This window comes from Helianthus annuus, chromosome 9 (genome assembly GCF_002127325.2).
Source record: "Helianthus annuus cultivar XRQ/B chromosome 9, HanXRQr2.0-SUNRISE, whole genome shotgun sequence".
Lineage (NCBI taxonomy): Eukaryota > Viridiplantae > Streptophyta > Magnoliopsida > Asterales > Asteraceae > Helianthus > Helianthus annuus.
This window is the reverse complement of record NC_035441.2, coordinates 21,111,726-21,183,814: the sequence shown is the minus strand read 5'-3', so window position 1 is coordinate 21,183,814 and position 72,089 is coordinate 21,111,726. Positions and strand designations below refer to the sequence as shown.

The window sequence follows — 72,089 nt, the reverse complement described above, 5'->3', positions numbered from 1 at the left end:
CGGGTCGGGAGAGAAGCCAACCTCCACTGGAGATCTCCAAAAAAAGCACCCCCACAAACAACAATGTCCTCTAATGCTCCCCGGAGGCCTTCATCAAAAACAGAGACAGCTCCCCCGACCAAAGAAGGTTGACACGTTCGAAGACCAAACAGTAATTTAGCAACACCCATACAAGAACGAAGCAAGAGGAGCTCGCTCTGAGGGTCCCGTAGGCGTTTAAGGCACCTCATCAGCTCGACTGCACAGTTCGCTCTTTTAAGAGCCATATTACTAATAAAACCTGCATCACGACTAACGGCACCCCCCAGGAGTTTCACACCCAGCACCGGCCTCCCAATCCCCCGAGGGAATAAGCCCTCCTGAACCTTTACACCATTGCAGGTTGGCCAGAAAACTTCAGTTTTCTTTATATTAAGTTGAAGCCCTAAGGAAGGACCCTCCGCTCTGATGATATCTAAAGCATTAGCCACTTGGGTGGCATCTCCAATAAGCGTTCCGTCATCTAGGTACCAGGCGTGAAATAGAAGTTTGCAGCGATCCCTTATTCGGTGAACAAGGGGGTGTAGAACAAGGGCAAAAAGGAGGGGCCCCAGGGGGTCCCCTTGCTGAACGCCAGTAGTAGACCAAATAAACTCATCCCCCACATATAATCTAGCTGGTTGACCATATAAAAAATCGACCCACGTAGAAATAGAAGGACACCTTTTCCTAACCTCGTACAGTAGGGCTGTCCTATCAACCAAATTAAAAGCGTTCGAAAAATCAACAGTAAGCATAGCAAGAGACCCATCTTGGTGGTACTGATTAAGGAACCTGTTCGCACTATGAAGAACGGCCTCAGCCCCACACGGAATCCCTACCCCAAACTGGAAATCGCCAAGGTATTTGGCTATCTCCTTCCCAACACCTTTCATGGCCACCTTGGAGATCACCCTCCTCCAAATCGACCCAACAGCGATAGGCCTAATCCCATTATCCGGTTTGAGAAGAGGTGTAAGAGGAGCAGAAGCAACAAACTCCGCCAGACTCCTCGGGCACCTCCCCCCCAAGCACAAATTAACCATAGCTGAAGTAGCCCTAAGCAGGCTATCAGCAATCACAGACCCCTCCCCACAAAAAGAATCTAAAAGATGTTGGGCCCTTAAGCCGTCTCTCCCGCACGACGTACCTTTGGGGAAAGATTTAATACACCCGAGCACACAATCGGGCTCCACCACAAGGGGAGACTTAGAAGGCAAGGAGGCAGGCATGGAAGGAGGGGGCACGCATGGGTGCTTAGCCACTAAAGCCTCCAGAGTATTCTTATTGAGAGGGGCGACCCCCGAGGAGCATAAAACCTTAACCGCTGCAGTGAAATGACCATCAGCAACCTTACGTAAACATTGTTTCACATTGGTCCCCCCACACTCATTATCAATCTCAGTGCCCTTTTTGATTCCATCCGTAACCCCCCTCGCGGGTTGATCAAACAATGACTGGACAAGAGTGGCAAAACCCTCACGATCACCCCACTGAGCCAAAGACCGCTGGATGCTAAGGCATTGACCCGTCTTCCTATTGCCCGACCTCTTGTCCTGACGACCAACAGGCTTGAACACCCGCAAGGTGCAACGTGGTAATATCAAAAGTCGAACCCATGCCTCAACAAAATCAGGCATAGCAACCACCTTGTCCAAAGCTGCAGTTAAGACTTGGGCAAAAGCCATACAACAACTAAGGGGGATACTCTTAACAGTCTTGATGGGGAGAGAGAAAACACGGTCAAGCAAAGCAATATCTACACCCAACTCTTCCGGCGAGGTATCAACGTTTTCAGCAACGGGTCTAGTGATGCCAACAATAAAACCCTGTTCATCTCTCTCACCTGGCACAAACCGAATAACCTTATCCTCATGGTGGCACGCCCGACTCAAAGCATGAGGGCACATACACTCACCACATAACCATTGTCCGGACACCCTCAAAGCTTCACAAACAGAGGTAAAAAGATTAAGATCGTCAGCAATTGCACATCTCAAATAATCTTTCCTCTCGTCTGAGCCCAAATGGTGACTCTTGATATGTGCCATTAACCTTGGGAATCCCTTAGCCCCCGCCAAGCCATCGGGGCAACAATGAAACCGTCGGAAAGGACAAGGCCAGAAACCGCTACCATTAGAACCAACCATACCAAAACTAAGTAAGCGTAGTCGACACTTAGATAATGTCGCATACGCCACCACCAATAAAGAAAACCCAACCCAAAAGAAAACGCAGCTGATGGGTCAAAAGGTAATTGAACCGCTACGCTAAAAAAACCCCGAAAAAATCACCTAGGCATTTCGTCGAACACCTTGCGTGCGAAGAAGAAAAACATAAAACTGTTGAACACCCGATCGAATCCTCCAAAACAAGAAAACCTCGAGCGAAAAACCATAGACAACTTTCAAAAGGGTATCGTTCAATTGACTAATTCAAACTGTGAAGCTATTGGTTATGAAAAAAAAGAAACGATGTGATATTGAAAAATAACGGTGTGATTTAAAAATTTTTGGTGTAGTGATGATGTCATTGAACTCACAAAACATCAATATCACATGAGCCCACAGCTGACTTGAACATCACGTGAAGGTTTGAATTTAGATATTGTCGAAGCGGCTCTAAGTCGATACAAGAAAGAGCACATGCGAGGTTTCAACCTCTAGGGTTAGGGTTAGGTACGAGAACAATGTAGAAGACGATTATGGATGGTTTCAGAACAAATCGATGATCAATATGGTCAGTCTCAGACGCGATTTCTTCATTCCGAAAAAAAAAATCAATAGACTTATTTAGACTGTCACATTTTAACTTGTAGTGGATTACCGACTACATCTCATTACAACTATTAAAGTTTAAATATTTATGTCTTGCCATTAGGGCTGTAAACGAATCGAACGAACACGAATAAGACCATGTTCGTGTTCGTTCGTTAAGGAACAAGCTTGTTCTTGAACTGTTCACGAACGCTTACCGAACGAGATTTCTTGTTCGTGTTCGTTCATTAAGGAAACGAACATGTTCATGAACTGTTCACGAACACTTACCATAAATGAACACAAACGACGTTTATGAACACAATATTCATTTTAGAATAAAATCTGCATTTTCATCACAACATTACGAAGAATCCACAAAAAATAAATAAATGAACTCTAACAAATGTTCATGAACATAAATGAACACAAACGACGTTTATGAACACGATATTCATTTTAGAATAAAATCTGCATTTTCATCACAAACATTACGAAGAATCCACAAAAAATAAATAAACACTTAACATAATTATCCGAACAGAGTTGGCGTGATTATCAAAAACATGATAAACACAAAATTAAGAGTTTGTTAAGTCTTAACACAAACTAAAATTGAAATAGTGAAATGAGGGATGTTGTAAGAGGCATTAAAGATAACTAGGGTTTCAAAATTTTAAAAACTAGAAATAATAAAACAAAATACAACATATAATATCTTTAACGAACTAACACAAATAAATATTAACAAGCAAACATAAATGAACTCATTACCGAATGCTCACGAACATAAACGAACACATTACCGAACGTTCACGAACATAAACGAACGAACGCAACCTCTGTTCATGTAGTTAAACGAACGAAATTTCTTGTTCATGTTCGTTCATTTATTAAATGAACGAACATAAACGAACTTCCCGCCGAACGGTTCACAAACTGTTCGCTGAACGTTCGGTTCGTTTATAACCCTACTTGCCATCAATTAAAATGTCAAATAACCAAGTAACTTCAAATAATCCATACATTAAACAAAAACTAAAAATATAAATAATTTTGTTTGTTCGACTAAGGCAATCCTATGTGATTTTCATCCAAACTCGTCAAATCAAACGTGATCACCCCTATCATGTGTAAAAATAGTTTTTGTGTAAACATAAATTGGTGAGTAAATCTTATATTAAATTAAACAATTTTTGTTTAGTTATTATAAAATGGTTAACATGCAATTAAATTGTGATATCATGATCCAATAAATTAACATCAACAATGAATAATTAAATACCAACTAACGTGATAATGTGTATATCTGACAATGCAAAACTGCGACACTATGACAAATGCGAAACTACGAGACTCAAGCCCCGAAGAGAGAATCTATATGTTGTGGAGATACTAGGTAGCCTGTGAATCCACGTGCGTGATGATTTGCGACACAAAGCGGTGAACAAATAAAAAACAAACATAATATAACACATAATTACACATTGAGTTGCATGTATTTGATACTGAAAATAAAGTGAATTAGCGAAACAAGTGACACACGACACTCCCTAAAACAGTTAGTTGTAAAAAGGAAATTGTGAAGATCTACTCAATGTTTGCATTAGCTTTGTTCTGAGAAAAACCGCACGAGAACGAGAACTTCAAGAGATACGAGTTACCCTAGAATAGATAATAACGAAAACACAAACAACCAACACATAAATATACTTTACAATTTAAGTCCTATGGTTTGGGGATTGATTTGTATAGAAATAAAAAAATTATTAATTATTAAATTTTTATTATTCGCATGGTACATCTTGTTTCAATATGGTTTTCTAAATCCCGAAAGATTCGGATGAGATCAAAGATCGTCACCTCTTGGAAGGTTAGAGGATTTCCCCGACAATATACCTTTGCAAATAATTTAAAATTCTCACTTAGACTCGAAATCATTAGAGAACTCGAAATCTCACTTAGAACTCGAAATCATTAGAGAAGTCGAAATCTCACTTAGAACTCGAAATCTATAGACAACTCGAGATCATATAAAAAGGTCAAAATCTCATAAGAATTCAAGATCTCCATTTAACTCGAAATCATTAGTTGACTCGAAAACTCAATCTAACTCGAAAACTCATTATTCTCGTGAACTGTTATTGTGAATTGGAATATAGGTTTTGTAACTTAATGGTTTTGTAAACACTTAAATAAATTTAAATAATTTTCACAAAACTAAATCGCTTAACTTGAATGAGTTTTTTGATGTTTCAATTCTGCCCAAAGGTGATTTGATACATCTATTTTATCGTTCAAGTATAATTTACAAGCTATGTTATTTATGCCTAACAAACATATATGTCTCACTTCTTCCCAAAGGTTATTTGATTCATTCTTGTCTTGCATATCTAACCCTTGCATAACTAACATAATTGTCACACTTATGCCCAAAGGTGATTTGTCAAAATGGAATAAAGGTATTATTAGCAAAATTGATTCTATATGTTAAAATAACGTATGAGATTTGATTGAATTACCTAAGAGTGTTTATAACTAAACGAAATCCTAATATAAACGTTAAGTCACGAAGCATGATTGATTGTCAAAGGTTATACTCAGGAGGAGATAAATTATCAAAGAATCTTCTTACCTTTCTTACAAAAGATATATTGAGGATCATCACTGTTCTAGTAGCTTATAACAATTTAGAGCTACGTTAGACGAACATTAAAACAACTTTTTTGTAATAAAGGCAGCTACCATGTTTTATCGAGCACTACCAGTTCGAGAGGTGCTGTATTACATTTCAATAGAAAATGATTGTTTGTTTATGAAGAAATTGAGGAAACTAAATCTTTGTATTGAATACATTCATGATGCGCTTAAGAATCCTATAACTGAAGGTCGATTACCCATAAGTCTTATTAAACGCGTTTATAATAGGGGGTTAGCTATGACCATGTACAATTGCATACTGTACTATGAATTATTAATTATTAATTTGTCATCACTAGTTTTGATTTTGTATGTCTCTAAGATACGTTTTGCTAGCGTAATGACATATAGACAAATATAAATACAAATCAAATGTTTAAAGGGTTTACTTATAAATTTTGATCATAAGTGTTAGGTTTTGAATTGAGTTTGTATTATGAGTAATGGGGGTCCTGAGTTGCATGATGACTCAACAACTGTATTTCTCTACTACGTGTCCAGGTTTAAAGCTAAAATGAGTATTAACTTATGATCAGACTTATCTAGTACTCATAATAAATTATTACTCCGCTAAGTGGGAGAATGTAAGATTAAATACAGTTTATTATATAATATATGGCCATTACAATCATTTATATAATATTGAATCAAAATATAATTATACCTTAATAATATTAGTTAGTAATTGCTGGTGAACCGTATTAATCTTATTAACTAATAAAGGTTTCCCCTTGGGTTTATTTAAGGAGATGATTAGAGAGGGTTACATGTTAGACAATCACAATAACATCACATATTCGACCTCCTCTCTCTACACTAATCTTGAATTCCTAACCCTTAGAATTCGTAATCACCATTATCAATATACATCCTAAACGGGAACCAGATCAAGCTAAGCTGACTAACATGTCGAACTCTATAGCTACATTTGTATCTAGACTATCTGCTGGTCTGAATGCTGTAACAAGTATTATTTACATGCTTTCTATTACATATTAACATAACTGATCGACAAATTTTATATTGTTGGGATTGAACCCTATCAGAGGAACAGATAATTAAAGCCAAAACTGGATCAGAGCAGTGGATTCAGTATAAGCAGATGTTATGTATACAAGTCTCTCCCCTTGAAAGTGGTTTCAACATCTGATGACCTCCAATCCACTGATCTTTACAACTGCTGATCAAGTCAAAGACTGATAAAGACTAAAGCACTGTTGTGCAATCTACTGCTATGGGACAAGCACTGCTGGTTAAATCAAGTACTGCTGGGTTCACATCAGTGGAAGGATTCAGCAGTAGTTTAGTTTGTGTTTATGTAATGTATTGTATAACAGTTGTTAACATAGAAGTGGTTGTATAGATCAGTTGTTGTAGTTTGTTAGGTTGTTAAGTGTCGCTTTCATGGTGACGTCAGCTTAGATGCTTCAGTGGTTTGATGTACACTATAAATAGAACAGTTTGCTCTGTTCTATTTAAGGAGTTTTCTCCTTCAATTCTATGATCTTGTACGATCAACCATGGAGCTCGAGCTGAGGGGGAGTTTTAGTATGTAAGCATGCATGTAATCTTTTGATTATACTCTTTCGACTCTAATGAGATTCACATGTTTATGAAAACTATTGTTCCCTTGATTGTGTTTACAAAGTTTGTTTTATTTCCGCTGCATTAGATCTCTGTTTTACAATCATTCATAGTTCAATTACTACAAACAAACACAATCATGAAGACCTCAGATCCTAACAATTGGTATCAGAGCAAGGACAGTCAAATTCGATCTAACAATCAATTTGACATAACCGTTCAGCTCAAAATTTATTGATACTAAGGTTGGTCGTATTTGTTGAAAAACAAAAGTAAAGGATAATTACGTTTAAAGTTGGTTATTCGGAAAACTTTTGTAAAACAACCAAGATGTCATTTATCACATAGGATTCACATAACACTGATAATATGATATAAACTACCGATGATTGTTAAAGTTGATAAAATTTAATAATCTCGGTATGGATATAATTTTTCATAGATCTATGAGTGTTTATGATAAAACTATGATTGGTTCCATGATTAACTGTTGCTACGGGTTTATCTCAAGTCATTAAAGACCTATGTTCAGAAAAATGGCAATTATGCCCTTGGTAACGTATGAGAGATGAATAAAACCTTAGAAACAAAATCTTATATGTGAACAACAATTTTTGAAAAAATATTCAAAAATATGCATCAGATATAACCATGGATCAACTCAAAACTATGATAGTGAAATATCAGCATTGTAAAGAGTTTTGAAAATTAGCCCAGATCTCTTGTGAGATAAGGGTGAAATTCTACTAAGGTTATATGTTTGTTGTTAGAAAACTAGATCATGAGTAATGTGAAATTTGGCATAAGCATTAGCAAAAATGTCCAAATCTCTCAAGACATTGCTGAAAATGATTTTGGATTGAGTATTCTTTCCCTGAAAACCTCCAAGTAAAAGTCTCAACACTTTTCAATGGAAAGGGTAAAAAGGGAAAGAAGAAATATTACAAAAACTCTTAAATGTGTTTATCTCAAAACTTTTGAATTCAAAAGAAAAGAGTATAAATCCAAAAACACTTAAGAGTCCATAGGAGATCTACATATTTGGTCAAACATTTGTCATCAAGCAATCATGCAAAATCACTGTATCAGGGAAGTTCAGGTAACAAAGGTATCCCCAGTCATATATTGATAAAGATGTTTAGGCTAAAGTTTCAGAAATTCTTCACAAGGTAATAAAGTTCACAAAGAATTTTTAAAATCATTGTGAACAGGCTTCAAATATTTGGCTGCACATGTTTAGTCTAAATTTTCAAAAGATTAAAACACAAAAAGTGTGGTCAAAATAAAATGTGATAATCATCTGGGATACTCAACCATGGTCAAAATCTATGAAATGTTTAAAACATGAAGTAGATGTGTGATAAAACCTTGAATACAAAAACATGTAAATTCTCTGCATTAAAATCCCAGCAAACCCTGCAGAGTTGTTTGATCTTGATAAATTTACTTTTGAAAATACTGCTGTCAAGACTAACAATGCAGGTCCATCAAAAGATTCACCATCAGACTATGGGTATGAAGTCATCATTCCTCAACAAAAGTCTGTCTCCATGGGAAGAGCAGCAGATGTTCAAAACAGCTGTCAAAGCTTAACCACTACTACCTCAACAGTTGTTGATCAAAGTAGCTCTTTAACCCCTGCTTCAACATCATCAAACACTGTTGATAGTCCTCCATCAGTGGACAAAAGTCAACATGTTTTCACACCAGTACCACCAATTCCTCCACCTCCACTTGAAGCCACTGCTGGATCATCAATGTTACCAGCAGTGGTTAGCTCAGATGATTCACATCTGCAATTTCACCTTTTAAATCATCAATCCTCTACAATTCATCCACTTCACCAAACCTTGAAAACATCATTTGAAAAGGGATTCTTATATAAAGATTATCCTAAAACTTTTGTCCTCTTCTTGATTTTCTACCAGTCCATCAACAAGTCATGTATCATTAAGGATCTAAAAGACAGAAAGTTGGGTGTTTGTCATGTAAGAGGAGCTCCAACAGTTTAGAGAAAGCGAAGTTTGAGAACTTATACCACTACCAAAGGATGAGAGTCAAATTGGTAAAAAGTGGGTCTTTAAAGAACAGTGCATATGTTGGAGCTTGGTTGTCAAGGCTCCTTTTATTCAAACTAAGCACTAACAGCAGATATTGTCATAACCACTGACTGAAGAATATTATAATGCTGTGGCAAGCTGAAAAGTCCAGATATTTTAGTCACCTCAAAATATGTTATTGAATTTTGATGTGTTGGCTCAAAAGACTTCTTTTATCCAGGACAGTCAAGTAGCTGAAATATATCATCAAAGATTCAATATCTCATTAATTCATCATTAATCATCATCAGATATCACTTTGTGAGGGATTGCTATAAAAAAAAGGTTTGATTCTTCTGTCTCATGGTTCAACTAAAGGTCAAGTGGAAGATGTGCTAACTTAAAACATTAGTTATATCTTCCCTTGGAAAGTTGATTTCTAAGTTTGGCATGCTAAACATGGAATAACAGGCAAAATCATGTTTTTCTATGAATAAAAGCATTAAAATTTTTTCAGAAAATCAAAAATCCATCCTTAAAAATAGCTAAAAATGAACGTTTCATTAAATCCTTAAAAGTCTGCCATAACCACTGTTTTAGCTCAATCATCTGTTTCTTAAAATTTATCCACTGCTAAAAGTCAACCTCTGTTTTCCTATTTTCATTGACAAATACTGTTGTCATACATCAGTGCTTCTATCCACTGATAAAGGCTATCGACTGATAGTTAAAGTCACCCACTGTTTTCATTTTCCTTTATAAACCACTGGTACTGCTCCATCAGTGGTTTCCTAAACAACTGTCATCCATTTCCATCAGAGGTTGTCACGTGGACAGCATTTTGACCATCAGATCTTTGTAACCGCTGCCACGTCAGCATTCACTTTTTCCTCTATAAAACCCCCTTAAAAACCCCCAAACAGGGTTTTACTGTCGAATCGAATTCACAAAAAAATCCTTTCTCAAAGCAGTTTCCATTTCCTTCTCTCAAATCCTTCTTCGCTCTTCTCTTCAAAATGACAAAATCAAAGCCATCTGCAAAATCCGCTTCAAAATCATCTTCTAAAGAGGCCACTCAAATGGCTTCAACACCCATTGAAATTCCTTACAAAGCCCCTCACAACTATCTGGGTCTTCTTACAAAACCCGGCGCCATTGACATCTATGATTCAATCATTGACACTACGTCTGCATCAAAGTATAAAACTTTGCTAACAACAGATGCTCCGATTTACCTGAAAACCCATAGAGAGTTTTGGAAAAATGTTACTCTTGACAAACAAGGTGAAGACGTCATAGCCATTAACTCTTCTCTAATGGGTAAAGCAGTCAAAATCACACCATAATCCATCTCGGAAGTCTTTTGTCACACCCCCAAAATCCACTCGCGGAGTACCACCGCTTGGAGGCGTGACATGACCAGGATCAAGCCACCAATTATATCAAACATAGCATTTAATAATAACCATAGACATAATTGATGTTCAAAACCAAACATTGTATATGTAGCGGAAGCATTTAAGTAAAACCCAATCATAAATGTTAACGTATGAAATATCATAAGTGTTTAGTAAGCATTCAAGAATCCTTGTCCACAACGACCCGCTCCTCCTTGTGCAAGCTCCAAGAATACCTAAGGTCCTGCAAGGCATGCAGCAAATAATCAACAAACTAGTTGAGCGAGTTCACAGAAAGTAAGTTCGTATAATAATGCATATGTTCATCTTATGGGGGTTTCCCATACAAGTATATACTACAGGTGAGGGATTCTCACGTTTATCCTTTATAATGGGGGCTTCCCATTATGGTACTTACTAGACTATTTCCAACCATGTGTTCTTCTTAACTCGAGAACAGGAATACGTACAGGGTCACGCAGGATTTACGTGACGTGCCCTTCCCCGAGGACAGTGGTACGTGTGGGGGGCTGCGCAGGATTTACGCAGCGTGTCCTTCCGACCCGGAAGACAGTAGAAGGTATTGGGTTACGCAGGATTTACGTAACGTGTCCTCCCGACCCGGGAGACAATTGGCAATTACTGGGTTACGCAGGATTTACGTAACGTGTCCTGACTATCCTGAGGACGATGGTCTATAGTCTAGTGATTGCGTAAGTACGAGTAATCATTCCATATCAAATCATTCCAACCCAATTCCCACCCGGGAATCCCATGCCTTGGCTGTGTGAACTCACCTTGGTTTGCTCGGCAGATACACAAAGAGTATAGGTAGCAAGTAAATGGTCAACCACGTCCTATCACGGTTTTTGTACAAGTCAGGTTTTGACTAAGGCAGTACACGTATGCATCACATAAATTAACACGTTACTATCACATGTAAATCATGGCAACGTTCGACAGTTAAGCAATACAAGTAACAATCACAACACATTTACTTGCACGATTAGAATAAGCCCAATAGTACCCGGCCCAACGATATAGCAGTCCAACCGAACATACTTATGGCCCAATACATTAAACAGTCAATTGCATAAGTCCAATTATTTGGCCCAATTGATTGGGCCCGTGACAGTGTGAGTCCAAAACAGTGTACGAGCATAACTGGTCTCGAGTCGCAACCAGCGATCTCGAGTCGCAACAGAGGGTTTCGAGTCGCAACAGAAGATTACGAGTCGCAACGGTGGTTTCGGCTTGTCATGGTCCGGTTACGAGTCGCAACAGGACTCGCAACCTCGGTTGCGACTTGTGCTGCTTATGCTAGTGTTGTGGTTTCGAGTCGCAACTGGAGGTATCGACTCGCAACCGTGTTGGTCTATCAATTGTAACCATTTTCCTGATTTCATGCAGATCGGTTACAAGCATTTATGCAAATCAATTAACATATTCGGTTTCCATGATTATCAAATCAATTAACAGTTTTCACAAATTAGTTAACCAAAATATCGATCAACGGGCAGTAACAACATGAATCGTATGAACCCTAATCTAATTAAAAATCAACAAGAATAACATATAACATTCAATCTGATTAGCCTTATCATCTAATAGCAATTCGTACCAACCGATCAATTAAATTCAAACATCATCATCACGCATGCAAGGCATCACAACATCAATTCGGTTTAGATCAATATCACATCTCATCCGATTCAACAACCCGAATAACCATTCATACGTCAATCAACAGCCGATTTACAAACATTCAATAACCCATAATCAAAGCATCGTTTAGCAAGCACTTAACATCAAACACTAACCAGATTAGCCCTAGTTTATCATCATGCAATTCTAAAACATGTGAAACCACATAACATCAACCAATTAAATAACCAAACACTAACCGAAAGGTGGAGGATGCAAGAACAATTCCAAACTCGTGAGCCTTTGGGTGCCGTCGGCTTCAAGAGAGAAAGGGACGAGAGAGAGAAGAGCTAGGGTTATGTGTGTGTGATGTGTGAATTGTAACAACTACAAAACCAATCCCTAACTAGGATGTTTACGCGACTAAGGGAAAGTGGGCCGAAACCTCAATGGGCTGCCCTAATGGTCCGCGTACAAGAATAAGGCCCAAACGGCCTTGTGCGGGTGATGTGAGCTTGTGCGGTTCAAGTTCATACATGCATACAATATACACAACATACATAACACATTATTCACAAGGTTCACGTAACATTCATTAATTCAAGGTATCACATAGACACGTAACGTTACATTAAAGTAAGTCTAAAGTCCGAGTTGTCACATCTTTCAACTCGATGAAGCAAGGTAAAACTTCTTTTCCCAAAAACTGATTTCCTTGAAAGGGGGTATGCAGAACAAACAAAGAGGGATACCTTACAAAAAGGTTACTTCCCTCCTGCAACAAGATTTTTATTCCATACCCTGTTAATGTGTGTTTCAAATAAAACAACTGCTTTCAACGAAATACCATTAAAGATTCAATCCCTGGGATATGCTATTTTACAAAATGAAAATTTTAACTACTCCCGGGAAATCTTTAATGATTTGGTTAAAATGCTGATAAAAAACCATTCTTACTTTTTCCACGATTTCTAAGTTACTATTTTACAAAGAAATTAGGTAAGGATGATGCTCATGTGTACCAACAAGGTGACTCTTTTCAAATAAATGGGCTTCAATCTGAAATTTTTACAAGATTATCAACACCTTGCAAAACACAAGCAGAGGTGCCTGAGCAGAATTTAGCAGCTACCACTGCTCCTCAGGTATCTGCTGGTGAGCCCACTGCTCCAGGTGATCACTGTCACACCCCCAAAATCCCCACCGCTTGGAGGCGTGACATGACCAGGATCAAGCCACCAATCATATTGAACATGTAAATAAGTAGTAATCGTTATTCAACAATACGAAAGGTGTTTTCAAAACCAACATAATCAAGTGTAGCGGAAGCATAAATGTAAAAAAAAAAACAAATATATGTATTAAGTGTGTAATGTCATAAACGTTTAATAAGCATCCCCGATCCATGCCCACAACGACCTGCTCCTCCCTGTGCAAGCTCCATAAGTACCTAAGGTCCTGCAAGGCATGCAGCAGAGAGTCAACAACTAGTTGAGCGAGTTTACAGTGTATAGTTCAGTAATTGTAATAGTATGAGCAGTATTATGTCCGTTCGTTAAGTCATGTATCGTGTTGATTTCCATCGCTGGCCTCTCGGCATGTATGCGAAGATTTGGGGTAATACTCCCAAATATTCTAGACTATGTATATTTGTATCGCTGGCCACCCTGGCATGTGTGCGAAGTTTTAGTATGTGTAGTTCGCGGCCTTCCTAGGCATGTGTGCGAATGATTAGTCATAATATCGTAGCCAACCCCTGGCGTGTATGCGAAGATCAGTTCAATTGGTATACTAGTCTAGCCGTATCTTATCATCACTCTCCCTCACCCGAGGACCATATCATTAGGTTCTATTAACTAAGTATGTACGAATAAATCATCCAAATCCCATTCCCACCCTGGGAACCCCATGCCTTGGCTGTGTGAACTCACCTTGGTTTGCTCGGCAGATACACAGAAAGTAAATCAAGCTATATGGTGATCAACCACGTCCTAGCATGGTTATCATACAAGTCAGGTTCGTATTCGAATACAGCACGTATGTTCTACACGGAATGTACACAAGTAAAATCATGGCATGCACAAGTATTTCATAGCAGTCCAATAGTAGACACGTAAACAAGTCCAAGTATCCGGCCCAATCAATTGGGCTCGTAACAGTGAAAGTCCAATAGTGTGCAAGTGTTCACGGTCTCGAGTCGAGACTAACGATCTCGAGTCGAGACTAGTCGGTCTCGAGGTGTACTGGTTTCGGGGTCTCGAGTCGCAACAAGGAGGTCTCGAGTCACCATGGTCTAGTCGAGACTACACGGTCTCGAGTCGCAACCGGACCCGCAACCGTGGTCTCGGTTTGTGCTGTTCTGTGCCGGTAATGTGGTCTCGAGTCGAGACTAAGGGTTCTCGACTCGCAACCCTGGTCGAGACAAAGTGTTACAGATTTCCTTAATTATTAGTAACAATCATTCCATAATTTCAGCTAACAACTTTGGCAGTTTCACAATCAGATCAAACACGATTATTTCAATATTCAAACATTCATATCAATTCCAGAATCAGTAACAATCGGATCATGTGATTAATCAAATTATAAACTATCATGCATACGAACAATATTCAACCAATCCATCTAAATCCAAAAACATGGACAATAGTTTATCAAAACATATCAACACACGGCCGGTTACAATCATTTGATCACAGAAACATTAACTTAATTCGGTGAACAACAATCGATCCCTAGCCTATTGATTCGATCATATTTCATCATATGCACACATGTATTCCAATCATGTTTATAGTTGTTATTAACATGTTTGCTAGCATGACTCCTAATAATTACATACAATCACGCATCATAAATGAAAGCAATAGCATCAAATACTAACCGGTTGAGAAAGGATCGATCCGAGTCAAAAGCTTCGACCGGTGGTTGCCGTCGGGTTCGTGAGGGAGAGAGAAAGAGCTAGGGTTTTGTGTGTGTGCTAATGTTTTGCAAGTTGTGAGAATGTTACCAACATTCTAAGTGTAAATCGGATAAGGGAGGGATGGGCCGAACCCAACTTGGGCTGCCCATTCGGTTCAGGCTAACTAAATCGTGCGGCCCAACCGGGCTTGTGTGCATTGTGCGGTCGAGTGAGTCTTGTGCGGTTCGGTTCATGTAAACACATACACATTCACATAACATATCATGCATTAAATCAATTAATATAGTTCACATAAGCACGTAACGTTACACAAAAGTAGGTTCGAAATACGAGTTGTCACAATCACAGCAGCAAAACAACTACTGTGAAACCCACACCTAAAAGCATCAAAAAGCCAAGACAAAAGAAAACACAAAAGCCCCCTAAACCTACAAAAAAAGGCAACTCTGGAAGATGAGATCCCAGAGCAACTGCCAGTGACAACACAAAAGTCACAAGAAACCACTGCTATTACTTACTCACAGCAGATGGTAGAAAGATCTCAACCCATGCCTGAAACTCCTCCTGCTTCTTCTCAACAAGAACAGGTTGTACATATAGGTACACCACAATATGATGCTCTGGAATCACTTGCTTCCATCATCCACAGCCCAATGCCCGGGGCCAATTCTCTTTCTACACCCAACCTCACCTCCACAATTCCCCCACAAACAAAAATACTGTTGGATGTTCTTGATTTGAACCAGGCACAAACCAGTCCTTCTCAATCACCTGTCAATGAGAACATACCTCAACAAATGACTGCGTCTGATGTATCAATCATTGCTAACCCACCAACACAACCTGAGCAGGTTACACCCCTTGAGTTACAAGTAACTCTTGGTGGTACCAAGTGAAGCAGCCACTACAAGTGCTGAACCCACTGGTTTGCATTTGGATAGTGGTTATATCAATAAGACTTCCTTGGAGGCAATTTCTTCTCTGGGAACACTTGTGTATCCAGTCTTCACTGGTTCACTAAAAAGTGTCTCTCTTTTTGAAGGAAGAAGTCCCCAGTTCCAAGACAAAGGGGCATCAGTGGATGATATTTGGAGTACACTCCCTGAATCAACCACTGTTACAACCACTGTTAGTGGGAAATCAGATGATCCCATTAAGTTGGGTGATGGTTTAATGTACCGAGAATTGACAGACATAATTGACAAACTGGATACTTCTGTTGCAGAAATTAAAGATATGCTGCAACAATTGTTGAAAGTTCAAAAGGTACCAACCACTACTGCTCCAGCTCAAGCATCTGCATAACCTGCACCTGCTGCAAATGAGTTATGGACCCTATTTCAACCACTGCTCCAACAACAAAGACAATTGGCTGATCAGCAGCATGAAATACATGTTCAAATGCTGAGAAACATGATGGAGTCAAGGTTTAAAGACACCCAAGCTGACATCAAGGCTATAAAGGCCCACATACTGAACACCACTGGCACTGCTCCTCCCACTGTTCTCTTTATTGATAATCCCCTACCAGATAATGCCAAAAAGGGGGAGAAAATTAAGCAGTGGAAGAAGAAGAAGGGAATTGAAGATGGTCTTTACATTGAGCCACAACAAGATAGTATGCTCAAAGACATCCCTTTGCCAGATGGGTCCAAAAAGATTGATGTCACCACTAATATGCATTAGCAGAGGTAAAAAGGGATTAAAAGGCTAAGGATAATGTCAGGTGGGAACAGGAGAAAAGAGCTTTCATAAAGATGAATGAGCAGGGTACTTCTGAGCCTAAGGATGACCAAAATCCTGAGCCAAAAAGAAAGAATCCCACTAGAAAAGTGAGGGAACCCAAGCACAAATCATCCAAACCCACAAAGCAAAGTCCTAAACCTACCAAAAATCTCACACCTCAATCTTCCACCCAAACAGCTATTGCAACACCTGCTGTATCAATAACTATTGATACTTCAGTGGTTTCAAAAATTGCTAGCCAAACACCTGCCACCACTTCAAAACACACCACAACCACTGCCTTACCGCCACCACCAAAAACATTATCAACACCACCCTCATCTCCTGCTAAAAAGCAGAAGACAATAGATGTTACAACATCTGTTGTAATGGCAACAGTGGTTGAAACACCAGTTGTTTCAACAACTGTTAGTCAGCAACCTCCCACTTCAATCACTTCCACTCCAATTACCACCACTCAAATTACCACCACTAATCCATCCAAAACATCATCAGTCTCTCCTCAACCAAAAAGGAGAATGTTAATTCTGAAAGATGATGATACTTCACCACCACCAACATCTTCAAAATCTATATCACTTGTTACCATACCAAACCCTGTTCCTCTCTCACCAGCTCAGGTTCAAAAGCCAATCACTGACATTACTCCTGCAGGTGTCCAATATCCTCTAGAACTTGCAGCAGTCAGAGAAGAGATCAAATCCTTCTACTTTGAGGATGACCCTGCTAAAAGGAGATTGCCATCAGTTGAAGGATATCCTAGGCCTAACAACATTGAAGAGTACTTGAAAGTTAAGGCTCAACAGGCAGAGGATATCTCCAAAAGAAACTCCCAAGGAAAACCTGACAAAGAAATTCAAAGGCATTACCAATTTCTATTCACTCAAGTCAGATCCTTATAGCAGTTTGCAAAGAATGTTTGTCAGCAAATATCAGAAAGAGCAGATGAAACCCTGAGAAAAGACTACATTGAAAATATCATGGCTTCTAAGAAGTATAAGGGGGAAAAACATATGTACAAAGAGTGGACCATTCCTGAGCTTGAAAGTGAAGCAGCCAAGATTCAAGAAATGATTAAGAATAAGGTCAAACACACTCCTCCTGATTGGTCAAAGTACAAAAAGAATGTACCTGAAAAGACATTGGAGCTGAAGAGAATGAAAGAGGAACTAATTGCTACTGATTATGGGTCTAAAAATCAAGTGATGAGATGGAAAGAAGACAAAGTCAGGACCACCTACAAAAGGTTGGAGGAATTAAGAAAGAAAGATCCAAGGGTTCCACAAAAACCTGACTATCCTGAAGCAGAGGTTTCAACAAGACCACCAAAGCTGCAAATCAGGAGATCCACTGTTCCAGCTGGTGCATTTCTTTATCAAAGAAGAAGGCAAAAACAGATGGATGCAGAAACAACAGAAGAAATAGCTGCTGGTAATGAAGTGATAAAGATGGTTTACAAATAGATGATGGCTGATATTCCTGAACTGGCTCAAGCTCAAAGCACTGCTCAGTCAGTCATTACTAGGCCAGCATCTCCAAACTCCACATCAAATAAAAATCTCCCAAGAAACCCACTAGAATCAAAAGTACTAAAGTGGAAAACTGATAAATAGACCCATGTACTGACTGTGATCAAGTCTAGTGGAGAAGTGAAAAGGATTTCAAGAGAACAAGCACTTGGCCTAAGTGTTGAAGATCTGCAGGATCTACTTGATCTACCACTATGCAGGGATGAAGATGACACAAATGCCTTAGACTTTGAGTTACAACTCAAAGGGCAAATAAGGGAACTGTTGATGAGGCAATAAAGATCTACAAATAATGAAGGGTTTTGACATTATCTGTTCCAGGGGGAGATTGTTGGGATTGAACCCTATCAGAGGAACAGATAATTAAAGCCAAAACTGGATCAGAGCAGTGGATCCAGAATAAGCAGATGTTATGTATACAAGTTTCTCCCCTTGAAAGTGGTTTCAACATCTGATGACCTCCAATCCACTGATTGTTACAACTGCTGATCAAGTCAAAGACTGATAAAGACTAAAGCCCTGCTGTGCAATCTACTGCTATGGGACAAGCACTGCTGGTTAAATCAAGTACTGTTGGGTTCACATCAGTGGAAGGATTCAGCAGTAGTTTAGTTTGTGTTTATGTAATGTATTGTATAACAGTTGTTAGCATAGCAGTGCTTGTATAGATCAGTTGTTGTAGTTTGTTAGGTTGTTATGTGTCGCTTTCATGGTGACGTCAGCTTAGATGCTTCAGTGGTTTGATGTACACTATAAATAGAACAGTTTGCTCTGTTCTATTTAAGGAGTTTTCTCCTTCAATTCTATGATCTTGTACGATCAACCATGGAGCTCGAGCTGAGGGGGAGTTTTAGTATGTAATCTTTTGATTATAATCTTTCGACTCTAATGAGATTCACATGTTTATGAAAACTATTGTTCCATTGATTGTGTTTACAAAGTTTGTTTTATTTCCGCTGCATTAGATCTCTGTTTTACAATCATTCATAGTTCAATTACTACAAACAAACACAATCATGAAGACCTCAGATCCTAACATATACACATAATTACACTTAACTGATCATCTTACTTTAATAGAAAGCCAAGGATTAAAATTAAGACCTAATTAATAAGCATACAAACTCCATACATTGATTCACTCGTTTGGCCCTTGGACTTAAAGAAAAGACAACTTTGATATTCAGAAAAAAGAAACGTCTTAAACCATTTTAATCATAACTAGTGGGATTTTCTCGTGCTTCGTGACAGACTTTTGGTCAATATCGGCCCGGGTCATTACAGTATCGATACGATACTGCCACCGGGCATAGCAATCGAAATGTGTTTTACGTCGATTGAAAACCATAAAAGCGAGTACCCGTACAGGTACCGGTGTTGTTCATTCGGTATCAGTTTAGTTCGATCCGGTTTGTTACGGTACCAATATCCTACAGGCGCTTGATATGGTTTACAATACCAAAAAAAATACTTTATTGCGAATACAATTATGTGTTCAACGAACTTTATACTTCCATGTCGAGAAAACTATTAAAACGAATACATTTCTGATACTGATGTTTGGTCGGTAAAAATCAACCATATTTGATCCAATTGAATAGAATTTAACAAATCGTACATGATAATAAGCACATGATGACGGTATATCCGAAATTTTATAAAACACTATTATATTAACAAAAAACGACAAGGGTAACTGGTGTCGTTTTATAAATATGTAAACTAATGCTATACGATGCCGGTACAAATGTTCAAACATATCACAAATATTAAAAAATCATTAAAACGTAAAATGTAAATATAATAATATTTTTTATAATATATAAATCTATTATAATAATAAAAATAAAAATATGAAAAAAACTATGAAAAAAACTATATATTATTATTACTATTATCTATTATCTATAACTACATAAACCATAAGGGGGAATAGTGCCAGACAGCTGCTATCTGGCACCCCTTTATCGGCCGATTCTTTAAAAGAGAAGTTCGTTAAATTTTAGACAAATATACATAACAATTTATCTTGTATTACAAACACCACACTAACATAGAGAGGCTGATCCTGAACCTAAAGATGGGGTGCATAAGGGTTTCGTGCACCATAATAGGGTAAAGGCAGAGTAGCTTGTGGTGGGTAGAACATAGGTGGAGCTTGGGCTGCTGCCATCAATGCCACCTGATCATTAATCCTGTAATAAAAATATATAAAAAAAAGATATACATCTGTTATTGATTTTCACCAGAAATGTTCTGTTTCGGATAATTTATTATTTCCTCGTTCCAAAGAGAGATCAACTTTCAAATTCTTTTCATTTATAATAGTTCTGCAAGTAACTGGTTTATAGATGCCACATCAACATTTTGACAGTGTAACAGAGTCGGATTCCCCTATATCAAAATTTTTGGAAGTTGAATACTTTTTTTATGATTAGACCCATTTGAAATTACAAAAAAAAAAAAAACCCAAATTGACCCGTTGATAAGTGGGTAAAAAACGTAACTTCTAAACGCACGTAACAAACAAGTGTGGAGATACTTTAATTTTTAACAATTGTATTGAATAGGCAAATTGGATTTAAATAATCCCAACTTTCTCAATTTGGCCGATAATAATTCCAACTCAGTTATTGGCCGATAATAATCCGAACTGGTCCACTTTTGGCCGATAATAGTCTGCCGTTAAAAATAGCTTAACGGAGTTAAGCTTTTTTTCGAATTACAAACCGATGTTTTATGGATTTTGATCAAAACGAGGATACGAGTCGATTTATGTAAAACTTACCTCGAAACGGTGCTTCAAACGGCTTGGTTTTTGTTAATTGGAAGTTTAAACACCCAAATTGAAGCACCATTTTCGTCGTTTGGGGCAGTATTTCGAGGTAAATTTTACATCAATCAACTCGTATCCTCGTTCTAATCAAAAGCCCTAAAACATCGGTTTGTAATTCGGAAAAAAAAACTTAACTCCGTTAAGCTATATTTAACGCAGACTATTATCGGCCAAAAGTGGACTAGTTCAGATTATTATCGGCCAATAACTGAGTTGGGATTATTATCAGCCAATAACTGAGTTGGGATTATTATCAGCCAAATTGAGAAAGTTGGGATTATTTAAATCCAATTTGCATATTAAATATTGCAACCTCGGTGAGATGTAATAAGAGATATCAATGCATATATGGTTTATAAAATCATGAAACTCACATTGAATGCTGACCACCAGTTTGCTCCATCATCTGTGTGTATATGTACTCATCAACTCTCTGCTTTGCCAGTGCAACCTATTTCAATCACATTTAGTTATAAAAAAAAAAAACTTATATTTACAAAACAATAACACGTTGAGTTTAGAACTTCCAGCAAGATATACCACTTTTTTTTATTAACTTATAAATGTGACATCCATGAAAAGAAACAAGAAACACTATTGCGTGATACATAGGCGGAAAACACAGACGGGTCAGGTACAGGTCAAAACAGGGAAACAACTATCTTTTTCATATTTCTCATATATTACTTAATATTATTACTTTAAATATGACTACAAAAACTTCGTCTTAATTGGTGCAACCCGCAACCTGTTGACCTTCACTTTTAGCTACAGTTTTTATTTGACCAATATATAAAACACAACTCAAATAAAACAATTCATAAGTAAATGGGTCAAAATTTCCATATCCATATTAATAATATAAAGGAAATGTTACCAACTCAAATCAGAAAAAAAAAAACAAAAAAAACAAAAAAGAGAAAGCAGATAGAACCAACCTGTTGAGCACTACCACCTAAATGAATTTGTCTATGTTTATTTTCACCTTTCCCCCCATGAACCTGAAGGATATTAACAAGAATATCAGCAAAAAAAAAAACCACAAAATAAATGCAGTTAAACACATTATAAAATAATCCATAAATGTAAATTAGCTAAATACTTTAATTGTTGCTCCCGACTCCGTTCTGATCCTTGATATGTTTGATCCACATCTCCCAATTAATCCGCCAATACAGGTCTCGGAAATCATCATCTCCAGTGTTACATATTCAGCTGAACATGACATGACATTAAATACATCTCAACTGCAAATTCAAAAAAGAAAAAAGAAAAAAAAGAAGCAACTAATACAGAGGTTCACTTGAGAAGTACTGAATAATAACCTGAAGAAGGGTCCACATATTGCTGAGGTGGCCGACGCATGAAACCAAGATTATAGGTCGGGCTAATGGAGATTATTTGTTTAGGTGGATTATCCCTACACAAAATAATAATAATAATAATAATAATAATAATAATAATAATAATAATAATAATAATCTTATTAATTAATACAAAATCCATGTTATAATACAGAGTTGACTAGAATCCAAACCTTAGTTGACATCCAATCTCTACCAGTGCCTTCAGTACTGCAGGAACGTCTCCAGATATCTACATTTTCCATAAGAATACACCCGTTTTACGAAAAGACTAACATCAAAAAAAGACTGGCAAACATTAGAAATGGCAAAATAGGCCAATTGAGTCCCTGGTTGAAACAGATTTGGGTCAAAACGGGTAATTTTGTTATGGCTTAACAGTTTTTGTAAACTTCTTTTTATTTGAGTAAAATGCCATTTTATCCCAGAGGTTTGGCCACTTATATGACTTTCGTCCAATGGTTTATTTTTTCGCATCTGGATCCAAAAGGTTTGAAATTTTGCCATTTTCATCCAACTCGTTAACTCCATCCATTTTTCTCCATTAAGGGCATTTCCGTATTTTTAGATGTTTTTTATAAGAAAATAAAAACACTACAAGAAGTAATGATCCACCTCTGTTGACTTTCTCCCCACCCAAACCCTTTAATCATCACAAAAAATGTCTAAAAAGACGAAAATACCCGACTTAACATTAAAAAATGAATGGAGTTAACGAGTTGGATGAAAATGGCATATGTTTCCAAACCTTTTGGATCCAGATGCGGAAAAACAAACCTTTGGATAAAAGTCGCAAAAGTGGCCAAACCTCAGGGACGAAAATGGCATTTTACTCTTTTTATTTTGAATACATAATTTGTGTCAGATATGAGTATATAAATTATACTATTTCAGAAAAGGCAAATTCACTCAAAAATCATTTTGACCATATGGTCAAACAAGAACCTGCCACCATATCTATTTGTTCTTTGTTAGATCTAAAAAAGCAGTAACTACCTGCACAACTCGATCAGATTCATGAGCAGATGCACATAACGGCAACTGATTTTGAGCAAGTACAGTAACGGTTGCACCAGATGAATTCCTTAGTTGGTCAATGTTTTGACCAGATACCCCAATCAATCTGCCAGCTTGGCAACCAGAAATTAACAGTCTTATTGTGTTTGCTGCTACATGTCCTGTTGAAACTTTCTGTCCTTCAGTATTATTATCATCCTACAAGATAGCATTTAGGTACTCATTACAACCGCAACAAACAGAAAAACAGAAGTGGCATCATTTGATAGAAACTTCATAACTAATAAGCAATTAACGACATAAACATGCATACATGAGTATTCAAACAAGTTTCTGTGCCTCACAATGCATATCGTTACTTGACATTTGAGAGCAATCACACTGCTTTTGACTTTGCAACTGTTATTGATTTATAATTTTTCATGAAAAGATCAATGCTAACAAGGAAGAAAAAGATGTAGGTGTTAACATTGTTAAGAGATTTTATGTAGTTATGACCTTGGTAAGTATTATGTTCGACATTAGAAAGTAACATAGTTGTCAATAGCGAATAGCGGACGATAGCGACAAGCTACCTATACGTTACGTAACGATAGCGATGAAATAGAGAGCACTAATGCACTATTTAGTGTTTAGCGATAGACTAGAAGTAAACCTATGAAATTTTATATGTATAATTGTATATTATATCAAAACACGTTCGACATTAGAAAGTAACATAGTGGTCAATAGCATATAGCGGACGATAGCGACAAGCTACCTACACAGTACGTAACGAAAGTGATGAAATAGAGGACAGTATTTAATGTTTATAGACTAGAAGAAAACTTCTGAAATATTTTATATCTATATAAGTATAGGGTAAAGTTCTTGTACAAATAATGTTAACATACTAAACATACAAATTGAAGGAAAACTCAAAAAGACAAGGTGGCATTTTTGTAATTATCAATAACTATCAAAGTTACTCTACAAATATACCTATAAAAACCTAACCACTCCCCCCACCCCCAAAAAAAACCTAAACCCCCCATCCCCTAAAAACCTAAAAAAACCTAACCCCCCCCCCCCCACCCACCCCCCAAAAACCTAAAAAAAACCTAACCCCCCCCACCCCCCCACCCCCAAAAACCTAAAAAAAACCTAATCCCCCCCCCCCCCACCCAAGCTAAAATGCTAAAAACTAAACCCCCAAAAAACCTAAAAAAAATAAAAAAAAAAACACACAAATTATTTTATTTTATTTTTTTAACATTTTTTATTAAAAAATCGCTACTTTTAGTAGCAGCCAAAAAAGAATAATTTTTTTTTTTTTTTGCTAACGAAATGTAGCGATTTTTTAATAAAAAATGTTAAAAAAAAAAAAATTTGTGTTTTTTTAGGTATTTTTGGTTGTAACTTTGATAGTTGGTGGTAATTACAAAAATGCCACCTTGTCTTTTTGGGTTTTCCTTCAATTTGTATGTTTAGTATGTTAAGATTATTTGTATTTGATCTTTTGCCTATAAGTATAATATATCAAAATACGCTGTTTAATTCATCCAAATACACAAATATATATAATAGTTATATTAATATAAAAAAAGCCTAAAATCCCGCTATTTATATTAGGAAAAAAAACTGAAAGCCCGCTATTTTTACGCTATGGAGTTGCTAACAATCAGATTGCGAGAGAGGGTCACTCCGCTACGAAGCGCGCTATGGAGTCACTTAATGCTTCTGATATATATAGACAATATAGGTAATCAAGTATAAATTTGCTTCCGATATACCATAGGGATGTTGGTTGAGTAATTTGTCACATTTTATTTGTGGAATGAAGCGGACTGCATTCAATGGGTACTTGTGTAGGCATGCAAAAACACTAAGAGGCTTTTGAACATTAATTTGGATGATGATGAGCTTAAAAGATTCTTGGTTGAGTTCTTTACCATAACAAATGAGAGATTGACCAAATTATACTGAGTCTGACTAGTGACTACTTAACAAAGAACGACATGGGTATCAAACTAGTGGGGACCGGGGGTCGGGAATTCCTCGCTTTATAGTTTATTCCTTGATTGAACCAAATCACCAGTTCAAAATTAGATGATATCTTAAAAGTCTCTATGATAAACTATTGTTAACACTTCTACCATACATCAAAGCAAGTCAACTGGTCAAATACCATATGGAAAGAAAGGTGTTCTCAGTTCTCATTTCAGAGTAAGTTCATTTTTTGGTAAAAAAAAAACTTTGAAAAAAAAGCAAGTGATTTACAAAGCTTACAGTGACAGTCAATACACAAGTAAACCAGTATTCAGTGTTCACCACAGGTCAAACTAGAAATACGCACCACCAATATAATTTTCAAACTTGTCAGATAAGTAGGGAGGGGGGATGAACGGGAAGAGGAAGATAAGGAGAGAGAGGGAGGGGGGGGGGGGTCAAGGGATAAAAGGGGAGTTGGATAAGGGGGAGGGGCACCTTCTAGAAAGAAGAGACTGTTATGGTTACCTTTGGCCTCGAAATGCGACACCGCCTTTTATTACATACAGCCCTAGTCGGCTAATCCCACCAAATTTTCTCTGATCTACATCTGCTCTATCAAAAGAGCCAATATGAAGAAAAGAAAATAAGTTTATTAGCTAGTAAAAAAACAAATGTATCAATAAACAAATTCTTTGCCTTTTAATGATAACTAGTGGTTTACCACCCACGCTCCGCAGCGGGTTCGGCGAGAGTTAAAGTTTTTTGATGTTTTAGTTAAGGGGCTAAACATGTCATTATTAAAGTCTAGGTGTTTATTAAGGGGCTAAACATGACATTATTAAAGCCAAGAAGCTAAAAATGTCATTATTAAAGTTGAGAAGCTAAACATGTCATTATTAAAGTTGAGGGGCTAAAGTTGTTTATTAATAAAGTTGAGAGGCTAAACATGTCATTATTAAAGTTGTGGGGCTAAAGTCGTTAATGCCTAAGTTGAGTGGCTAAAGTTGGTTGATGCGACAAAATAGCATATTTATAGTATATATAATACAATGATCGAAGTATGAATTTGTCTCTACCAAGATTAACAGGTATTCATTAATCAGTAAAGTCTGTGCATCGGCTATAAGCAATTTAGCACATTATCCTAACATAAAATTAGAGTAAAGCATCAGGAACTAAACAATCAGGAAAGAGAGGTGCAAGGTTTGGATTATTATAGTTTCTAAAAAAAACAAATTAAAAAGATGTGCAGTGTAACTATGAAGTTGTGATTATTGATGGCAGCAACAAAACAAAGATTAAAAAGGTTAAGGTTAGAGATCTCATCACCATGAGAACCAAAGAGCCAATTTGGTGGAGTGCATTCTCTGCCTCGGTAACATTGTTCTCGCTATCTTTAGAGCTTATGATTATTACACGCTCCTCATGTCGCTGCATTCAAAAGACAGACAGATAATTACTTAAGGAACGTATAAACCAGATTCTAAAAGGTAATTACGCACACAAATAATTCATGAATTCGTAGTCTAGATTAAAATGGCATCCGTTTACATATAGCATCAAATAGAACAAACTGATACAAACACAAAAGACATACACATTATTATGTGACAACTTTAATGATTTAACCTGAATCAGCACATAATTCTTGGTGATAAACTATACTTAAGAAAAACATGCCAATCCACAATTAATGCGTCTACAGTTATAATTACTTATGATACCGATCCACAATTGAGGGTGTGTGATCACACAAAGCCTCGCATGTTTTTGGGCCTCAGAACTTACTATCAATATATTCCTAAGACATAGATGACTAGATGGCACCTGCCAATACTCTATCATAAACATATAAATTGTTTTCCTTATGCACTCAGCGTATATAGAATCTCTTGTGAATGTAGTTTTAGCAATAAAAGCTTAAATAAATTCTAATCACTTAACATCTTTCTTACTTTCTACAACTTTGCTGGAAACGCTTAATGAATTAACTAGGGGTGTAAACAACCCCATAGGCTCGAGAGCTAAATGTGATCGGCTCGGTTAAAAGCTCAAACAAGCCGAGCCTTAACGAGCCCGAGCCCGAGCCTGAGCTCGAGCCTCAAATACAAAGCTCGTTTAGGCTCACGAGCCTATACGGCTATACGACCCCAAACAAAATTTTAGTGTTTTTACATATAAAATAATAGTAATGATGATAACATTGGAGAGCTGAGCTTTTAGCTCATTTGAGGTTATTCTTAAAATAGCTCGAGCTGAGCTCGAGCTTTGGGTTTTACTCGTGAGCCGCGCTCGAGCTCAAATAAGTAGACTCGAACCGAGCCGAGCTATATAAGCATACATGATAGATAATCATAATTACTTTCAAAAAACAAAAGATAATAGCACCTATGAATGAATTGTAATCTAATTTATTGCACAGATCCTTTTATCAACAACAAAATCAACTAATTTCAGATGCAAAATCAGCAATGGCGTCAGTGATCTTAGGCTATGCGGTGTGGGGGACAGCGGAGGGCCGTCGAGCCCCGTGGAGGCCCGTCCACACCGCCCCCCTTGGTCCGTCCCGTCTCCAGCGTTCTCCCCAAGCCGTGCTCGACAAGCCAACTTTCTTATCCAACACACACATACATATACATACATACATACATATGTATATATAAAGGAGGCAAGGGGCTCATCACCACACCCTTGGCCCATCCATTGTGACTCATCCCCCACACCCAATGACGTGGCCGCCTATGTGGCAGATCATCCCCAAAGGACTACCCTCCTCCCCACCCACCAGCCTTAATATTTGCTTTAGTATCATCTCAAATCTTCTGAATACGCTTTCCACCTCTACCAATCACTTTCCCTATCTGTTTCTACGGCAACATACTTTCACAAAGCTACACCTTACTTGATTCTAAACAACTTAAACGCGCCAATTAATCATACTTTCACATAATCACACCGAATCTGATTCCAAACAACTTACACACTAATCACAACCCTAACATATCAACAACATACAACCATACGCGATAGATAATCATAATTATAGACGAACTATAACCTAAAATATCACACAGATCATTTCATCCATATCGAAATCGACTAACTTCAAACGCATAAGCAGCAATTAACCTAAATTTATCACATAGATCATTTCATCCACAACAAAACGTCAAAATCAACTAATTTCAAACACAAATTCAGCAATTAACAAACCGCAATGGCGTCAGCGATCTTAATATTCGCTTTAGTATCATCTCTAATCTTCTGAATCCGGTGTCCTCCTCTACCGATCACTTTTCCGATCTGTTTCGACGGCAATAATATCCGGAACAAAACATCTTGACCTAACACTGCGCGACGCTTTATCGGCTGCACTTCCGCCGCGGTTAGCGACACTTGATCGTGGTCGTTAGTATCCTCGCGGCCACGCTTCGTCGACGGTGGCGGAGCTGCCGCCGTTGACGGTGGCCGTTGTGCGTTTACGAGGGTTTCGCGGTGGTTTTTTGTCATTTGTTACGGGAACATATCGTTTTGTTTCATCGTGGTGAGTTTTATGAAAGGGGATTTGACTCGAATTAGTTAAAAAAAACCGTCACCGGAATGCGGCGATATTTTGAAATCACTACGAGCGTGTTGCATGCCTGACAAGAATAAAAAGAAAATATAGAAAAAAAAAACACTAACAAATAATCGAAAGAAAATCAACAAAAAAAGTTGTATGATAATAATGTTGTTCGTATGAAACCCTCATCAAAGATGAGCAAATAACACTATTTGACAAGAGGATCTCAGCTTTCATCTGAGTTACAAGCTTTACCATTCTTCTTCTGGATCAGATTATCAATTTCCCCATAAATGTAGTTGGATGAGGTGAAGTTTAGATTTAGTAGGTTCCTCCTCCTTTAAACCAGCCCACATCTGCTTTGCCGAGGTAACTTTTCTGAAGCTAACTGAAATATCAGAACCTAGGGCCATGGTCAAGTAGGACAAGGCCTTATTATCTTCTTCCAGAATTTCAAAGTCCTCATCATTGTATATCTCTAAAGGTTTCTTCAGCTTAGTTTCGGGATCATTCTGAATAAACGCAATGATTGTTGGGCTAAGTGGTGTTGGCGTGTATTGAATTGGTGGTCGTGCAAAAGTAACGGGAAAGGTCGCTTCCTGTGTTGTTCTTGTCTCGATGTTATCCTCACGGCTGATCCTAGGATCTCTTCTACTTCGTTTCCTAGGAGGAAGATCAGCTGCAGGGTCTTCATCAGCATCTTCAGGTTCAACAGTACTAATTGCAACCGGTTCAGTATGAGGAGGGTTCACACTGACTGGCTCTTCAACATTTTGAGTTTCTGTTGTGAGGCTCTTAGTATTAACCTCTGTTTCTCCTTCTTCTACGTTCTCACTCACTTCAATATCATTTATCATTCTATCACCAGCTTCATCTTCTTCACTTTCAACCCCTGTCAAATCAACATTCTCAACTAGCTCAATCGACCCAGGAGGGGCTTCTATTATCTCAACATCGTGTTCGTCAGCCACTAGAGCCTGCTGTTCTTCAGTGATCTCAGAAAATATACCAAACTTCACTAGCGGCTTCTTGTTCTCATACTTCACTCTAACATTTTCTTTTGATTTCTGATTCAACATTGAAACCACATCTCGAGTAGTTGAACTTCCATCCCTCGACTAATGACACCATTCCCCGAAGACTGCCTGCTGGTTAGTGTATCTATGCCACTTTTATTCCCACTGATACACACCAAATAGATGTGAGCTAGAAATCTCTAGTACGGGTGCAACAACTTTTTAGTCGTGGAAGGATAAGATCCCTCGTAGCTCATTTTGCTTAAAACTTCCACAACTTTCTCCTTTGTATAATCAACTGGGTCATCAGCAGCATCTCAAATAGCAGCACTTCACGAATATCTTGCTTGGAGATTGAGACCTCTTTGTTTTGAACCTTTGATTTGATCACTGTGTCTCTTTTCTTCACCAATGCATTATTCCAAAAATCTTTTATCCAATCTTCGCGTATAAACGGATTCTCTCGAGGTGCGTGTGCTAACCGGCAGGTATTCAATCCGACGATCAGTGACTTGTAATACTCGTATCCTTCTGGAGGGTCCGTCAAATAACACGTCACGTTCATTGTCTTTTCCCAAGTAGGGACATGAGGATCTGCAACTGCTTTTCCAGTTTCTGCACCAAACGGATCAAGTTAGAAATATTAAACACACATTGAAACCCGAGATTCCCGAGTTTGACCGTAAACTTGGTCAAACCAGATTGAAATGTTTAAAAATAATTTCAAGTTTTCAAAAACATAAGTGTTTTAAAAACATTCTGTTAAAAACATCAAAATTATAATAAAACACAACTGAGTTCAAAGGATTTCAATATAGGCCAAATGAGTGGATCAGGCCCAAAGTTTAATGAGTGGGGGCGGTCCATTTTGGGAGTGTGCGACTCATTTCGAACTGTTTCTTCATTACTTCTTCGAACTCCCTGCACAACACTTCACAAGTGGATCCAAAGATGATGTCGTCCACATAGATTTGCACTAGAATTTGATCTTCGCCCACCTTACGAATGCAAAGAGTGATCTATAATTCCACGAGTGTATTCGTTTGAGAGCAGCGCTTTGTCAGAGTAGCATACTATGCACGAGGAGCTTGATGCAACCCGTAGGCTTTGTCAAGCTTATAAACATGACCAGGATACCGTGGATCAACAAAACCGGGTGGTTGTGATGTGACACGTAGATCTCTTCTTTCACTTTGCCATAGAACGCCGTTTTGACATCCATCTGATAGACCTTGAACCCCATGAACGATGCATAGGCCAGAAAAATCCGAATTACCTCTAATCTGGCTACGGAAGCATATACTTCATCGTAGTCAAGGCCCTTAATCTGCCTGAACCCCTGAACAACCAATCTTGCTTTATTTCGAACAATCACTCCACTATCGTCTCGCTTGTTTCGATAGACCCATTGTCACACCCCAACCGATGGCCGAATCATCGGGGCGCGGCACTGAGCGAAACAGATTGTCCAGAAGTTTCCACAACAACTATTAATACAAATTCAGTTTAAAATGATACGTCCCATACCGTACCCCGAATAAATAACAAGTTATTACAGATAACATCCAAACAATTAATCCTGTTCCGACAACTCAGATTCAAATTAAACATAAATATAAATTGTCTTGGTTTCTAGACTCTTTCCTAGCCTCGATTTCACAGCAGATAGAACAAGTAAGCATCTTAAACACCTGTCACATACGTTAAAATAAAGTCAATACATATAATGTAAAGGTGAGCATACAAGTTTGATAATAGCATATAGAGTTCGAATAGTTTATGCATAACCAGCACGTACACATAGGGAAATGATGCATGTTAATTATCGACATGGACCTATCGATACCAATGACTGCGGGTTGACTGTCCGAGACAGTTCACAATACATGATTACCACCGTAAACCATGCAAGTAGTTGTCCTTAACAACCCCCGTGTGAACGGGTGCTGAGTCCAAACTATAGTACTACGTTGCTAAGGCAGGTAGACAGCATTCCACGTGTAAACGTAACAACAGGCATACATTTAGTCGCGTAATACGTGCAATCGGTTAGCGTTCAAATAGTTTGAATAATGTGTTTGATTGTGATTTTGATAAGTAACGTATGTAACACCCAAAAGTGCTAAAGCAAAAAGGGCTCGAGTATACTCACAGTGATTGGTTAAGGATTGAAGGGAGCGCTGAGAGTAGGGTTAGCCTGGATAGTTCGATAGCACGAAAATGAGTAACGCGGAAATGCAAACAAGTGTAAATGGATCGAATAGCCTGATCGATCGAACAGCACGTTCGATCGAAGATCGAACGTGCTGTTCGATCGGCTTGAAGGTCCGTTTGAACAGTCCTGTTCGATCGGCCGGTAGGCTCGATCGGCTGGTCCATTCGAGTGGATTGTTTCTTCCTCTGATGTGTTTGTGTATAATGGCTTGAACTTTTGAAGTTTTCGTTGTAGTATTTGAGAACACCGAAGTGTTCTTACCTTTCAGGTCGATCGATCGAATGGCCTGCTCGATCGGTCAGGAAAGTGCTAGCCGATCGGCTGGCCTGTTCGATCAGGATGCTTCCTGTTCGATCAGCGACCCCTTTTTGAATGTTTCGCGACGGTTTTCGATATTTCGATTTCGATAGACGATGATACGAATACGATAGAGTTCCTAGTCAAAGTACTTTCAGTCCCAACTACTATATCTAACATACAATCATCTATAAGTCACGTTTCGATGTCGGTTTCGATTGAGTTTGATTGAATACCACACAAAACATAAAGTAAACATGCACAAGTAACACATAAGGCACACACACACGTAAGTATTACCATACCAGTTTCGCATAGTTCGAGTCTCGAGTTCGATTGATTGATTTGATTAACTTGATTATTGATTGATTAACTTTATCGCATTGTTACTTCCTATTATTCACAGTCGTAAGTCGGTCGCATTGATTAAACATTCGATCATTTTATTTAGACAACACTTACTCCACATAATACAAAAAGCAAAAAGAAACGTTAACAGTCAAAGAAGTCAAAGTTGACTTGGACTTTGACTTTGACTTTGACATTCGAAAACACGGGGTGTTACAGCCTCCCCTTGTTTAGGGAATTTCGTCCCGAAATTAGGCTCGAAGCTGCACATCACCGTGAGTCATTTTACCAATTTGATGCTTCAGATCTATTTAAACAACTGCGGGTACTTGGCCTTCATGTCGCTTTCGAGTTCCCAAGTGAACTCCGCGCCTCGCTTGCCTTCCCATCGGACTTTCACGATAGGGATGCGTGAGCGCCTGAGTTGCTTGGTTTGGCGATCCATGATTTTGACAGGCTTTTCCATGAAGTGTAAGGTTTCGTTGACCTGAAGATCGTCGAGTGGTACGATTAGATCATGATCAGCAAGGCATTTTCAGAAGTTAGACACATGGAAAGTCGGGTGGACGTTACTGAGTTCCTCCGGTAGTTCGAGTCTGTAGGCGACTTTTCCGATCCTTTCCAGAATCTTAAAAGGTCCAACATATCGAGGCGCTAGTTTCCCTTTCTTGCCGAATCTGACTACACCCTTCCAAGGGGATACCTTTAGGAGTACGTAGTCGCCAACGTCAAATTCAAGGGGCTTACGCCTTCTATCGGCGTAACTTTTCTGTCTACTTCGAGCTTTTACCAAGTTGTCTCGAATTTGGTGGATTTTGTCAGTCGTTTCTTGTAGAATCTCGGGACCGGTTAGTTGCGAATGACCGATCTCGTGCCACACAATAGGCGATCGACATCTTCTACCATACAAGGCTTCGAAGGGTGCCATTTGAATGCTGGCATGATAGCTGTTATTGTACGAGAATTCGACTAGTGGCAGGTGTTTGTTCCAACTACCACCAAAATCTATGACACATGCTCGGAGCATGTCTTCAAGAGTACGGATCGTTCTTTCGGTTTGTCCGTCGGTTTGTGGATGGAATGCAGTACTCAGATTAAGCGACGTACCAAGGGCCGCCTGAAACGTTTCCCACAACCGAGAAGTAAACCGAGCATCACGGTTAGAGATGATGTCGCGAGGCGTACCATGATTACAAATGATCTTGTCAGTGTAGATTTGGGCTAGTCGTTCCACCTTGTAGTCTTCTCGTATTGGCAAAAAGTGGGCTGATTTTGTTAGACGATCAACTATAACCCAAATACTGTCGTGACCTGATGGCGTGGGCGAGAGTTTCGTTATGAAATCCATAGCTATACTCTCCCACTTCCATATAGGTATCGGCGGTTGTTCGAGTAAGCCAGAAGGTCTTTGATGTTCAGCCTTGACTCTTGCGCAAGTTAAGCAACTTCCGACGTAGAGAGCGATATCCCGTTTCATGCCCGGCCACCAGTACTTATAACGCAGGTCCTGGTACATCTTGTCAGCGCCGAGATGAATGGAGTATCGGGATTTATGGGCTTCATTCATGATAATCTTTCACAAATCGGTCCGCTTAGGGATCCAAATTCGGTCCAGATAGTAGAATATCCCATCTGATTTGCTTACTAACTGAGCTCCATCGTGGTAGATCCTCTCTCTCTTCAATGTACGCTCGTTAAAGCAAGCATGTTGAGCTTCGCGAATAAGAGCTTCGAGGTTATGCTGGGCTTGAACGTTTCGGATACTGAGCACGTAACTCTTTCTGCTGAGCGCCTCGGCAACAACATTCGCCTTGCCTGGGTGATAGCAAATCTCACAGTCGTAATCGTTGAAGAGTTCTACCCATCGGCGTTGACGCATATTAAGTTCCCTTTGATTGAAGATTTGTTGTAAACTCCTGTGATCAGTGTAGATTGTACACTTAGTGCCATACAGGTAGTGTCACCAAATCTTTAATGCAAAGACAACCGCGCCTAGCTCGAGGTCATGGGTTGTATAGTTCTTCTCGTGGATCTTGAGTTGTCGAGATGCGTAAGCTATAACCTTGTCTCACTGCATGAGGACACAACCAAGACCAAGGTTGGAAGCATCACAGTAGACAATGAAGTCGTTGCTTCCGTCGGGCAGCGTAAGAATCGGAGCGTTGCACAGCATATGCTTGAGGGTTTGAAAGGCAGATTCTTGTGCGGTTCCCCACACAAAAGGCTTGTCTTTATGAGTAAGAGTGGTAAGCGGCACAGCGATTTTGGAGAATCCTTCAATAAATCGTCGATAATAGCCTGCTAGTCCGAGAAAAGAACGAACTTCAGACGGGTTCTTAGGCGTAATCCAACTTTTGACGGCTTCAATCTTCGCGGGATCGACGTGTATTCCCTGACTATTCACGATGTGACCTAGAAACTGAACCTCCTCTAACCAGAATTCACACTTGGAGAACTTGGCATAGATTTGGTTCCCCTGAAGTAACTCGAGAACCAAACGTAGATGTTGCGCGTGTTCGGCTTTCGATTTGGAATAGATCAAGACATCGTCAATGAACTCGATGACGAAACGATCTAAGAAAGGCTTACACACGCGATTCCTCAGATCCATAAAGCCGCGGATGCGTTAGTTAAACCAAAAGGCATAACAACGAATTCATAGTGGCCATATCGAGTTCGGAAAGCGGTTTTGGGGATGTCTTCCTCTTGAATCTGCAATTGATGATAGCCTGAACGTAGATCGATCTTCGAGAAACACTTGGCACCTTGCAGCTGATCAAATAAGTCGTCGATTCGGGGCAAAGGGTATCGGTTCTTGATGGTTAGCTTATTCAATTCCCTATAATCGATGCACATCCGGAACGACCCGTCCTTCTTTTTGACGAAAAGGACTGGCGCGCCCCAAGGAGAGGTGCTTGGGCGAATAAAGCCTTTTTCGAGCAATTCCTGGAGTTGGTTTGAGAGTTCTCGCATTTCGGATGGAGCGAGTCGATACGGAGCTTTGGCAACGGGGTTAGCTCCAGGAATGAGGTCAATACGAAAGTCGATATCACGACTTGGCGGTAGTCCGGGGAGATCGTCAGGGAACACCTGAGGAAATTCACGGACCACTGGAACATCCTTGACTTCAACTTTCTTTTTCTTTTCCTTCTCCGCTACTACAATGTTGGCCAAGAAGGCTCGGTATTCCTTGCGGAGATACTTGCTGGCTTGAACGCATGACATGAGCTTGAGACCTTTCGACGCTTTTTCACCGTATACACATAGAAGATCACCATTTGCGAGCGAGAATCGAATCATCTTTTCGAAGCACACAACTTCAGCATGGTTTTCGCGAAGAAAGTCCATGCCTACTAAGACGTCGAAACTTCCGAGTTGCATCAGAATAAGGTCGATTGGAAAGATGTGATTGTTGAGCTCAAGAGTACAATCACGAAGAACAGAGTTAAATGCGACAGTTCTTCCTGTAGCGACTTCGACTTCGAATGACGAGGACAGATAAGAGCGCTTACGACTAAGGAACTTCTCGAATTCAAACGACACAAAGCAGTTATCGGCTCCAGTATCAAACAAACATGATGCATAAATACCATTCACAAGGAACGTACCATTAACCACGTTGTTATCTGCCTGAGCCTGATGGGCATTGATGTTGAAGGTACAGGCATGGGCTGCTTGCTGCTGTTGCTGAGGCCGCTGTTGTTGCTGCTGGTGCTGCTGGGGCTCTTGCTTAACCACCCTGTTCGGGCACCTGTTTGCAAAGTGGTTAGGGTCACCACATGCAAAGCAGACTCGAGCATTGACTGCAGGTGCTTGAGCTGCTTGTTGGCCTTGAGGGGCGGGGAGTAGAGCTTGATTGACAGTAGCTTGAACTGGAGCTTGACGGGGACCATAGCGACAGTTCGCAGTGAAATGACCGTAAAGGTTGCAGTGAGCGCAAAAACGGCAGGCTAGACCCACTGGATGATGATACGAGCATGTCGGGCAGAGTGGGTGAGGGCCTGTGTATGCACGCTTCGCTGGCGGTGCATTGATCACTGGAGCTGAGCGAGGGTGCTGTTGCTGCTAAGCTGGTACAGCTTGTAGAGGAGCAACAGTTGTTGCGGCAGCACAGCTCTTGTTGTTGGAGCTGTTGTTGTTGTTCTTCTTCTTCCTTCTTGAAGACTTGGAGGATTGGGCAGATGAGTCGGTGGGTGCTGCGGTGGCTTGGTGCAGAGACTTGGTTTGCTTATCCCAAAAACCAGACTTTACTCGCTTGTCATTGATCTCAGCGGCGAGTAGGTAAGTCTCTTCAATCGTTGTTGGCTTGGCGGCGTGAACAAAGTCGGCTACACAGTCGGGTAGAGCTCAAATGTACTTCTTGATGGTTTAATCTGGGGTCTTGACTTGATCGGGACAGATGATGCTAAGCTGTTTAAAGCGAGCAGTCAGGGCAGCGTTGTCTCCATCCTTTTGCTTAATGTTCCAAAACTCGTCCTCCAGCTTTTGGCGTTCATGGGGAGGGCAGAATTCGTCCATCATAATGGCTTTCAGCTCTTTCCATGTCAGCTCGTAAGCTGCATCATTTCCGCGCTTGTTTCGTTCGGCTGTCCACCAGTCTAGAGCACGGGACTGGAAGACGCCAGTAGCATTGAGTGTGCAGAGATTCTCAGGACAGCCGCTTTGGCGCAGGGTGACTTCGATGGAATCAAACCATTGAAACATAGCGGTCGGGCCATCTTCTCCGGTGAATTCCTTTGGTTTGCATGCCTTGAACTGTTTGAAGCTGAAAACAGTCTTGGCAGCATCTTTGGGAGCTTTAGTTCTCGACTCCTCAGATGATTTGCTGACGTTTTCGTAGACATCGCTCACAGCTTTTGCTACTTGTTTGGCGATGATAGCAGCAAGACGTCTGTCTCTCTTTTCTTGGCGAGTAAGTGGGGTTCGGTGTCCGGATGACGACATGGTCTGCAACAGACATCGTCGTAGGTCTCAGACACATCGAAATCGAATCTCACCTCACACGTCTACTACTTACTAAAGCTTAGGAACACGTCGAAACACGTATCACATAAACACATAGGCACATAACCACATATGCACGTAAACACAGAAGCACATAAGCACGTAGGCACGTAGAGCACAGAGTTACATAAACACAGAAGCACATAAGCACCTAGGTATTAAATCACAGATGCAGTCAGAATACAGAAACCTATCATTCAAAGCTCGCGTGTCGTTCGGATGTAGGGATCGCGTATAGTATATCGAATAGTACCACATAATCGTATAGCTTATCGAGTATAGTGCGGCGTATATCATAGCATAGTATTGTCTAGAATTGCAACAACTGGAGATCGAATTGAGACAAAGTGGCAATGCGAGTCGTGTGTGTTGATCGAAATGACAGCACAATCGAATAATGTCCAAAATATAAACACGTAAACAGATAAAGCACACAGAAACACATAAAATCGACGAGTCAAAAACACCAAAAATCGAAAATTGGATCTTCTGCGGCTACTAGACATCGACTACCCAAAGCGATTCGACTATTCACATTAGACTTGTCGTCACTTTCGACTTTAAGGGTCGTGTTTCTGCCTCGATTCTCGGGCATTCCACACGCGTCCCCTAGGTCATACTGGTGAGTTCAGGTCGTTGGAGTCCGTCGAAGCTTTGGTGAGATGAAAACATGTCCGGAATACATTGCCAAGGTTAGGGTTTCACCCCTGGCTTAGCAATTTCTTCCTTGTTTTTAGGATACTTGGGGAAATTATTCATCAAAATATGGATTTCACTCCTGTTTTGGCATAATTCCCCTCGTATGTTAGTGAAAACATCAGGATAAGCATGAGTAAATGGATAAAATCATCATTAGTCAGGCAATTTAGTCGAGAGTTTGCGGTTTTCACACCTATTCCTGACCAAATTGCTTAACTTTTATTGAAAATTCGAATGCAGTTATAGCGAAGAATTGCAGAATAAGGCACATAAACTTGGTCTGTTGGTTCCTAACTATAGTCTAGGTCTCTAAGACAACGACCCGGACTAGGTCGTGTCTCACCTAATTCCCTATAGTTATGGCTCTGATACCAATCTGTCACACCCCAACCGATGGCGGAATCATCGGGGCGCGGCAGTGAGCGAAACAGATTGTCCAGAAGTTTCCACAACAACTATTAATACAAATTCAGTTTAAAATGATACGTCCCATACCGTATCCCGAATAAATAACAAGTTATTACAGATAACATCCAAACAATTAATCCTGTTCCGGCAACTCAGATTCAAATTAAACATAAATATAAATTGTCTTGGTTTCTAGACTCTTTCCTAGCCTCGATTTCACAGCAGATAGAGCAAGTAAGCATCTTAAACACCTGTCACATACGTTAAAATAAAGTCAGTACATATAATGTAAAGGTGAGCATACAAGTTTGATAATAACATATAGAGTTCGAATAGTTTACGCATAACCAGCACGTACACAGAGGGAAATGATGCATGTTAATTATCGACATGGACCTATCGATACCAATGACTGAGGGTTGACTGTCCGAGACAGTTCGCAATACATGATTACCACCGTAAACCATGCAAGTAGTTGTCCTTAACAACCCCCGTGTGAACGGGTGCTGAGTCCAAACTATAGTACTACGTTGCTAAGGCAGGTAGACAACATTCCACGTGTAAACGTAACAACATGCATACATTTAGTCACGTAATACATGCAATCGGTTAGCGTTCAAATAGTTTGAATAGTGTGTTTGATTGTGATTTTGATAAGTAACGTATGTAACACCCAAAAGTGCTAAAGCAAAAAGGGCTCGAGTATACTCACAGTGATTGGTTAGGGATTGAAGGGAGCGCTGAGAGTAGGGTTAGCCTGGATAGTTCGATAGCACGAAAATGAGTAACGCGGAAATGCAAACAAGTGTAAATGGATCGAATAGCCTGGTCGATCGAACAGCAGGTTCGATCGAACGGGCTGTTCGATCAGCTTGAAGGTCCGTTTGAACAGTCCTGTTCGATCGGCCGGTAGGCTTGATCGGCTGGTCCATTCGAGTGGATTGTTTCTTCCTCTGATGTGTTTGTGTATAATGGCTTGAACTTTTGAAGTTTTCGTTGTAGTATTTGAGAACACCGAAGTGTTCTTACCTTTCAGGTCGATCGATCGAACGGTCTGTTCGATCGGCCGGCTTATCCGATCGGTTAGGAACTTCAGAAGTGGTTCTCAGCAGAATGTCACTCGATCGAACAGCCTGTTCGATCGGCTGGCACTCCTTACTTCGAACGAGTTGCAAAATCGATTAAGTGTTGAAGCATAGTATCTCATGATCCGAAGAGTAATGTTTACCAATCGAGTAGCGTATTTGATCGAACATCACTTCGTCAATAACATACTTCATGAAATTTGAAAAGTGTGGAACCATGTGCTAGCCGATCGGCTGGCCCGACCGATCGGCTGGTATGTTCGATCGGCTGGGCCGTTCGTTCGAACAGCCTAGCCGTTCGGCCAGCATTTCTGACCTGGTCGGCCTTTCGTCTAACACTTGGCTGTTTGATTATTTGTCATGATTTTAGGGTATTTTGACAACGAGTTAAACCGTAGAACGTGGGTTCTTACTTGCTTCACCGGTTCGGACAGGAATCACCCAAGTCCGACCGGTGAACTGTTCGGAACGGTAGTTTGGTGTTTAACCCGAAATCGGTGAACCTCGTAGGTAGAATCCGAATCTTGAACCTCTTGACTATTAGAATGAGTAGTTAGTTGGTTCGAGCTCCGTTTCCTTCGGTTTTAAGGTTTTGAGTGTAAAAGAGTTGAAAGAAAATTGGAAATCCTTCTTTCAATCCTTTTTACCATGAAAATGTTAAGACTTTTACAAATCTTAGTTTGTTTATGTGGAAATCGGTCAGATCTAAGCTATTCATGGTTGAATGAGGCCAAAGTATGATGTTCTTCAAGAACACCATGATGACATCACCCAAGAACACTTAGATCTTGATGATTTCACGGTTAGAAATCAAGTTTTGAAAGATAGAAAGGTGTAGAATCATGTAATGATCAAAAAACGTACAAGAATTAGAGTGAAAACTTACCGGAGTTGAGAGAAATATGAGAAAAGGTGAAGAACAAGGCTGGTTCGGTCAGAGCTTTCCAAAAGTGGAAAGGGTGACAATGACAGGGCTATTTATAGGCTCCAAAAGAGGAAATTGTCAACCGATCGGCCAGGATCTCCGATCGAATGGCCTGCTCGATCGGTCAGGAAAGTGCTAGCCGATCGGCTGGCCTGTTCGATCAGGATGCTTCCTGTTCGATCAGCGACCCCTTTTTGAATGTTTCGCGACGGTTTTCGATATTTCGATTTCGATAGACGATGATACGAATACGATAGAGTTCCTAGTCAAAGTACTTTCAGTCCCAACTACTATATCTAACATACAATCATCTATAAGTCACGTTTCGATGTCGGTTTCGATTGAGTTTGATTGAATACCACACAAAACATAAAGTAAACATGCACAAGTAACACATAAGGCACACACACACGTAAGTATTACCACACCAGTTTCGCATAGTTCGAGTCTCGAGTTCGATTGATTGATTTGATTAACTTGATTATTGATTGATTAACTTTATCGCATTGTTACTTCCTATTATTCACAGTCGTAAGTCGGTCGCATTGATTAAACATTCGATCATTTTATTTAGACAACACTTACTCTACATAATACAAAAAGCAAAAAGAAACGTTAACAGTCAAAGAAGTCAAAGTTGACTTGGACTTTGATTTTGACTTTGACATTCGAAAACACGGGGTGTTACACCCATCGAGTTCCAAGTGATTTCTTCCCAGTAGGCAATCAAACCAACTTCCACACTTGCAATCTCTCAAACTGGTTCAATTCATCCTGTATTGCGTCTACCCAGCTAGGTTCTTGAAGAGCCACAGTGATTGTCTTAGGCTCGAATTGTGAGATGAAACATGAAAACAGGCATGTGTTGATCACTCCTGTCTAACTTCTGGTCAACACCCCAGCTCCTACAGGCAGGAGTACAACAAATATTGTCTACACATACCTCAGTAGCAGAAGGAGTGTAGTCGTTCATCTGAGCCATGAGAGCTTGATAAACGGTTTCCTCAATGATTTCACTAGCTGATTCAATATATTCGTTCACCTATGCCACGAGTGTTTGATTTGCTTGATACATGGTGTTGGGAGTGATCTGCAGGTCATTCATTTGTTGCGACCAATTAAACCCACCTCCTTCCTGGACCACCAAAGTGTTTCCAGGGTTTGTGGCAGATCCTGATGAGCTTGTTTGGTTTCTGGCAGCAGTGTTTGAGTTTGAGCTGTGAGCAGGATGAGTAACAGTGATGTTTGAGGTAGACACGACATTTGGAGTAGGTCTTGATGCTGAGCTGACTATGACAGTAACATTTGGGTCAGGTCTTTCCCTTCTTGGTTATCGGTATTCACGAGCAAAGTGCCCAGGTTCGTGACAGTTGTAGCACCTGAGCTTCGATTTGTTCCAACCAAGGTCATGATCAGTCGATTCCCACTTGTTTCTACCGGTCCTTTTGACAAAGTTTTTAGCACGGAATACCGCCATGGACATCTGCCAAGTAATGTCTATCTCTTCAATGTCATCAGGATGGACCTCGTGCAGTTCATTTGATGCAATCTGATTGCCAGCCAATTTCCTAGTAATGAATGCATGGTAGCAATTCGTGACCCTGCCATGAAAACCATGTGCTCTTTGAACTCCTTAGAAACAGTAATGGGAGGAGACCATTTAGATGTAGCAAATGTAGCAGAAGTGGCAGGATTAGTTTAAGCAGGAGCAGGTGCAGGTATAGGTTAAACTGGGTTCACTTGTTAAACTGAAGCAGGAAAGTATCCAGAGTAAGCAGAATAAGTGCCAAGGTTGGAAGGAAATAGAAATGTAGATGGTGTGTTCGAGTAGTTGGTAGGGTTCGTTACTGTAGAAGGAAACATCTAAAAAGAGCCAGCTCCTTGTTGAGAAACCAGTGCAGTGTTAGTTAATACCCCTGCATTGTTGTAGTTTGAGGTGTGGTTGTAGAGTCTTTGTTTGTCATCCATTTCATAGGATTTCAGCAATGATATCAACTCTTCAAGGCTCATTCTTGTCAGATTATTGGTTCTCTTAATAAGAGTGACGTTTGTATCCCAGCTTCTTAGAAGAGCATTTAGCAGCTTTTTGTTGACAACTGAGTTTTGTAATGGAATGTCATGTGTTCTCATCTCACTGATCAAAGAGATGAACCTTTGAATCTAGTTTTCTAGGGTTTCTCCTGGATAGTGATTGAACAAGTTAAACCTCTGCGTCAACATCTCCCGTTTGCTCTCCTTCATTTCCTTCATACATTTCTAAGAGTGCATTCCATAGCTCTTGAGCAAAAACAGAGTCCCTAACCCCAACATCGATTTCAGGTGCCAATGCAGAGTGTGTCATTGCAAGTGCTTTGTCATCAATGTCAAGTTTCTCCCGATCGTCATCAGTGTATTCCGATTCAGGCTTAATCGCAGTGGTTCCCCTAGCCTCATCCACCACGTAGGTGAGCACAGTTGGCCCATTGCAGATGGACCTCCAAGCCTTTGGATCCTTGATCTTCATGTACTGAATGAACCTGAATTTCCGTTCTGAGAAGGATCCCCCCCAATATCAGCCTGGGGATCCTGTTGTTAGTTCCAATGATGTTATCGAGGTCCTGATTAATGGCAACCTTATCACTCAACGCCAATTGATTAGTTTGACCCATTTCTGAAAAAACAATTAAACTTATGAGTAACAAATAGTTAAAAATAATCCAGTTTATTAATGGCCTTTATATTGTTACAATTTAGTTCAATTAAATACAGTCCAGAAAGGTCCAAAAATATGTCGCATAGTCCAAAAGGGTCAAGTCCAGGTCGCACAATCTAGGGTTCCAAGAAGGAATCCGTACAGTGCAAAGATCAAAAACTAAACCGCACAGTCCAAAGGCCGCACAGTTCAAGTCTCAGTCGTACACTCCAATGACCTCGCACACTTGAAACAAAGGTCCAAGTTTCTGAGGTCGCACACTCCAAGAAGTTCAGTTTAAGGTCGCACAGTCCAAAGGTGAACCCGCACACTTGAAGAGGTTCAAGACTAAGCCGCACACTCTGAACAGTGAACTTGTACACTTCAATAAGGTCAATTAAAGTCGCACAGTTTGAATATGTGAACCCGCACACTACCAGCAGGTCCAAGTCAATCCGCACAGTCAATTTTAGACTCCGCACAGTTCAAGGGTTCAAAATCGGAGACCGCACACTAAGTTTGATGTCGCACACCCTTAATTGGACCGCACAGTCTTAAGTTTTTGGGCCGCAAACACGTTTGTTGGGCCCGCACACTTCCAAGAGTCCAGTAAAATCTGTCTAACACACTTTGATGCTCGCACACTTGTTTTGGTTGTTTCGTACACTTGTAAATGAAACCAAATCACTAATTTTTCAAACCAAATCTCTGAAGTATCAGGATTTTAATTTATTAGATCCTTTTTCGAGATTTCCTATTTTCCTTCAACCAAACTTTCCGAAAAACCCCTGCAAACACAATTAATCTTGCACCAAAACAGATCAAATACCCAGTTTTGATAAGAAACCTTTATGAATTTTATTGTATTCTTCGAATAAAAGTCCAGAATTTTAATTTCAAAGAATAATTTTTGAATGAAAATTCCAATTTTTTTTTTGTAGTATTCAACCTGCTGATTTCACAAATCCAACTTTTATCTTAAAACCTTGTTTCAAAACACTTTAAATAGCAATTATGGGTTTGATTTTTTAACAAGTAGCGGAAATACAAGAACGATGTAGAAGATTGAAAGATTGATTGTATTGATTCGTAAACACAAGCACACGATCTTAGAGATCGTCCGGTACTTGGATCGCAGAAAAGCACAAAGTTATGACAAGAATCAACAACCTAAACATGATAAGGAACACCCTATTTATAGATACATAGGATGCCCTAATACATTGAGCCAAGCCTTTACCCATTCGACCATTAACCCACCAATCAAGCCTACTATTCTAATTAAAACCAAACAAAACAAGTAACACAAGACAAACGTAAACCTAAACCAATTTATGCCCTTACAGATACAAAAAAATCCTAAAACTAGGGCCGACCAATCTATGCGTTGCCCGAGCCCCAAATTTTCAAAGGGCCCAAAAGTTTTTTATAAGTTTTATATACATACATACATAGTGGACGGTTTAAATGAGAAGAATTTTTTTGTAAGAACAAAAAAGAAGAAGTTTTAACCAATAAGAATGCTTCATTTTACTTCATTTAATATTTGCATTTAATTTTAATATAAGGGTATATTGGTAAACTTACAAAAATCATTAATTTTTATTCTTCCCCTTTAATAACTAACTAAATTAAATTTGTAAATTCTTTTCAAAATATATATTTTCCAAATTAAAAAAACAACTTAATTTAAAGTGTAGAATGAATTACTAGCTCTGTAGGATAAATTACTAGTTGTGTAGGATATATTTCGAGATGTGTAGGATAAATTTCGACTGTGTAGGATAAAATTCTAAAATGTGCAGGGTATTTGTAGGAAAATTTTGATATGTGTAGGTTTTGTAAATTATATGTAGGATAATTAATGATTAGTTGACTAATTAATTAAAGAGTTAAAAATTAATGATATGAGTTATAAATGAAATAATATTTTACTAATATGTCCTTTCTTTTTTTTCTTCTCACATTAATGAGCCAATAATAAAATTTGTGTAGGAGCCAATACATTAATGATGGTGAAGGAGAAATTTATAGTTGCATTAATAAGATTTGTGTAACTCTTTCAAATATTTATTAATATTCTACATCAAAATGTCTATACTACCCTTAATAATTAAAACATTAATTAAAATTGGACAAAAATGATATATTGATTCACAACCATTGATTAAAAAAATATAAGGCCTAGATTAATTCATTTTTTCTTCTTTTAAGAAGATTCTTCTCAAATGAACATCCCCCTATATATATATATATATATATAGAAAAAGTATATCGTACATTACGGCTTAACGTACTTCACGTACGACAACGTGCGTGAGTTGTTCTATAACATGCGTGATTATTGTTTTCAATATGCGTGATTTTGGATTTTTGAGTTATAACGTGCGTGATTTTAAAATGAACGTGCATAATTACCTGTCGTACGTGATGTACGTTAAGCCGTAATGTACGTTAACCTTCCTATATATATATATATATATATATGCATCTATTTTTATGCAAAAAAGTGTTTGTGGTGGAGTGGAAAAACCATCGCAAAATAATGTAGATGTCTCAAGTTTAAGTCTTGGCTTCACCACCAACATTTTATTTTTTAATTAATACATTCCCTTTAACCACAATTTTGGACCCAATTCCTTTTGTTGTCCGGGCCTAAATTCTTTTGAGAGTTCCGGAGGACGGCTCTGCCTAAAACACTTGTAGCGACTAATTTTAGTCGCAATACGTCTAGCTGTTGCGACGAATAATTTCGTCGCTAAATGTTTCGTAGCTAAAGCCCCAATTTCTTGTAGTGATACAGATTTCTTATTAAATTCTATTTGAATCTTGGAGACTTTGTATGTTTGGATATTGGTTCTAAACAAGATAATCAAAATAGCGTGACCCGGTTAAAATATATATAGGTAATTAGTAAATGAGCAAAACAAAAACACTCATGTTTGTATTGATTCTTAAACGTGGTCTTTACTTGATTCTTGGTTTGTGCATAAAAGTAGTTTAATAGAATGTGAAGATGAGATTTAGGCTTATTCTCATGGATTCAAGTAAATCCTAGGAAAAATTACAAGTTTTGTCCTTTATCTTTATACCATATTTCAGGCGGTGTCCTTTTTAACGAAATTTTGACAGGTTTTGCCCTTTATAGAGAATTTTGTTGCATGTTTTGTCCTTTAACCCTAACCTAGTTAGATTTTCTTATTAAATCTGGTCACATGCAAGTCACATGAGGGTAGTTTAGTCTTTATACATATAAAGGACAAATTTTGTAAATATTGATACATGTATAAATACAAGCCCTCAATTCTCTTTTTTTTTAATTCTTTACAAAAACTTATCTAAATCATCCAAAAACTTTACACATCCACAAACAAGTATGAAATTCACCATTACCAATTTTGATCAGAAACATCATCAAACTCTTCATCTCTCACTCTCTCTCTGAACTTCTCTCACTCTCTCTCTTCACAAAACAGGTTTCGGCATATCAAACTCTCTTTATCAACATCTGAACTCCTCTCACTCTCCCTCTCTCTTCTCTCTCTAATCTCTCTCTATAACACAAGATCTGTGAATAATGGCGGTGGTTAAAAATAGCGACGAAACCGTCACACGGTTGTTCTCCGGCGACTCTGCATCTGCAATTTCCGGTGAGTTTGTGCTTGAACGGAGACTCTGCATCTGCAATTTCCGGTGAGTTTGTGCTTGAACAGCGACTCTGCATCTGCATCTGCAAATTCCCGGTGAGTTTGTGCTTGAACGACGACTCTGCATCTACAATTTCCGGTGAATCAACAAGCAAATGATCGGTACGACGTCGTTTAGAGGTTGTGCTTGAACGGAGACTGTGAATAACGGCGGTTGGGTGGACGGTGGTGCTTGGGTGTTTGGGTGGGGCGGCGACATAATGTTCAGGTTATCTGAAACTACATAAATGTTTGCTTAGTTTCAGTTGGGTAATAAAATGGGTTGTTTTTGTTTAATTATTCAGGATTAGGGAAAAATTGAAGTGTGGTGTGTGTAATGGCTACTCGAAATTTGGAGAAATTGGCATCGATTGAAGCTCAGTTGAGGCTTTTGGTTCCTGGGAAAGTACAAGAGGATGATAAGCTTATTGAGTATGATGCTTTGCTTTTGGATAAGTTTCTTGACATTCTTTAGGATTTACATGGGGAAGATATTAAGGAAACGGTATGATTACTCGAATTCTTGTTCGATTTTGGTGGTAGATGTGTGGCGGCGGCGGATGGTTGTGGTGTGTGACGGTGGTGGTGTGTGGTGGGGTTGTAGAGAGAGATTGAAGAGAGGTGAGAGAGAGGAAAATCTGGTTGAGGTGGGTTTTTTACTAGAAAAATATTTTTATTAGAAATAGAGTAAAATATATAAACAAAGTAAAAAAGAAAAATAAAAAGACTAAAATACCCTTGGGTAACCAGATTTAACAAGAAAATCTAACTGGGTTAGGGCTAAAGGACAAGACGTGTAATAATTTTCCCTGTAAAAGGCAAAATCTGTCAAGTTTCGTTGAAAAGGATACCGCCTGAAAAATAAAATGGTATAAAAATAAAGGACAAAACTTGTAATTTTTCCTAAATCCTATTGAATTATACTTGAATTGTATATTTTTATCAAGAAGCTTAAAACCCATACATTTGAGATTTCTTTGTGGCTATTTTACTATATATATTTGTCTTTCTTGGTTTTAGTAAGGAAAAGATAACCGTTCTACATTTGCAAGTTGAAACCCATAAAGTAGAGATTACTATTTTACTGTTAAGAGGCAATATTATTGTATATGGGAGCAATGGAAAGATGGATGTAATGTGACTAGGAGAATAGGAGATAATGGGTGCATATAAATGCAAGGTAAAGATGCGTACATCAAACATAATTATCAGGCATAATTAGACTCAACACCGCAAGACCTCATGTATGTGTGAGCCTTGTACACCATGTGTTAGCACAATAGAAAAAATATGCTTACAGTATTTTTGTGTATTTTTGTACGTATCTCTCTATACTAATAAATAAAAATCTTTTTAGGACACATGTCGCTTTTTGGTGCTTTCTCACGTTATTTTTTTAATTTTTCTCACATGTTAATTAATAATAATAGTATTAAACAATACAATTCCGATAAGAATAAAGATTGATTTGTTTTCAGTTTGAATTAATAATAATAATAATAAATCATTTGTATTTGCTTGTTGAAGATAGATGAAGTTTTTTTTTTTAAATTTCTTTGTAAAACCATAATTATGATAAATTACATAAATTTGTATTTTTATTTAAATTAGATTTATTTTTCAATTTCTTGCTACTATTAAATAATATTATTAAACAATATAGTTCCCATAAGAATAGAGATTTGTTTTCAACTTTGAATTAATACTGACTAGGGTTAAGAGATTTGTTTTCAACTTTGAATTAATACTGACTAGGGTTAAGACCCACCCGTGTTGCGGTACAGGTACATCGTAAACATTGAATGTATTAGTTCAAACGTTATATGATGCATTAACCATATGAAAATACACATTTCGATGTATCTAATTGAACTCAATGTAACATGTATAAGCATTGTGATTGGATCAAACGTAAAGTAAATCAAATTCATATCGAACAATCATAACGTATTATATGTGACCCAACTCATACATAGAAAACGTAACGGGTATGAAGGAAAATATGCACATGTAATCGAAAGAGATTAATTAGAGCTTTCGAAAAAAGGGGTGAAAAGGAAACCATAATTTGACTTCACTCGGTTCGAAACAAACTTTACGAAACATACATAAAATAAACACGAAAACATATTATATTTGACACGAATAATTTCCCAAAAAAGTTTACGTCGAAACGTAGAACAACTTGAATTTATACGAAAACGTACATAAAAATATGCACGTAAAAATGGTTTCTTTAAACGAAAACGTATTATATTTGACCTGACTCGTTTATAAAAAAAGTTTACGTCGGGATGTAAAACAAATCATATTTATACATACCCGTACATAAAATATGCACGTAAAAAATAATTTTTAAGTAAAGGAAGTATAGGGGTAAACTGAAACAAAATATTAGTAAAAAATTTAATAGGTAAAAAACGTTCGTAAAACCGTGCCAAATAACACCAATGCCACAACCACATCGACTCTCAACATCGTAAAAATAGAATAGATAAAATGGTAAAAATTACACTAAACGAAAAACAGACTAAAATCGTTGAACCACGCACACCCGTTACAGTGTGTTAATGCGAAGAAATTAACCAAAAACGTAAAACATAGAAAATAATAACTTAGTCGATCTAGGACCCGCCCATTGCAGCGAACTTTTCAAAAGGGAAAAATGGACGCGTGGCGATGGGTCTGTCAAATATACAAAAATAGAGCAAAAAACCTTGAACCTCACATGCACGCTACGACATGTTAACTCGCAAAATTTAGAACGAAATGTAAAACAAAAAACTTGCGAAAGATAAAAAGTATGGGGGACCAAAGTTGTAAATAATAAAGTATTGTGTTAAATTACAAAAGACGAAAACTTTGAGTTAAAAGTAAAAATTTCAAATGGGTTAAAATGTAAAAGATAAAACTTTTAGGTTGAAAGTGAAATATCAAAGTTTTTTTTTGAAAAACTCCCCAAGATTGGGGTACAACACCTAATGCACAAAAAAATTGCTAATTTATATATGGAGTAATATATTATTTGGGTTTGGCCGTAGAAGAAGGATGACGTTTTTTTTATTTTCTTTGTAAAACCTTCGTTACGATAAATTACATAAATTTGTATTCTTATTTAAATTAGACTTCTCTTATTACTTATATATTAAAAACATAACCAAATGAATAGTAACATCACATAGGGATAAGTAAATGGTACCGGTACCGGTATCAAATTTACCAAACCGGGTACATTTTCGGTACCAATTCGGTCCCGACTTTTGACATTTTCGGTACCGATTTTTACCCTCAAATATTGGTACCGTACCGGTGCCGTACCAGTTTATTTAATTACATAAATTTGTATTCTTATTTAAATTAGCCTTCTCTTATTTATTTAATATCTTTTTCTCAACTATTACTTTCATTTTTTTCCGTTTATTAATAACCATCTAATATTTCATTGGTTCACCTCCGTGTAACACATATGTTTCTAACCTAATAATAAATTATATAAAAACAAAATAAAATTTTATAATAAGTAAATAGCATATCAAAGTTCATTTTTTAAATACATATGTTGACGATTGTGTTTGTTAACCGATCACATTATATTTATTTAACCCGTACAAATACACGGATCGTTTTTTAAGATACCACTTCTTTTATTATTACTTAATTAGTATATAAATATAACCTATATTTATACAACCCGTATAATACACGTAGTATTATACGTAGTTCTACCTAGTTCAGGGTCGTTCCAACGTTTTTGGAGACCCTTAGCGAACTTTGAAGTGAGGCCTTAATTTCACCATAAACTCTCCTCCAATCCCGAGGGACCCGTCGCCCTGGGTGATTACGGTTACTTTTTTCGTCTAGTAATAGCGGATAGCCTAGAAATTGAAAGGAGGTTGTGATGGGAAGTGGGAACAATGATTGCGGCTGTATTTTAGGGGGACTTTAGGACGCTGAATAATGATGATTAGATCCATGCTTGTTGTTGTGTTGTAATAGCTGAAAGTTAATGCGAAATGGGCTTTGAAATTGGGCTTTTTTCTTTTGCTAAATAATATTTACTTTGGGGTCCTTCAATGAAAAACTAGTTTAGTTTTGAAATAAACGTATTTATTTAGGTCTAATACATATACTATATATAAAACTTTCTAAAAACTTGGAGGCCTTTATTTTTTGGTGGCCCTAGACCTGTGCCTCAGTTAGCAAGCTTATGAAGCCGGCCCTAACCTAGTTATATATATTAAAAGATTTATATAGAAAACGTTAGTGGCCTTGCAATATTAAACTCTTTTTTTCCTTTGGGATTTTATGTTGGCCTAGGCCCCCCCTTCCAAACGATAGGAAGCCGCCAAGTAATAGCAGTTGAAGATTAATGTCGTATACTCGTATGAGAAGCTGTCCTTAATATATTATGTGCACGTTCATGTGTCTTGTCTAAACCAATTCCTTCTATTTTTGTCAAAATAGATTTGAGTTAAAAGATGATGATTGTTGAGCTATCACTATCGTACTTGTAGAATCACGTTTGGCAAGGTCTTTGTGGGGACAAAGTAACATTACTCCAAAGCTTTAATCATACGATGGATACTGATCAACATGCCACCATATATAAAACTATATATATAAGTACGAGTCGATCATTCTGATGACTAACGTTTCTTATTGACCGAACTTGTTTTGTAAGGAATAAAACACACATGAAACGGAGCATGAACATGAAAGTAGTAAAACGACATGAGGATTTAATGTGGTTTGGTTGGTGTGACCTACGTCCACGGGCTGCAACAAGGGTTATGATATTATTTTTGAGGTGGGGAGAATTACATGGTCCCTACCAATCTATTCGTAATACCCAAATTAGGGTTTACGATTTAATCAACAAGAAAACGTAAATAAGAAAACGAAGATCAAGGTTGATACTGTAACACCTAGGGTTGACTGCGCTTGTGCTCTGTCTTAGGCTGAAGCCTACATACACTCAATATGAGATTTACGGTTGATCCATGATTTTTCTTCAAAGATCAGAGTTTATCAAAGAAACTAGCAAGTAACAAGCCTTGAAAACTAATAATGGTGACACATCGATTGAACATTATTTAACATATCATTTTTAGCAATAACATATCATTTTAGCAATATATATTTAACATTGAAAGCTTATCTTAATTATAATAAAGAAGTAGAGAACACACCATAAATATTTCAGCCATGAGATTTATTCGAAAGAATAGAAAAAACAAGAAATTTGCAAGTTCATAGTAGTAGGTATTATAATTATAAATTAGAACAAACTAGTTCATCGTTATAAATTGGGTTTTGGAATGATCAATAGAAAGCGTTGACCAACCAAAAAGTGAGCAATACAAGCTTAAGAGGATTTTGTGTTGAACTAGTGGGAATACTCGCGCTCCGCAGCGGGGAATTCGGCCAGGATCGTTTCGGCACGTTATGATAACAACATTCGCTATATAGTAACAGAAAGAGAAAACCTAAAATCATAAAATCGTAATATGCCCAAAAGAAGATCGATCAACAAATGTTTTATATTGATCAAAATCTTAAAAACGAATACTGGATTTGATAATACCGATACCAGTACCGCTATTGTTTGGTCGGAATGGATACAGTTTGTCAAGGTATTTGCACAATACCGACAGTCGAGAAAAATACTCTATATTTAATACAACTTTATTGTCAACAAAATCTATACCGAACTAAACACAGCCGCACATTTATGTATTTTTTAAAGATTACAAACACAAGCTATCGAAAGAAAATTAAATTAAATGAGTTAAAAACTAATATTATTTATAGCTTAAAGGGTTTAAAAAGTAAAAGAGAAAATAAAGTAATTAATAATAATAATAATTGTTAAATTATATAAATATAAACTTTACTAAATATTAGTAGTGAAAAGTATAGAAATAGAGAATTAATATAAATTTAATATTATAATTATAATAAAATAATATTGAAAAAAAACCATTTATATATAGAAGAAAGGGTCAAACCATAAAAAAGTATGCACATAATTGCTAGCCATTGGGATCAAACTCCGGTACTCTCTTTACAAAGGAAAACAACCTAATCATTTGATCTACCTTAAATTTTATTAATTAATTATGTATGTTCTTATATATATATATATATAGGGAGTCGCTAGAATGAAAACCACCCCGAGTTGTAAGAACCGCGAGAACCACACTATCCGGGTCGCCGTTTACCATCATTTTTTTACAACTAGATGTGTAAATTATAAACACATCCGTAAAAAAAAAAAAATTTAAAACCCCCCCCCGTGGGGGTAGTTTTTTACACCACAAGTTTGGTGAAAAAAAAAGAAAAAAGAAAAAAAAATAAAAACACCAAACTTGTGGTGTAAAAAACTACCCCCTCGGGGGGGGGGGGGGGGCGTTTAAATTTTTTTTTTTACGGATGTGTTTATAATTTATACATCTAGTTGTAAAAAAAATCGTGGTAAACGGCGACCCGGATGGTGTGGTTCTCGCGGTTCTTACAACTCAGGGTGGTTTTCATTCTAGCGGTCCCCTATATATATATATATATATATATATATATATATATATATATATATATATATATATACTAGGTTATTACCCGTGATTGTTTCCCGGGCTCGGGAAACTTAGTTATATTAATTACTATTTGTTATTAATACGACCACATTACATCAAGCATCTCATTCGATTCAACAACAATGTCTTCAAATCACCGGATTAGATCATGAACCCATATTAGAGGTCAAACAAAAGCACAACAGGACCACATGAATAACATCATTTCCACTTTTACTTCAATGCACTTACATGATAGGGTGATTTGGGATTTTGTAAAAATGTTTGTTTTTGTACTTCTTTACAAAATTACATAGAATTCAAGAAAACGAAACAACGAATTAAACAGATGTTGAGTTCTTCAAAGTTCTGTTGAATACTAAATGAGATGTTGACCAAAATTCAAACAGATGTTGACCAAAAGTCAATCAGATGTTGACCAATAGTCAAACAGATGTTGACCTTAAACAGATGTTTGGTCTTAAACCAAACATCTGTTTAAGGTCAACATCTGTTTAAGTCCAAATATCTGATATAGAAGGCCAAACATCTGTTTAAGGCAAAACATCTGTTTAAGGTCAAACATCTGTTTATGGCCAAACATCTGTTTAAGGTCAAACAACTGTTTAAGTCCAAACCTCTGATATAAAAGGCCAGACATCTGTTTAAGGCCAAACATCTGTTTAAGCCTGAACAGATATTTAACTCAATGTTTTAAAAACCGGTAAATACCGGTATTACCGTTTCCAGAAGTAAACCCGGTACGAAACACCCCGGTAAATAAGTGAAACGGCATAAGGTTTGTACCGGCGGTAAAATCCGGTATACCGGTTTGAAACGTAATACCGGTACCGGCCCAGGACTATTTTAGTTTGGGCTGTTACTTATTTTTATTATATATGTAACTTATCTTACGTAATTTTTATATATTATGATTGTTCGTAACTAAAAGTTCTTATTTAATATTGTATGAAACGAAAATAGTTGATGTATTCAACACTCAAATGACTTAAACATATCATATAATTTCATTTAAAAGAGCTTGTTGGAAAATTGAATGATTTTCGATTATCTTTTGGATTCTTTTTTATTATGGATTTACTTTTGGATCATCTTTTAATATGTAATCATGCATTTTTTTAATTAACGTTTGAGTTGATGTTGTAATTTATGAAATTATAGAGTTAGCTAGTCAACCCGGTTGAACCGCTCGGTACAACCTGGTTCAACCGGTTGAACCATTTTTTAGTCTAATCCGGTTTGATTTAAAAACCTGTTTTTAAAACATTGATTTAACTTAATCAGATCTACTGTCTTCTCACACTGTTTTCCTCTTCAAAACACTTTTCAACCTAACATGGGTTTCCATTAACTATTGACCAAAAGGCAAACAGATGTTCAAACCACTGTTTGTTATTGTACTTCTTTACAAAATTACATAGAATTCAAGAAAATGAAACAATGACTTAAAGAACTATAATTTAACACATCATCTAATCTGGCAAAGCAATCTATTATATGACAATTCCCTGGTTTTTACAACATGAAACACAACATCATCATGCCAAATACAGTCATATATATCCACCCATTATTCTGAATTCATAAACCCATAAATGCAGAAGAATGTCACATTTGCGATTAATAAACCAAGTTTCTACTAATTGCAGTTAGTATTAGCAAAAAGAAGCATGATATCATCTATATATAAAACATAAAGTGCTAATAACAGTGTTTTATCATGTTAGCCATACATAGCAACAAAACATCAAGTTAATAATTAAAAAAAAAAACATACAACATCACCATCAAAAAATTCATAGTTATAATATCTGATATAAGACCATACTTAAATGTCGTTTTTAAACTGAGGTAACATGATTTAATACGGTCTTCTATTGCGAAGACACGTTTGTGAAGTGCAACATATCACCAAACCTCAAGTTATTCTCAGTCATAAACTTTCGCCAACCATCCAACGCATAACGTGGCTTCAATTCATTTAACTCCGACTTAACATCATAAACCTCCACAACTCCAACCATGTTTTGAACTTTCAAAGGATGAAGATCAACAGAAAGACCTGCTCGTTTGGCAACTTCAGCAGGAAGACGCTACATGTATTGTGTGGAAAAAAATAATAGTCAGACAAATAAACATAAATCATTAGTTTGTTATAAAAATGGTATACCAGCCTATAGTCACCTTTGTGATCAAAATGAAAGAACTCAGGGCCGAGAAGATGTCCAGAATGTTTTTTTTGCAGTCTTTGTAATCTTATTTCTACGGTTAAGCTTTTATTGAACGTTGGCGGCTCTCTTCCCCTTGATGAAAAAGTAAACATATACATGTGAATTAAAGGAATGTTGAATATATGTACAAAAAAAAAAAAACAGTTTATATAACATATACTAATTAAGTGGCGAGTATAGATACCTTCACTTTATGAGCAGATGAAGAACATCCAATATGATCACTTGTGTCGACAGGTAAAGCAGCATTTCCCTTGGTCATATTCTTGAGCGTCTCATTTCTCTCAGAAGTAACTTTACCTTTCTTCTTAACCTGTTGTAATAGAGTAAATTTAATAACCATAGTAATATAACAATCTTTAAGATGGTAAACTTACATCTTGTGTTTTGTTCAACCGTGAAGACATGCGTCTCTTCGACGTGCATTCGGCATTGGTTGGTAACTTCTTCTAAATAATACATTATTGGATAAATATAACATCAGTAAACAGCATTACTAATAGTTGTAAAAACATTAAATTCTTATATGTGTTAAATTAAAAATAAATAATTTTAATAATTTAGTAAGTACATGAGTAACGGTTCTTCCTTCACCTATAGGCACAACTTCTTCATCCTCATAGATGTCCTGGTCAACATTAATGAAATAATTAATATAATGTTAAAATAATTAAAACTTTTACTGCTAATGCTAAATACATACGTACCTTGAATACATTCTCAACATAATCAACCTTGGATATCTCAAGTACACTATCATCGTCAGATTTAGGTTTCTTCAAAAAGCAAATCTCAGTCTCATCTCTATAAACTACTACCTCAAAAAACAACATCATCATTCTGCTAAACATAAGCAAATCATCCTCCAGTATCCCAACATTGTTGCACATTTCCGGCTATCCTCTAGCAAATACAAAGTTGGTATCAACCTTAGACGCCTCAACATTCCAATATGAACCCTTATAACAGATTTGAAATTTGCCACTTGGTGGGCTGTTTACATAAAATTGTTTAACGAAGCAGTCTTCGATTACCTGCATAAAATTAAAAATAATGAATACTATACATGAAGTATGTAACTTATGAGAATAAGTGTTGGCACATTTAAGATGCAAAAGAATTCAAATTAAGATCAATAGTCATACCGTAAAACCAAATCTTGCATAACGATTAAACGTGAAATAAGATTCACCACACATGCCATCAACAAAACACGAAAGTTCAAGCCCAAAATCACCTAATGGTCTGAAAACCAACAAAGTATCCCTCGGCAGATTGAGATCTTTAACAACACTGTCCCAACCGTCAGTTATTATTAGCGTTGAATTTTCTGTTCTGACCCTCACAACCCATTTTTACCATACTCGTGATAGATTCGCAACTTATTTTTTGCCAACAATCTCTCCACTTTTGATTAGCAAAGGCTATAGGTGTCACACCCTGGCTTTTGCGGAAGCGTGGATTTATTTGGTGTGACTTCTTAATACCATAGCAAAAATCACAACAATGCTATATGATAAAAATACGCGATGTTCATCCATTCATGTCGTTTAGAAAAAATGCACAACAACAATTGTCTTAAAATGTCAACCGAAATACAATACAACCCATGACTTGTTTAAAATGAGTTCATAAGACTCAACGAAAGACTACCAACAAAACAAGGATTTGAGACATGCAACTTGTCCAGGAAGGAGTTACACTTCCCAAACCTACGACCCTGGATGACATCCTTATTTAGTGCGCAGCCAACATGCATCACCTGCCAGATCCGACTAATTCCCTGAAATACATGTAGTTTAAAAAATATCAACAAAAAGTTGAGCGAGTTCATGTGTATGTGAGTCTGTATAAACCTTTGAAATGCATCTGTATGTATGAAAACCCTGGTATGTAGCAATTAAGGAAACATAAAATAAAAGAGATCGCCAATGGGTTGCAAAGCCACTGGTATGTGTGAAACGGTGCAGGAAGTACTCAAACCTAGCAAATTTGTATCGGGCCTCCGGCTGTAAGACACAGTCACCACTATGGGCTTCCCCGGCCTCATGGGTGTGGGCTCGCTACACCCAAATAGATCTATCACTCATGTCCCTCGGTCCAACGTCGAGGATTAATGGCCTTAAGTGTTGTACCCACCATTCACATGATCTAAGCGTCTAAACCCTCCTTAAGCTAACCATACCATTTATAAAAACGTCTGTAAATTGTAACATGTATTTCACCCCCGAAGTGTGAAACTGAAAACAGTTAAAAGAAAAGGGGGACATGAACTCACCGTAGTGCGTCTTGAATCGAATCTCAAACTCTGTCCGCTACACGACAACCTACAACTTGCTAATGTCTATTAGACGAACGGTCGTGCCTTGTCTTAGTGTTTATTATTTTGAGTCACGTTTCTTATATTGTTCCGCGTGATAATTATTTGTCAAAATAGTTAATATTTTAACTTAATCATATGTAATGTTGGGATATTTGTTCGTTCAATGTTCCAGTAACTCTTGTCTAGAAAATATTTACTAAGTGTTGGATTTTCGGAAAATTTCGCCATGGTCTCCTTTGTAAATGGAGGTGTCCATGCTTAATAGCATATCATTTTCTTTTACATATATCCCGTAGATCGTTCTCAAATAACCAACCCGACATTCAGACATGCAAAGCATTACTTATGTTGTTTCAGCTTTATTAATCAAAACTGGACTGTTTTCGAGGATTTTTATAAAATAGTTAACCTTGTCCAAAAATTCCCAAATTTTTACAGAATGTCTCACACGATCCAAATTTTATTATGTAAAAATACCGGGGTCCAGTTCATGACCAATATTTTATAGAAATTCATTTACCCGACTGCAATCAGATTTGTTACTTTCTGATTACAGTCTACGGAATAATTCACTAAAGATTAATCGTAAGTCCGATCGACAAAATTCCAGTTGGAGGATCACCCTGACAACAGTGACCATCTACAGTAAAAATTCCATGAGCTGTTTCTACTCGGTTTTTAAGTTATGTCTCCGAATACAACACACTTTTTCTGCAGTAAAAACACAGCTTGAGCTGCTGTCCAAAAACAGTCCTTTAAAAATAGTAAACGACCTCGAAAAATTACGATTCCAGTGCCATTTGATCTGTTGTTCAAAAATACATAATTTAGGCTTCAGAAAATCAGTTTTTCAATTTATAATTGTCCAGTTACAGCCTGTGAAGTCGGCTGAAAATGTAAATCAGCATGTTTCTTGTTCATATTTCTTGTTTAAACTTTTTAGTGTTCTTGTAAATTTCATCATACTACATATCTTGACTAAGAACAAAATGAAGCAAGGTGTAAGACTTACTACTAGCACAAGGCTAGGGTAGAAATTCTAGTGTGAAGATGATGGGAAAAGATGATGAAAAAGACTAGAACAAAGCTCCTTTGAATGCCCTTCAACTTGCAACCTCCATGGATCACCTTCAAAGCTTTGAATGAGACTTGATAATGAAGAAGATGGTGATGTGAAGTGGTGGTGATGGTTTTGGCTATGGGGAGCCGAAAATGAGAGAGAGAGTGAGTGAGGAGTGAGAGTGAATTGAAGGTGGTGATGATATAAGGTGCATTGGAACTCACTAAGCCACCCTAGGCAATCCTAGAGAAATGATTACTTAGATTTTTGGCCAACCACAATTAAGAAAAAAATAAGAATAAAATCCAAACAAAATATATGGTGATGATGATGGCCGAAATTTGCTGGGGGGGGGGGTAAATTGTAAAATTTGATAATTAGTGGGTAAATAATTAGGAGGTTAAGGGTATTTTCTAGAATAGTGAGTGTATGTCATGTTTCTATAGTGTGTGGGGATTTTTGTGACCATAATTATTTAAGAATAATGAAGTAATGTTTCTGACAAAATTTCGGTATCCCGGGTAATGTCCAGTTGTTCGGTTACGTATCGTTCCGTTAAAGTGTTAAATTGTACCGCATTGTGTCTTTTATGCATCTTTTTATAACGAATTTAATTTCCAACACTTAGGAAAGCGTTCAGGACCATTTAGTCGATTCTCTGTATAATACGAGTGTGTTAAAAGCTGAATTGTTGCTGAAAATGCAGAATTCTGTACTTAAAATGAGTTTTAGGCACTTTCCGGCACTCAAACTATCACCTAGTGACACAGTCTTATGGTCCTCACTTCCCTACACTCCATACTCGTGTAGTACCATGTCCCTGGCTCATACTGGCCTCAATATAGTGTCTGTCTATGTGCTGGCATTGTCAACACGTGTCTGAGTTATCCGCTCACTATGCTAACTGTGCTTTGTGCATCAGGTTTGTCACTAAGAGTCTGTATAAAATAAGTAGAGTGACTGCATGTGAAGGGATGCACATGTATGTATGTAACATAAATCAGTAAGCAGTTTAAAGTGTCAGTTGTAATCAAGCACAGTCATTAAGCACATAATTAAAGTTAATTAATTTGTACAGTACCTGTAATTGTGAGGGTTGTCACATTCTCCCCCCGTTAAGAAAATTTCGTCCCGAAATTTTAAGTTCTACTTCTAGTTACAGGGGTCTTGGGGAAAAAATGTGGGTACTTGGCCTTCATACGATCCTCACGTTCCCATGTGAATTCTGGGCCGTGTCGTGCATTCCATCGAACTTTGACGAGTTTGACACTACTCCGGCGTGTCTTGTTAACTTTCCTATCCGTAACCTCAACCGGTTCTTCAACAAAGTGGAGTGTGTCGTCGATATGAACCTCGTCAGCAGGAATGACAACTGTCTCTTGAGTTGGACTCTTTTTCAGGTTCGATACATGGAATGTATCATGAACGCCATTAAGTTCAGCAGGTAAGTCCAATTTGTATGCTACAAGCCCAATCCTTTGCAGGATTCTGAAAGGGCCAATGTAACGCGGATTCAACTTCCCACGCTTCCCAAAGCGTGCCACAAACTTCCAGGGTGAAACCTTTAACAAAACCATATCCCCAACTTGAAACTCTAAAGGTTTCCTCCTTTGGTTTGCATAGCCTTTCTGTCTGTCGCGAGCTGCCTTGATGCACTCTTGAATTTGAAAGATCTTGTCTGTTTTTTCTTGAATTATTTCGGGGCCAACCAGCTGTCTGTCACCCGCATCAGCCCAGCATAGCGGTGATCGACACTTGCGTCTGTAAAGAGCTTCAAATGGTGCTGCTCCAATGCTTATGTGGTAGCTGTTGTTGTACGAAAATTCGACCAATGGTAAGTGATTGTCCCAGCTACCACCCAGGTCCATTACACATGCTCTCAGCATATCTTCCAATGTTTGAATTGTTCGTTCACTCTGGCCATCCGTTTGTGGGTGAAACGCTGTACTCAGATTTAACTGAGAACCAAATGCTTCTTGGAAGGACTGCCAAATCCTTGACACAAAGCGTCCATCTCTATCAGAGATAATCGAGAGAGGCACTCCATGGCGTGCAACAATCTCCCTCATGTATATTTCAGAAAGTTTACTCGTGTTATCCTTCTCCTTGATTGGCAGGAAGTGCACAGACTTTGTTAGATGGTCTACTATTACCCAAATTGTATCATGGCCCTTGGGTGTCTTTGGCAATTTCGTTATGAAGTCCATGGAGATCTGTTCCCATTTCCATCCGGGTATTTCAGGTTGCTGTAGAAGACCTGAAGGCTTCTGGTACTCGGCTTTAACTTTGGCGCAAGTTAAACATTTGCCAACATATACTACAACATCGCCTTTCATCCTGGGCCACCAATAGAAATCCTTAAGATCTTGGTACATTTTATCTGCTCTTGGATGAATCGAGTATCGTGACTTGTGAGCCTCATCGAAAACAACCTTTCTCAATCCTCCAAACCGAGGAACCCAAATTCGTTTCATGAAACACAAGGTTCCTTCCCCGTTTGGTACCAACTGCTTCTCCATCCCACGGAGGTATTCATTCTCGATATTCCTTTCTTTGAGAGCTTCTCTCTGTGCGGCACGAATGCGCAATGAGAGATCCGTCTGGATAATCATTTCCAAAGCCCTAACCCTTATGGGCTTACTTCTTTCCTTTCGACTTAGGCCATCAGCGACCACATTCGCTGTCACATCCCCCGACCCCATCCTGGACGGAATCGGGAGCCGCGAGCAGTCCAGTGGTACCGGTGAGTTATTTTGAAAAATATTGCAGCGGAAATTTTATCAGGACCGTGAGTTAGGAAAAATATCAGAGTTTAGAAACACCGGATTTTATTTAAATAGATGGAATAAATTCTATTGTTACAAAGGTAGCTTTTAATAAAAACAATATTTCTTAATTTGATTTAATTAATAAAATAAGCCACTTCTTGAAGTCTTTTAGTGCCGGATCCAATCCTTACTCCAATCTACTGTAATTACCTGAAACGCGTTTTAAAAAGGTTTTGTCAGCGGGAAATACTGAGTGAATCATTCAGTTTACTAAAACGACTCGGTTGTTATAATTTACAGTATGAAGAGTTTTTACATATGTTTCTGATATCTACCAACTACCCACAGTATTTGTCACTTGACCGGATCTGTGACTGTGGTCATATCACCATTGGCTGCCCCAATGAATGACGTATATCACTTAATTTTAGGTTCGCCCACCTAACGTGATAAAAACAGTAGTAATGTGCACAATACCCCACATACTGGCTGTAATTTGGTGATTACATAAACTTAATCACTGTAATTTATAATTCTGAAAATAATTTGGAGTATTGTAAAACAATTGATAAAAAGAGAATGACTCACATTATAAACATGCAGATTTATACGGCCAAAGTTTAGTCTACAGATAAGCCTTGATATATTGCAGATTTATACAGGCAGAGCTTAGCCTATTGATTTAGCCTTGTAACCTAGTGCACACGAACTAGGTAGGTAACTTAATACAACAATTACGATAACTCACGAGATCAAATTCTCACAACGAACGACAAAGTGCGATACTTAAACATCCATCGATTTAACGACGAACGACAAAGTATAACCCTAATGTGGGTGGCACTTAAACATCCATTGGATATATTGATCGGTCGGAAAATGAATCGTAATAGCGATCGAGTTAATACCCTGTATCGTAGCAGCACCCTGCTATACTAATTAGTGATTCGCGTGTGTGTAGTGGGGAGTATTTTCGGTAGTTAAACATATAGTTTAACAGAATGGAATACGTATTTCTGTAAAACCCAAATCAAACCTTAACGGTAGTCACGAGATTCGAACCTTAACGAATTTCACAAAGTATAGTCTTATTCAGACAGTACTTTGGTATCCATTTAAAGAACTCACAAAGTATAGTACTTTGGATTCCGTTTAACGAAATTCACAAAACACAGCACTTCGGCATTCGTTAGATGGTTCCTGAATCGATCGGACAGAACATCGCTTTGGTGATTATTGGTTAGAACACCAACGTATAGAGAAAAGAAGAAAGAAATGAGCAACGAAGAATGAAATCCTAAGTTCCTATTTATAGCAAGCAAGCAAGCACCTCAACAATTCTTCTGATCGATGTGGGATTTCAATTGACATGCCTACCTACCTGCTTGACATGCCTACCTACCTGCTTGACATGCCTACCTACCTGCTTGACATGCCTACCTACCTGCTTGACATGCCTACCTACTTGCTTGACATGCCTACCTACCTGCTTGACATGCCTACCTACCTGCTTGACATGCCTACCTACTTGCTTGACATGCCTACCTACCTGCTTGACATGCCTACCTACCTGCTTGACATACTTGGGTGTCTTAATTAGGGTTTCCTTATTGGATAATTATTATACTAAATATTAATTTTAGTGAGAGTTGTTACATCCTCCCCACCTTAATAAAAAATCTCGTCCTCGAGATTTGGACTATGATATTTTCTTTAGGTTTCTTCTTTTAATTAAGAAAAATAATGTATCGTGGAATGGAATCAAAAGATATTTTGAGGGGTATGAAAATTTTTAAAAAAATGATTTATAGAAACAATTGGATTCAATATTCGAAATGAACTTACTTTGATCAATTGAGGGAGATTCCGAATTGATAAATATCTATTTGTGAATGGGAGTATGGAAAATGATTTGTTAATGATTATCCGAAAATCAACATCGTTTACTTAAATGGTACTGGACAATAGAATTTAGTGTATCGTAATCTGAGTACATAATTGTACCAAGAATATGACAAATCAAACGAATGGTGTATTAATAGGATTTATTATTAGCACAGGCTACAAATGTATATGGATACTGCAAGGTATTGTTATGATAAATTTACCGTTTTCGAAATTAACTGAGAGTTTCAAGGAAACGAATCTAGATATTTCAAAAGATGAGACATTCCGATGAAAAGATATAGTTTCCAAGGTGATTATGTTTAAGCCAAAAGATATATGATCTATAGATTTTTAGAATGAATGTGAAGAACTTTTTGGAATTAGTAAAATTCTTTGTTAGAAGAAAACTTACCTTGATTGGTACCTAAGGAAGACTTAAGATTGATCGGTTCAAAATGAAATCATGAAAATGTTTTGTCAAATATTGAATTATGATATGAGAAAATCAATGTGCTGAGATGGGTGATTTGTAAGAATATATGAAAAGACAATAAAGTTAGTATATTTTTGTCTTAATACATAATTGTATTCAAATGATTTTAGTCAAAATGTTTGATTAAAGATAGGTGATATTTTGATTTACTAAATACCTTTTCCTTTTATGTTATCATAAAGTATAATAATAAATAAATATAGATAGGTTTAAAATATCAAACCCGGGGTAAATTTTGACAAAATAATGATATATTTTTTTTTATAAATAGGTTTACCCAATATCGTAGAACTCATGATTATCATTTTTAAAATCAAGTGTGTTTAATTATAAGATTTTATAATAGGGTATTTTAAATTATAAAAGTAAAATAATAAATGTTTATTTTAATATCAAGCATACTTAAATATTGGCTTGCGTAAATAACATTTGATAAATATATATATTTATAAAAGAATATTTCTATTTAATAGTTGTGAAATATTAATCAAGATGAACATTTATTTATAATATGTCTTGTTCATGAATACTTAGACAATTATTTAGATAATTTTATTCGTCCCTTTGATTGTTTTATGAAAATATGTCTTCTCTTTACAATACAAAGTATACATATTTCTATATATAATATAAAATATTTTTATATATATATAATTGAAATTTACTAAATAAGTATGATGACTTAATTTATATATATATTAAATAGTTATTATCATGGTTGGATATTGGTTAGTGCTGCCTTGTTTAAGCATAGGTGGCCAGTCCATGCCTAACTAAGGCTAGGCTATTCAATACATGCCCTTGATAATAACTCTAGTATCTAAAAATAATAATATTAATAATATTACTAATAATAAAACTAATATTAATTGCCAATAATAAATGCATAAACTTAAATGAGAGTATACTTCAAACAGAATTTTATACGTAAAAATATAAATTCTTTACCTTAATGGTTTTAACAAAAATTTTAAATACAGGAATACTATATTGGAAGTTTCTATATATAATCAATTAAATTTATATAATGTTTTTCGATCAATGATGATAAGGTAAGAAATATCACGAAAGGCTCGATTTAGGTTGTAAGGACTAAGGAATTAGGACATGAAATGGTGGATCATTATCTTAGCACATAATTGTGTTAAGATTGCTTTTTATAAAATAAATTAACAAAGCAGATTCAATATAGATAAATAAATAATTAAATCATAGATTAGCGCAATCTTCAAATTTTGTGAAAATGTCATTACAAGGTGAACGTGATCAAAGAAATAATTCAGTGAAGTCGAAGGCCAAGAAAGCATGTTATAGTTCAAGAGAATCGAAATGCTTGTTGGGATTATTCCGAATTCGAATATGATGGCTTAAAATATCATATGGGACTTTGAATTGAATACGGATTGCGAGCAAGTTGACTGGGTTTGGATAAAAACGAGTTTTAATAAGGAAGTTCGGACATGATCACAACAGAAATCATGTATACTCTTCAAAAGAAAATCGAGTTTTTTCAAGAAATTCATTGATTCGATATTAAAGAGTCATCGCTTTGTAAAAACGCGGTTTACAATGAAAAGATCAAGTATAACTAAATGATATTTGAGCTTTTGATAAAACAACAAATTGGAATGATGCCCTCTTATGGTCTTCATAATTCAAATGAACCACATGCGTAACAAACAATGCATGTGTAGCGTGTGGATTTATCAAGAAATGAAATGAATCAATATTTGCTACTACGAAAGATATCTTTATGGTATGATGATCATTAAAAGAAGTAGAAACACGAAAGTCAACTTATTTATAGGCAGAAGTCAGAATTGCAATGAAAGAAATATAAGAACTTTATCTGAAATCTCGTGTGATAACCTTTGTTAAGTGGACATTACCAAGGAATGTCGAATGAAATGAAATGAAATAGGGGATTTGCAAAGGTAGATGACTTCTTTTGTAGTGCCAATAATTATGATTATAATTAGACTGTGCACCGATGGTTGTGAAATATTGTTCCAACGTACCTCAGCGATATTGTGATCGTTTGTAAGATCATGTGGCAAAGTGCCGTTTTTTTATTAGGAGTTCTTTTACTGACGGAATTAGTATTGGTATCATCGTGCCTAATTTATATTTTCCAAAGGTCTTGCCTTGGAAGTCATGTGTGATAAACTTCGACGCCCGTGGATATATATAATTTAAGTTTTATGTGTTTTCTTGTGCATTAGCACAACTTTAGATGTTTCTTACTTGCATTAATAGTTTATGATAACGCATTGGTAATTCTTATATTTTTGATGGTGTTCCAATTTATAGAGTTTCCATTGTTTATTTTTTCACATGAACTACGAGACAAATGATCAAACGAAATAATGTTTGATATTGGAAAAGAGATTCCTAATAAAGAAATCTAGACACATATGCTTGTGTTTTATTCCTAATCGACTTTTGGAATTCCTTATAGATACACATATCTATATAATTATATATTTCACATGCTGTAATATACATACCTTCTATAAGATCAATGTATTTAGCAGATTCATATTTCCAAAAACAAGTCAAATATCTGGTCATGATTTTATATAGGGGAATCTTGTCACTGATTTGACATATTATTTACCCCGTCTTATCCGGTTCGCGCCGGAGAGGTAACTTCAGTATATCCAGACAAGCTGGAGAGTCTGCTACTCTATACCCAGTTTTGCCGGAGAAAATTTTCTACTTCCCATAAATAGTATCTTTTCAAGATTTTTTTTTTAAAAGTGCCTCTTTTATTAGGACTTTTATCCAGAATCAAGGAAATTTGTATTTCCCTAACATATCTTATTCTCGACCAAATAATATCAATAAGCAAGAAGCAATTACGTGCTATTGCCTGCTAATCGTCATTTTTATGGAATACCAATATCCATTACATTGTACTTATATAAGTAATTTTCCTTAAAGTTTATTTAAGGCAAAATTCTTAAGTTCAAGTCTAAATATCATCAGGAGTGCTATCAGATAATATTAAGCTTCTAATTTTCCGTTTAAACTTAGGTATTATTATAACACCTAATTGCGTAAACAAGTAGCTTAGCTTATACTAAGGCATCTTTTCTTATGTTCAAGTCTAACTGCTATCGGCTGTGCTACCATTTAACAGTAATCTCCTAACTCTTTTTATTAAGCTTAAGTATTATTATCACAACACTTATAGGCTTAAAGCAGTGGCTCTGATACCTCCTTCTGTCACGTCCCCCGACCCCATCCTGGACGGAATCGGGAGCCGCGAGCAGTCCAGTGGTACCGGTGAGTTATTTTGAAAAATATTGCAGCGGAAATTTTATCAGGACCGTGAGTTAGGAAAAATATCAGAGTTTAGAAACACCGGATTTTATTTAAATAGATGGAATAAATTCCATTGTTACAAAGGTAGCTTTTAATAAAAACAATATTTCTTAATTTGATTTAATTAATAAAATAAGCCACTTCTTGAAGTCTTTTAGTGCCGGATCCAATCCTTACTCCAATCTACTGTAATTACCTGAAACGCGTTTTAAAAAGGTTTTGTCAGTGGGAAATACTGAGTGAATCATTCAGTTTACTAAAACGACTCGGTTGTTATAATTTACAGTATGAAGAGTTTTTACATATGTTTCTGATATCTACCAACTACCCACAGTATTTGTCACTTGACCGGATCTGTGACTGTGGTCATATCACCATTGGCTGCCCCAATGAATGACGTATATCACTTAATTTTAGGTTCGCCCACCTAACGTGATAAAAACAGTAGTAATGTGCACAATACCCCACATACTGGCTGTAATTTGGTGATTACATAAACTTAATCACTGTAATTTATAATTCTGAAAATAATTTGGAGTATTGTAAAACAATTGATAAAAAGAGAATGACTCACATTATAAACATGCAGATTTATACGGCCAAAGTTTAGTCTACAGATAAGCCTTGATATATTGCAGATTTATACAGGCAGAGCTTAGCCTATTGATTTAGCCTTGTAACCTAGTGCACACGAACTAGATAGGTAACTTAATACAACAATTACGATAACTCACGAGATCAAATTCTCACAACGAACGACAAAGTGCGATACTTAAACATCCATCGATTTAACGACGAACGACAAAGTATAACCCTAATGTGGGTGGCACTTAAACATCCATTGGATATATTGATCGGTCGGAAAATGAATCGTAATAGCGATCGAGTTAATACCCTGTATCGTAGCAGCACCCTGCTATACTAATTAGTGATTCGCGTGTGTGTAGTGGGGAGTATTTTCGGTAGTTAAACATATAGTTTAACAGAATGGAATACGTATTTGTGTAAAACCCAAATCAAACCTTAACGGTAGTCACGAGATTCGAACCTTAACGAATTTCACAAAGTATAGTCTTATTCAGACAGTACTTTGGTATCCATTTAATGAACTCACAAAGTATAGTACTTTGGATTCCGTTTAACGAAATTCACAAAGCACAGCACTTCGGCATTCGTTAGATGGTTCCTGAATCGATCGGACAGAACATCGCTTTGGTGATTATTGGTTAGAACACCAACGTATAGAGAAAAGAAGAAAGAAATGAGCAACGAAGAATGAAATCCTAAGTTCCTATTTATAGCAAGCAAGCAAGCACCTCAACAATTCTTCTGATCGATGTGGGATTTCAATTGACATGCCTACCTACCTGCTTGACATGCCTACCTACCTGCTTGACATGCCTACCTACCTGCTTGACATGCCTACCTACCTGCTTGACATGCCTACCTACCTGCTTGACATGCCTACCTACCTGCTTGACATGCCTACCTACCTGCTTGACATGCCTACCTACCTGCTTGACATGCCTACCTACCTGCTTGACATGCCTACCTACCTGCTTGACATACTTGGGTGTCTTAATTAGGGTTTCCTTATTGGATAATTATTATACTAAATATTAATTTTAGTGAGAGTTGTTACATCCTCCCCACCTTAATAAAAAATCTCGTCCTCGAGATTTGGACTATGATATTTTCTTTAGGTTTCTTCTTTTAATTAAGAAAAATAATGTATCGTGGAATGGAATCAAAAGATATTTTGAGGGGTATGAAAATTTTTAAAAAAATGATTTATAGAAACAATTGGATTCAATATTCGAAATGAACTTACTTTGATCAATTGAGGGAGATTCCGAATTGATAAATATCTATTTGTGAATGGGAGTATGGAAAATGATTTGTTAATGATTATCCGAAAATCAACATCGTTTACTTAAATGGTACTGGACAATAGAATTTAGTGTATCGTAATCTGAGTACATAATTGTACCAAGAATATGACAAATCAAACGAATGGTGTATTAATAGGATTTATTATTAGCACAGGCTACAAATGTATATGGATACTGCAAGGTATTGTTATGATAAATTTACCGTTTTCGAAATTAACTGAGAGTTTCAAGGAAACGAATCTAGATATTTCAAAAGATGAGACATTCCGATGAAAAGATATAGTTTCCAAGGTGATTATGTTTAAGCCAAAAGATATATGATCTATAGATTTTTAGAATGAATGTGAAGAACTTTTTGGAATTAGTAAAATTCTTTGTTAGAAGAAAACTTACCTTGATTGGTACCTAAGGAAGACTTAAGATTGATCGGTTCAAAATGAAATCATGAAAATGTTTTGTCAAATATTGAATTATGATATGAGAAAATCAATGTGCTGAGATGGGTGATTTGTAAGAATATATGAAAAGACAATAAAGTTAGTATATTTTTGTCTTAATACATAATTGTATTCAAATGATTTTAGTCAAAATGTTTGATTAAAGATAGGTGATATTTTGATTTACTAAATACCTTTTCCTTTTATGTTATCATAAAGTATAATAATAAATAAATATAGATAGGTTTAAAATATCAAACCCGGGGTAAATTTTGACAAAATAATGATATATTTTTTTTTATAAATAGGTTTACCCAATATCGTAGAACTCATGATTATCATTTTTAAAATCAAGTGTGTTTAATTATAAGATTTTATAATAGGGTATTTTAAATTATAAAAGTAAAATAATAAATGTTTATTTTAATATCAAGCATACTTAAATATTGGCTTGCGTAAATAACATTTGATAAATATATATATTTATAAAAGAATATTTCTATTTAATAGTTGTGAAATATTAATCAAGATGAACATTTATTTATAATATGTCTTGTTCATGAATACTTAGACAATTATTTAGATAATTTTATTCGTCCCTTTGATTGTTTTATGAAAATATGTCTTCTCTTTACAATACAAAGTATACATATTTCTATATATAATATAAAATATTTTTATATATATATAATTGAAATTTACTAAATAAGTATGATGACTTAATTTATATATATATTAAATAGTTATTATCATGGTTGGATATTGGTTAGTGCTGCCTTGTTTAAGCATAGGTGGCCAGTCCATGCCTAACTAAGGCTAGGCTATTCAATACATGCCCTTGATAATAACTCTAGTATCTAAAAATAATAATATTAATAATATTACTAATAATAAAACTAATATTAATTGCCAATAATAAATGCATAAACTTAAATGAGAGTATACTTCAAACAGAATTTTATACGTAAAAATATAAATTCTTTACCTTAATGGTTTTAACAAAAATTTTAAATACAGGAATACTATATTGGAAGTTTCTATATATAATCAATTAAATTTATATAATGTTTTTCGATCAATGATGATAAGGTAAGAAATATCACGAAAGGCTCGATTTAGGTTGTAAGGACTAAGGAATTAGGACATGAAATGGTGGATCATTATCTTAGCACATAATTGTGTTAAGATTGCTTTTTATAAAATAAATTAACAAAGCAGATTCAATATAGATAAATAAATAATTAAATCATAGATTAGCGCAATCTTCAAATTTTGTGAAAATGTCATTACAAGGTGAACGTGATCAAAGAAATAATTCAGTGAAGTCGAAGGCCAAGAAAGCATGTTATAGTTCAAGAGAATCGAAATGCTTGTTGGGATTATTCCGAATTCGAATATGATGGCTTAAAATATCATATGGGACTTTGAATTGAATACGGATTGCGAGCAAGTTGACTGGGTTTGGATAAAAACGAGTTTTAATAAGGAAGTTCGGACATGATCACAACAGAAATCATGTATACTCTTCAAAAGAAAATCGAGTTTTTTCAAGAAATTCATTGATTCGATATTAAAGAGTCATCGCTTTGTAAAAACGCGGTTTACAATGAAAAGATCAAGTATAACTAAATGATATTT

General features: G+C 37.1%; 2 protein-coding genes across 3 annotated transcripts; one reads left to right on the top strand and one right to left on the bottom strand.

Moving 5' to 3' along the window:
• Positions 1-20,200: 20,200 nt before the first annotated feature.
• LOC110877289 (KH domain-containing protein HEN4) lies at positions 20,201-29,077 on the bottom strand. 2 transcript variants are annotated; one of them, XR_004866602.1, is made up of 10 exons: positions 28,738-28,777; positions 26,854-26,955; positions 26,050-26,136; positions 23,533-23,751; positions 22,710-22,768; positions 22,498-22,592; positions 22,275-22,387; positions 22,111-22,173; positions 21,547-21,623; positions 20,312-20,531 (listed from the first exon to the last, which is right to left on the bottom strand). XR_004866602.1 is itself a non-coding variant. In XM_022125443.2 (9 exons), exons 1-9 carry the CDS (start codon positions 29,032-29,034, stop codon positions 20,411-20,413), a joined length of 1,146 nt encoding a protein of 381 aa, XP_021981135.1. In that variant the 5' UTR covers positions 29,035-29,077; the 3' UTR covers positions 20,201-20,410. The 2 variants fall into 2 exon arrangements, 1 of the variants encoding a protein (XP_021981135.1); XM_022125443.2 differs by lacking the exon at positions 26,050-26,136 and having other exon boundaries at positions 20,201-20,531; positions 28,738-29,077.
• Positions 29,078-47,773: 18,696 nt separating this feature from the next.
• Positions 47,774-47,915, top strand: LOC110874160 (phosphoenolpyruvate carboxylase-like). The gene has a single exon (XM_035977360.1). It carries the CDS (start codon positions 47,778-47,780, stop codon positions 47,913-47,915), a length of 138 nt encoding a protein of 45 aa, XP_035833253.1. The 5' UTR covers positions 47,774-47,777.
• Positions 47,916-72,089: the final 24,174 nt, after the last annotated feature.

What these genes read in the sequence shown, in the direction of transcription:
- LOC110874160 (XM_035977360.1), top strand. Translation starts at nt 47,778, where the DNA reads ATGGCTACTCGAAATTTGGAGAAATTGGCATCGATTGAAGCTCAGTTG.
- LOC110877289 (XM_022125443.2), bottom strand. Translation starts at nt 29,034, where the DNA reads ATGACAAAAAACCACCGCGAAACCCTCGTAAACGCACAACGGCCACCG. An exon ending in GAGATTGGATGTCAACTAAG is followed by an intron (nt 22,593 to 22,709) that starts GTTTGGATTCTA and finishes TATTTTGTGTAG; the next exon opens with GGATAATCCACCTAAACAAA. An exon ending in ATATGTGGACCCTTCTTCAG is followed by an intron (nt 22,388 to 22,497) that starts GTTATTATTCAG and finishes TGTCATGTTCAG; the next exon opens with CTGAATATGTAACACTGGAG.